The sequence below is a fragment of the Emys orbicularis genome, chromosome 13 (genome assembly GCF_028017835.1).
Source record: "Emys orbicularis isolate rEmyOrb1 chromosome 13, rEmyOrb1.hap1, whole genome shotgun sequence".
Classification (NCBI taxonomy): domain Eukaryota; kingdom Metazoa; phylum Chordata; order Testudines; family Emydidae; genus Emys; species Emys orbicularis.
Genome location: NC_088695.1, coordinates 7,977,341 through 8,047,657, shown reverse-complemented (window position 1 = coordinate 8,047,657; position 70,317 = coordinate 7,977,341). Strand labels below are relative to the sequence as shown.

The 70,317-nt window shown below is 49.4% G+C and overlaps 3 protein-coding genes across 3 annotated transcripts in view; all 3 read left to right on the top strand.

The window, feature by feature from the left end:
• Positions 1 to 10,838: 10,838 nt before the first annotated feature.
• Positions 10,839 to 26,984, top strand: LOC135887714 (butyrophilin subfamily 1 member A1-like). The gene is made up of 12 exons (XM_065415440.1): positions 10,839 to 11,366; positions 12,195 to 12,311; positions 14,135 to 14,482; positions 15,663 to 15,944; positions 16,956 to 17,060; positions 17,764 to 17,784; positions 21,921 to 21,941; positions 22,387 to 22,411; positions 23,268 to 23,284; positions 23,361 to 23,381; positions 24,745 to 24,777; positions 26,467 to 26,984. The coding sequence occupies exons 1-12, from the start codon at positions 11,291 to 11,293 to the stop codon at positions 26,982 to 26,984; spliced, it is 1,584 nt and encodes a 527-aa protein (XP_065271512.1). The 5' UTR covers positions 10,839 to 11,290.
• Positions 26,985 to 32,032: 5,048 nt separating this feature from the next.
• LOC135887718 (zinc finger protein RFP-like) lies at positions 32,033 to 54,176 on the top strand. The gene is made up of 7 exons (XM_065415445.1): positions 32,033 to 32,464; positions 44,426 to 44,521; positions 45,592 to 45,822; positions 46,150 to 46,172; positions 46,905 to 47,020; positions 48,441 to 48,500; positions 53,659 to 54,176. Exons 1-7 carry the CDS (start codon positions 32,048 to 32,050, stop codon positions 54,174 to 54,176), a joined length of 1,461 nt encoding a protein of 486 aa, XP_065271517.1. The 5' UTR covers positions 32,033 to 32,047.
• Positions 54,177 to 64,717: 10,541 nt separating this feature from the next.
• Positions 64,718 to 70,317, top strand: part of LOC135887717 (zinc finger protein RFP-like) — a 16,860-nt gene continuing 11,260 nt past the window's right edge. Inside the window, exons 1-3 of the mRNA XM_065415444.1 lie at positions 64,718 to 65,149; positions 67,165 to 67,260; positions 70,213 to 70,317. The exon at positions 70,213 to 70,317 is cut by the window's right edge and continues 126 nt beyond it. Coding sequence (XP_065271516.1) covers positions 64,733 to 65,149; positions 67,165 to 67,260; positions 70,213 to 70,317 — 618 coding nt within the window. The 5' untranslated portion in view covers positions 64,718 to 64,732. The remainder of the gene's footprint in view (positions 65,150 to 67,164; positions 67,261 to 70,212) is intronic.

Genomic DNA, 70,317 nt, shown 5'->3' with positions numbered 1-70,317 from the left:
TGGTGGGGGAGGGGAGTGGCACCCACTGTCGTGTGCTAATTATTGGTCAGTCTTTGGGCCTCTGGGGTGCACCAGCTGGAGGGGGGGGGTCTATATTGGGGATCTGCTCTGGGGGTGTGTAATGGCTGCACCTCGGGTCTGCTCCTCAGCTTCTTTCTTTCTTTCTTTCTTTCTTAATATTGAAAGTTCTGCTCTGTGTGTTGGCCTGTCTTTCTCTTAGTGTTGGTTGGTGGGTCCTGGTGTGCACACTGGACTAGTGGTGTTGTTTGGGGGGGGCTAAGAGGGGCAAGGGGAACACTGGCTGTGTAGGTTTCTGGTGGGGCACAGAGAGGTGTTGCTTCAGGGGGTCCCCAGAGTCTATGGGGGGAGGGATTTGAATGCAGAATGACTAGAGGGCGCTGGCATGGATAGTGGGGGGGCGGTGCCTGGTGGAGGCTTTGTCATGGACAATGTGGGGGGGTATATGGTGGAGGCCTTAGCATGGACAGTGTGTATGTGGGGGTGCATGGGGCCCAAAATGGGGTCTGGCTTGGGCAGTGGGGGGGTGCATTGTGGGGGCAGTTGGGGGGCAAGGTTTTTGTGTTTGGTTTATATTTGGATTTTTTTCACCATCAGTGCTGGTACATCATCCCCACCACTATCCTGCCCCTACATTCCTGACCTCTGGATAGTGAAACTGTCCCTGTGAAAATAACCCTGTTACACTGCCCAGAGAGAGGGAGCCATGGCTGCAGAGAACCCTGTGGAAAGCCTGCAGGAGGAAGCTACATGTCCCGTCTGTCTGGGGTATTTCACAGAACCTGTCACTTGGGAGTGTGGGCACAATTTCTGCCGAGCCTGCATCAGCCAGTGCTGGGAGGGATCCGATACAGCCGCCTCCTGCCCTCAGTGCAGAGAAACTGTGCAACAGAGAAACTTCAGGCCCAACAGGCAGCTGGCAAATGTAGAAATAGCCAAAGGGCAGACTTTTCAGGCAGCAAAGGGAGCAGGAGGGGACGGGGTCTGTGGGGAACACCAGGAGGCTCTGAAACTCTTCTGTGAAGAGGATGAAACCCCCGTCTGTGTGGTGTGTGACAGATCCCAGGCTCACAGTGCTCACACGGTGGTTCCTATAGAGGTAGCTGCTCAGGAGTACAAGGTAGGGAATTGCTGTCAAATTGAATGGGTAATAACTTTGGATTTTAGTTACAAGGTTCATTTCACTGGAAGTTGCCTGTTACAAGTGTATCTGTATTATTCAGCTCTCCAAAGCTTTCATTGTATGGGAGGTGCTATTGAAAAATAAATGATCTGGCAGAGTGGCAAGAAGGGCAAAAAATGGTCTTTAAAGATACCTGATATGGGAGACTTTTATCTCAGAAGCTGAATCCTTGTCAAAACCAGCTCCCATTGGTGAAATAAGGGAACTTTTTTTACCATAGGTGCTGACCGTGTGGGTCATGCTGGCAGGCCCTGCTGATCAGTGCCTCCCTGTGCCTCCTGCCTGTCGAGTTCAGCTGTGGGGGCTATGGGGGGGGGAAGAGGAGGAGTAAGAAGTAGTGCCTTGGGGGGATGGGGCAGAATGGGGTGAGTAGAGTTGGGGTGGGGCTTTGGGGAAAGGGGTGGAGTGGGGGCAGGGCGAGCCCCTCTCTTTGGAAAGTTGGCCTCAGTGATGTTTACAGAATGGAAGCTGTTAAATGATCAGTGAGGCTTGAATCACAAGAGCTGCAGGCTGGTCTATGTGAGAATGCTGCCTTCAGGCTGGAGATGGGGAAGTTACAACATCAACAGCTTGTTACTGATTTGTATCATAGAACTTATTAGTTTTATTTGGATCACAGCAGCCCCCACATACACCAAATGAGATCTGAGCTCCGCATAAAACACAATGAGGGACAATGTCCACCTTGAGCAGGTTGCAGATGAAGTAGACAAGACAGACGGGGGGGGGGAGGGAAACTGAGGCACGGAGAGGACAGTGACTTGTCCAAGGTCATGCAGCAGGTCAGTGGCAAAATTGGGAATACAACCAAGATATCAGAAGGCCCAGTTCAGTGCCCAAACAGCTAGACCAGGCTGCCACCCCCACAGCAGCACTGAACAGTGATGAAGTGTGGCCATTAGGAAGGAAAGATTCCTTGATAAACACCCCAGGCCCAGCAGGGAGATGAAGTTTCTCACTGGGATTCTGAATTCCCTTTTTGGTCCATGAAGGATTAAACTCAGATGCTGGCCTGCACTAGAGGAGGTCACTGTGCTAAATGCTGCATGGACCCTGAGCACCTTGAATCCACACACAAAAGGGCTCCAAACAGCTCAGCTCCATGCCAAATACCACTGGGATTACACTGGATTGCAGCAAAACTAACCCCTGGGCGGTGCTGACCTGGGTCAGTCTGACCTGTTCTGTGGTGTATGTGGGCAAGGACCAGCCACAGTGGTTCCATGAGTCCCACAATGCAGCCTCTTCACATCTCTCAGGATCTGCTGCTTCTGTGATCTTTCCAGGGACTGGGACTGTAGGTATTTACCCAGAAGGCATTGCTGCTGAGAGTGTTCAGGACAGCACTAGGGCAAAGCCCAACCGTTCTTACCACAAATCAGCCTGTCTAATGGGGCTTGGCCCTAATGCTTAGACCAGGTCTGTCCAACCAGTGCAGTCCCCAGGGCTTCAGGGCAGGAATTCAATGAGGACTTGGCTCCTGAGAGAATCCCAGCCCATATTTTGAGCCTAGGTGGTCTCTGGGATTTTTGTCTCTTTGTTAATTTAGTCTTCTGAAAACCACATGAATTGATTCACCACCACGTGACTCCAGTTTCATGTTACGTACTGTACTACTAATGAATTAATAAATATCAATTACCCTTGGATAATTGAAGTCGCTCTTTAAAGACTGAACCTGAATTGGTAACAAGTCGGAATATGATATGTTCCCAATCTCCATTGTCAGATTTCATTTTCCAGGTGGCTCTCATGTCATCAGCCGATTAGGACCAACAGTCACCTTGGGTTTGGGAGGAAAAACATCCCCCTACACACCCCTCTAAGCCCTCAGAATGAAACCTCCCAATCATCTCTGTTTCCACAGGAAAAAATCCAGGCCCAATTGAAGACTCTGAGGGAAGAGAAAGAAAAGCTCCTGGGATTTAAAGAGATTGGAGCGGGGAAAAGCCAGGAGTATTTGGAATGTGCCTGTTGTTACTAACCTGTGAAGACTTGTGGTGAGAGGTCTGTTTGTAGTCAGATTCCTCTGCGGTCTTGGTGAATGTGGGCATGTCTGTGTTTCTCCATGATCATGGACTGTGAGATGGGGAGACACATGGCAGGATCTGCCCAACAACCCTGAGAGATTTGACACTTATGCCTCTGTGCATAGGCAGGGGTGGGCAAATGGCTCCACTGTCGCAGCGCGGCAAACCGCAGGGTCCATGCTCCCGGGCCGGAGTGCCTGGCTGAGCGCAGCAAGCCGCCGGCCCCTCCCCCACCTCCCCCCTCCCCTGGAGCCATGCCGCCATGCGCGCAGCGCTCTGGGGGCTGGGGTTGCCTGCTCCTGCGGGGCAGTGTTTGGGTCCGCGGGGAGGCTAGGAGCCTCATCTCATGGTGAGGGGTCCAAGGCCAGGGGGGTTGGATAAGGGGTGGGGGCAGTCAGGAGACAGGGTGCAGGGTGGGTTGGATAGGGGGTGGGATCCTGGGGGGTGATTAGGGGTGGGGGGTCACAGGAGGGGGCAGTCAGGGAGCAGGGGGGTTTGGATGGGGCATGGAAGTCCCGGGGTCTGTCGGGGTGGGGGGTGGTTAGGGGTCAGGGCAGTCAGGGGACAGGGAGCAAGGAAGGTCCTGGGGGGGCAGGCAGTGTGGGGGGGTGTCTCTGGAGGGGAGGGTCAGGGGACAAGGAGCTGGGGGGGTTGGATGAGTCGGGAGTTCTGGAGGGGCTGTCAGGAGTCAGGGGTGTGGAGAGGGGTTGGGGGAGGCAGGGAGGAGGGGGGGTTATATGGGTCGGGAGTTCTATGGGTCCTGTCAGGGGGCGGGGAGCGGTTGGATAGGCATGGGAGTCCCGGGGGTCTGTCTGGGGGTGGGGGTGTGGATAAGGGTCGGGGCAGTCAGGGGACAGGTAGGGGGTAGGGTCCTAGGGGGGCAGTCAGGGGACAAGGAGCAGGGAGGCTTAGATGGGGGTGGGGTCCTGGTGGGCAGTTGGGGGCAGGGGTCCCAGGAGGGGGTAGTCAGGGGACAAGGAGCAGGGGGGGTTGGGGGTTCTGAGGGGGGAAGTCAGGGGGTGGGAAGTAGGAGGGAGTGGATGGGGGCAGGGTGGAGGCAGGGCTCCCTGGGTGCCCCTCCTAATGAAATGGGCTGCACACGCCTATGCCTCTGTGCTGGGCTGTGAGGGATTCACCTTGGGGAGACATTGCTGGGAGGTGCAGGTGGGGGATGGGGGAAGCTCGGCTGTGGGGGTGGCCAGAGAGCCTGTGAGGCGGAAGGGAGGGATCAGCCTTAGCCTTGAGGGGGGGATCTGGGCTGTGCAGCAGAACTGGGATCAATTCCAGGCCTCTCACCTCTCCTGTGACCCCCCTGCCCCTGAGCCGGGCCCCCAGCAGGATCTGGGTTTGTCTGGACTGTGACTGGGGGCAGGTAACATTTATCAGTGCTGGTGATGAGGCCCCGATCTTCACTTTCCCACCAGCCTCATTTGATGGGGAGAGAATATGCCCCTGGCTCTGGGTGTGGTGGGAATCCCGACTCAGCCTGTGTCCCTGAGGGAGGTGAAAACATCCCACTGCGGCCTGTGAGTTCAGTCTCTCTGGCCTCACATTGTAGTCTCTATGACTTCTTCCTGCGGACTTTCTATATTGAGTCTCTCACCCTAGAGGTTACTTTGGGTCTCAAGTCTGGACTGTCAAACCATAGAGTGCATTGCGTGATCACGGCAGAGAAGCCAATCTCATTGCCCCAGGGATTGTGCAGCCTGTTTGCCAGGGTCCTCTGTGATGCTATGTCAGACAGTGTCACTGAGACATGGGGGGCAGAAAGGGAACAGGGGACTGGGAATGAGTTGGGGGGGCAAGGGAGTTGTCATCTCAATGAAAATGAGGTGACTGTGGGGAGGCCAGAGTCAGGGACAGGGCAGGTTTCACCAGAAGGGAGAGAAAAAATATGGGAAAAGGTGAAGATAAAGTAAAACGGGAGTAAGGTCAGGAGCCCAGGGAAAGTGGGGGGGAAGCTGAAATGAGAAGAACGAAAGCAAAATAATCCTGAGAAGGAAAAAGCTCAGGGGGCACCGAAAGGGGAGGGGATAAATTCAGCAGAGAGAACTGGGTATCTGACTTGGAATGATCTGTGACATGGATCAGAGAAGAGTTCGGGAGACTCAGAGAAATAAACAAATGGAAAACAATGTGGAGGGGGGAATCCCATGCTGCCTTCAAAAATCCCAGCAGGTGATGTTAGGGTTTCCATGTTCCGTGACTGTCAAAAGGATCTTGTCCCATTCTTCTTCATGGAAGGTGATCTTGTAGCCTGCAACAACATCGATGGTGTGATGGCAGCCCTCAACATCGTTCACGATCCAGATGAGTGGAGACTGTTCATTGATTCATTGAAGACGAGTCTTAAAGCTGTTTTACTGCATAATGGCAATGTTTTGCCATCAATTCCAGTTGGTCATGCAGTCCATATGAAGGAAACCTATGACAACATGAAACAACTTTTGAGGTGCATAAACTATGACCAACATCAGTGGCAGCTTTGTGGCGATTTGAAGGTTGTTGCTCTCTTGCTTGGTCTGCAGACTGGATACACAAAGTACTGCTGTTTTCTCTGTGAATGGGATAGTCGTGCAAGAGATTCCCACTACATCAAGAAAGATTGGCCACTCCGACAGTCATTGGAGCCTGGGAGGAAAAGTGTTCAGCATCCACCACTTGTTGAATCAAGGAAGATTTTGTTACCACCCTTACACATCAAGCTGGGTCTGATGAAGAACTTTGTCAAGGCCATTGACAAAACACAAGCAGCTTTCAAGTACCTCTGTGGAAAATGTCCAAGGTTAAGTGAAGCTAAGATAAGGTAAGGTGTCTTTGTTGGTCCTCAGATTCGTGAACTTCTTCGGGATGATGCATTTGACCATGCACTGCGTGGCAAGGAAAAGACGGCATGGAAAGCCTTCCAGTTAGTGGCAATACATTTTCTCGGAAACAACCAGGCAGACAACTACAGGTTGTTGGTGGAAAACCTCCTCAAGGCATACAAAAGCCTTGGTTGCAACATGTCACTAAAGATACATTTTTTGCACTCTCCTCTAGATTTTTTTTCCACCGAATTGCGGAGCAGTGAGCGACGGAGCGATTTCACCAGGACATTGCAACAATGGAGAAACGCTATCAGGGCAAATGGAGCCCATCAATGCTTGCAGACTATTGCTGGACAGTGACAAGAGATGCTCCATTTAATGAATACAAGAGACAAGCCAAGAAGCACCGAGTAGACACTGAATAGGACTAAACTATGTATAGAATAGTTTTTTGCCTTTTGTTTCATAATAAATTTGATTTATATAACCCTTTTGCTGATTTTTAAAGTGTTACATAAACAGGACAGGTGAAATATTATCATGTAAAGCAACCATAAACACATGAAAAGACCTAGGTTTACAATTTATGATTAAAACTCTATCTACACAATATACATAGACATAAAATGTAAAAACTTAAATATCTTAGAAACAGTAGCCAATCAGTTGTTTTAATTGTCATATTTGAATTCAGCACATCAAACTACATAATAAATAGCACATTTTATCTCTGAAGCAGACTACTTCTCAAAAATTGTAGACCAGTGATATCAAAGGGTTAAGTGTATCAATATGTATTCAGGCCAATTCACTTGTGCAGATAGAGATCAAACCAGAGCTGTTAAGTGTATTGTTTTTACGTGTCTAAATCTTGTTGTTTATTATTACATTACCTTTACATTCTGTAGGCCCTGGTAATTAGATACACACTTCAGTTTAGGGTTGTTAGTGTTAAGATGAGAAGATGTCTGATGTAGAAACTTCATGAAAACTATTAAAGGTTGTTTGTTGTTATCTTACATGTAGATTGTAATTACAGGGTATATACATTTTCATTGTATATATCTTTGCAACTAAATAACCCACTAAATGTAGATGAAACCTTGCGGGATGCAAATAAAGAAGTGGCCACCTTCCATGCCAGAGGTGAACCCTGCGGAGTCGCGAGCCGGACTTTGAAAACCACTGATTTAAATCATGTCTCTTCAGATCCCCACTTCAGCTCCGTGAATAATTGTTGGGCTGTGTGTGGGCCAGCTGCTGGAGGGAACATGACACATGCTGTGCTAATGGGTTACACAAGTATTTGCCGGTCATCAGTAGAACATTTGCTGACTCTGATGTGGTGTAACCGTTAGCAACAGGAGAACCAATGAACAGATACTTGACACTTTCAGCCAAGGCAGTGGGGCTGAGTAGCTAAGACCTGGGGATTCTGTTTGGAGACCCTGATTCTATTCCCCATTTTGACTTCAGTGACCTTGTGCAACTTCTGTTAACTTATTAGCAAAGTGGGCTGCAACGGTGTCCAATACTAGGTTGCCTTCTAGGGTTGGGAATACGAAGTCATGGTCAGTCATAAGGGCTGGGGGGGGTGTGTGTGACTGCAAACACAAACAACACTCAGTAGAAGTGAGATGATTTGTACTCATGGCCTCTAGCTTGTTTCTCTCCCCCCCCCCCCCCCCCCGCCCTTGTTTTTTGTTTGTGTTTTGTCCTTGTTGTTGGAGAGCATCCCCACTCTCCCATCCCGCTGTTCCACGAAACAGTCTGGAAATGCTCATTGGCACAGTCAGCTGCAAGTGACATGGGATGAGGGATTCATGTCTCCAGCCTCCACCTCAGCCCCTGGAGGCCACTTCTCTTGGCCAAAAATAACTGCATGTCACGTGTCTGATTGATGACTGCAATTCTCAGGCAATACATTCACCAGCAACAAAAACCCAGCAGCAGTGAGATCCTCTGCCTGAGCCCATGCACCAGAGCTGACTGCATCTGGATGCCATGAAGCAGCAAGGCTGGTTAGAAGCAGGTTTCCAACCATGTAACCAGGTTGCCTGACATAACGGTAACAATGTGTCTCATCACAATGTGAGTCAGGATCTGTAACAATATTGTATCTGGTTGCTCATGAAGTAACCAGCGGCTTCCCCAGCAGCATCTCTGTCCAGCACGCCTTTCCCATTGCAGTTTAAGCTTCTTTTCTGGTTCCAGAAGGCCACTCTCCAGATTCCCTATTGAATCTGATCTCATATCCACTCTGCCACAAAAGAGTCCCGGCTGCAGTGCCCAGCCACATGAAACAGCAGCAGTATGAAGGCGTGTGACTGATGGATCCAGATCTCCATCCATGCATTCTCCAGCAAAACAAGGAGCAGTGCCAGCCTTCCCCTTAAGGAAAATAATTTCAGCTCACACCATCCAGCGGCAAGAACATACAAATTCCACAGCGTAATGCATTAAATAATGCAACATTGTATCCAGCTTTACGGCAGCCCCTGTAACAAGCCACATCCCTGGCAAACTCTCCTTTCTCACCACAGCTGGATTTCCATTTCTGGCTGATACATGCCCTCTCCACACTGAGGGAGGGGCAGACTGGGCAATAAACTTACACTGGGGTACAAGGCTGGGGAGCTGGGGGATAGTGGCTGGTGCCTTTCTCTGTGTGATTTGTGAGTGGCTCTGGGTGCATTCAGGCAATCTAGCTGGGTGTGAGGCTCCACCTACTGTTGTGCTGAGTGATATTGTGAGAGACAGCCCAGGCTGGAGATGTAAGGGGCCACAGTGGTACCCCAGATCCAGTTTGTACCCTGGGGATCCTGTCACAAGGAGAGGACTATGTCTGCTGACCAATCAGAACTTAGAACTAACAACTAACGTGGTTTGGTACCTGTTTGATTTGTACCTGAGAACAGAGAGAGGTTGGGCTTTAACCTTTGACCTTACAGCAGTAAAGACACTCACTTCACCATAAACTCCAGTGTAGTAGTACAAAGGCTGTTTATTACTGAAGTAATTAAAAGGGAAGTTTCCATTTGGAGCATGAGATGAAAAATATAATGATTATTATGACTGTATTGGACAGGGCTGGATTAACTTTTTGTGGGGTCCCCCTGGGGAATGAAGGCGCCGGGGGCAAGAGCACAGCGGACAGGGTGGATTTGATTTAAATTATGATTTAAAACTCTAGTCAGGAAGACTCGATTTAATCATGGTTTTCTACATAAAAGTGCATTCTTGTTGGTTGTTATAACTTTAATATGGGGTGGCCAACCTGTGGCTCTTCAGAAGTTAATATGTAGGTTTCATTTTCAGAAGGTACACACTATACATTTTTAAACAGTGATTTATTTTGAAAACTTTTCAGATTAGTTTTACAGCTATATCAGAAAATGAATGATTTTTTGGTTATTTCATTTACCAAAGGTAATTGAAGCACATATTTATGAAGTCATTAGGAGGTGAACTATCTCCAATTCAACAGGTTAATCATTAATAGTTGGAGGATTTTCTTGCCATGCTGTATTAGGAAGAGAACATCACCAGACAGACATTTAAATTGTTTTATTTAACTAAAACTACATTAAGTAGTCTGAATTTTTTTCTTTAACAGCAAACATATAATATTTTAACAAAAAAGCATATGTCCCTCGCTTCTCACATTTATCTCCAGATTTCTTCTCCTTGTCCAGATCTATTCCACCCCCAACAATCTTCTATTCATTGAACTTTTTGAAACTTTGCACTTTTAGAGAGAGGTACAAAGGGATTGACTCTGTGTACACAAATTTGCAGAGGGACAATAGAGTTGAGGTCTGTTATTTCTTGCCTCTATATATTATTCATTTATTTAAAAACATTTTTGCTGTTAACAAGCATGTTACCTCTGGAGACACAAAGCCACAGTTTGAGAACTGCAAAACTAAACATCTCTGATGGTATCTTCTAGACTGAACACTGAGTCCCACTGGGTAGATAGAAAGATTTACCTAAATAATCTATACAGAAGCCTGTGGAACCTCATAAAATTGGGTCCCTAATCCATGAACTATTAGAACTCATTTAGAAAACTTTTCTTAAACATTACATGAATATATTGTCTCATACCACAGAATTAGAATTTATAATCCCTATTCCATTATGAGATATCTTTGAGCTATAATGTATCTTAATTAAAACTATGTTTAGATAGGTTTTTTGCTCAAAAAGCATTTTATCAAAAAAATCTGATTTAAATCATAATAATCAGATTTTTTTTAAAAAAATCATTGATTTTATCCACCATGACAGCGGGCCATGATGGGAGGGAGGACTGGTCCCCAGCTGGAGCGAGGCAGGGGCCAGGGACAAGACTAGGACAGTGGGGCATGGTGGGGGGGGATTAGTCCCTGCTGCCTGGAGCAAGGGAGGGGCCGGGGTAAACTGCAAGCACAGCAGGGCTGGGGAGGGGGTAAACAGGATGCCCCCCACAGTCCCTGCCTACCTACCTTCTCCCTGGTTCTAGCACCCCCCTCTGCATAGCACCTGAACGGCAGACAGGGACTCCGGCTCCTCCACTCCGGGCGGCTGGGTGACAGTCCCTGGCTTTCGGCTTCTTGACCCCTGGGGAGCCCGAAGCGGCACGGTCGGTCACCCGCAGGAGCAGCAGGGAAGTGGCTGAGGGCTCCTCTCCCTCCCCCGCAGGCTGCTTGCCAGTGAGGGAGGGGAGAGGGGTGGAGACGAGAGGAGGAGTGGGTGGGGTGGGTGAGAAGCCCAGGGTCCGGGTCCTAGGGGAAGGGGCTGGAGAGCAGAGCCAGCACTGTGATCGCTGGGCTGCAGCAGAAGTGGCCGGCCGGGGAGCGGGGCCCATCATAAATCCGGTACCGCATGTAGCAGTTCTGGAGGAGCAGGAAGCCAAGTCTCTTCGAAATTCTCCTTGTCTTCAGCCAGATTGCGGCACTTGGATATATCTGAGTCAACACTGGGCTCCTAGGTGGACTTCTTTGGGAGAGGATCCTTAACTCCCAAACTGCAACGCGGGTGTGAAGGAACTGAGATCCCCACAGCATTCGAGTTCCTTCCTACTTTCGCTTTCTAGCGTGGTGAAGGCATCGAGAGAGACCTATTGCACGCCTGACGAAAAAGAGACACCATTTTGGCAGAAATTTGGAAGCAAAGCCTGGGATTCAGCCCCTCGTCTCTGTAATTTCTCATTAATTAATTTGGCCTGAGATCATCACCGAAAATGTAAACAAGCCAGAGAATGGATGAGGATTGTAGAAAACCTGGAAATGCCAGGGAGAGCTCAAAACTGTTCCAAAGTTGATTTTCAGGATTCATCAGGTAGGTGAGCATGTGTCACTTGAATACAATCTCCATTGCTCTTCGATATCTCCTCGGAGACATTTATTCTTTGGGTGAATAAATAGCTGCAAAATGACCCAGGATCTAACTCTGAATATAAACTTTGCTTTGAACTATATATTCAAAATTTTATCTGAGTTATTTTTTCCTTTCCTTTCATTGGAATTTGACATCAGACTATTGTGGTTATTTGATTTCAGATTGTTTTGTTTTTCCTCTTTATATTTTATTCAGGAAATGGACCTGATCCTGCTCTCAATTCATTGTAAGGGAGTCTTGCTATGAATTAACTTACTGTATATTTCTGTTTTGAAAAGTTGCAGACTCTCGCAAATACAACTTTATGGGCATCCTCTTTCTCTGTTATCTCTGTTACTTAATAATTCTATTTATGGGACTGAATCATTTTGCCTCTGATATGTTAAAAGAAAATAAATGGGTAAAAAACAAACAAACAAAAACAAAGAATCTCTCTCTCTCCCTCTCTCTCATACACACACTGTTTCTCATTCCTTAAAACTTTTTTCTCCACTGATGGAATTATTACCAACTTCTACACCGATCTGACTTTTTTCACTGTGGATTTTGTAGGGATGGGACAAAAGCAGACTCATAAAGGAAACGCATATTCAATTTAATTAAATGGCTGTTCTATCTACATAAGATGAAAGAGTTCACTTTATAATGCATTAATTCCTTTTTTATTGAATGTGTCCTCTTTAATGTTTGACTTTAATGATTTTATGTTAGTCTGAGTGTTATGTTCACTATGATGAGTTTTCTTTCCTCCTTCTTCCTGTTGTCTAGATCAAGTTACAGTGCAGATGAAGGTTCTCTCATTCTGCTACATCTCCCGAGCCAGCTCCCCTATCCCTGGGTTCATCATTTTCTTCCTTACTTGTTATGTTCACAGGATGGAATCAGGTAGGAATCTGCCCTGTGTCTACTGTTTCTTTGGCCTGGTCCACACTAACCCCCCACTTCGGACTAAGGTACGCAAATTCAGCTACGTTAATAATGTAGCTGAATTCGAAGTACCTTAGTCCGAACTTACCGCGGGTCCAGACGTGGCAGGCAGGCTCCCCCGTCGATGCCGCGTACTCCTCTCGCCGAGCAGGAGTACCAGCGTTGACGGCGAGCACTTCCGGGATCGATCCGGGATCGATTTATCGCGTCTAGACAAGACGCGATAAATCGATCCCAGAAGATCGATTGCCTGCCGCCGAACCAGGAAGTAAGTGTAGACGTACCCTTTGAGGATTTATTTAAGCCCCTGAAGTGTCTTAACAACATACACAACTCAAAGTGACTGGAACTACTCACAGTGTATAAACTTCACCCCACAGCAAGAGCAGCACCTTCATTATCCATTGTTTGCTCTGATTGTGTTGCTCCTGCTGCCTCTGGGTTATTTTATTTGCTCCTGGGATAGGGTACAGGTCTGTTTCTTCACATAAGTCTTTTGAAAAGATTGTCAAGGATGTCCAGAGCATTGGCTGGGCACTTGTTGAAGAGTTTAATAATAACAATAATAATTCCTGTCAAGTATCAGAGGGGTAGCCGTGTTAGTCTGGATCTGTAAAAAGCAACAGAGAGTCCTGTGGCACCTTTAAGACTAACAGATGTATTGGAGCATAAGCTTTCGTAGGAGCATAAGCATGCACATGCGTCTGACGAAGTGGGTATTCACGCACAAAAGCTTATGCTCCAATACATCTGTTAGTCTTAAAGGTGCCACAGGACTCTCAGTTGCTAATAATAATTAATAACGTATATAAATTATCGTAGAGGATTTGAGATATAACAAAGATCAGAGCCATAGTTAGAGCCCCACATGTGCACAAAAATATAATAAGAACTAGAATATTTGATGTCATGTGACTTTTTTATTGGGCCTGTTAGCTAATACATATATGTTAGGTATAGTATACACCACCTTATTATTAGGTATTATATGCAGAGTAATTCTCTCTTTACATATAGTGTTGGGAAATTAACTGACTGTATTATGCTCTTCTAACAATTCTGTTCACCCATATCAAATATCCCACCAAACTTGACTAAAGTTAAGTTAGTGTTCACAATAGAACATAGGAAGCCTATCAAAGCCAAGAGACATGAATGGCATGTCCTAGCACTGGCTGGGATGTATGTCTACCCCCACCTGGTTTGGAATGTTCTGTCCAAAACAGCGATAAGGAATGTACAGAACAAGTTAAAGAAGGGGGGGGGGTTGGATGGGGTGATGTATAAAGTGCTTTTTCACTTGCAAACAACCATGGTATAAATATCAGTGGTTTGGGTGGTGTATTTTTGAAGCACACTCTGTGTAAGGTGAGCACACTGCAAGGTAAGAATTGCTTTCCAGAAGGAGGATATGTATGTCTCCTTTTCATAGTGTACTGTTTTGTCCTTAGGCAATAAATTTGGCAAGTTTGGTTATTTGGTCTCTTGATTATATGAAATATTGAACCACAATAGTACAACAATTGCCTAGAGCAACAGGCCTTTATCTCAGGAGCACCTTGGTGGAAGAACACCAAATATAGCCCACCAACTCTACCCTTGTTCCTGCTGAGGCCCAGCAAATCTCATGCCAATGTCAGTAAGCGTGTCAATTTGAGAGCACATAGAAAAATGAGCTATTGAATAGCTTGTCTCAACTATACACCGAGCACGTCCATTCCCAATTCTCTGTCTCACCAAGCTTGTTATTATTGTTTTTGCTGTCCTGGTGCATTTTCCAGCAAAGTTCACAGTGATTGGACCCCCTGACCCTGTCGCTGCCATCCTGGGTCAGGAAACTGTGTTACCCTGTCACCTGTCCCCCCGGATGAGCGCTGCAAACATGGAGGTGAGATGGTTCCGATCTGAGTATTTATCCTTTGTGCACCTGTACCGTGATGGGAAGGATCAGTATGAAAGGCAGATGCCAGAGTATCGGGGAAGGACGGAGCTTTTGAAAGCTGGACTCACAGATGGAAACGTTCCCTTGAGGATTCTTAAGATCAGACACTCTGATGAAGGACAATACCACTGCTTTGTTCAAAATGGTACTTTTTATGGACAAACCATATTGGAACTGCGGGTAGCAGGTCAGTAGCTTGTGTCAGTTTTAGCTGTGTGTGGTCTGCAGGCTTTATTCTTTCCTATTACAACAGCTGTGACTCCCTGCTTGTGAAATATTTTGCAATAACACAGTGTATCTAACTTTCAGCAAACAGCCACTTTCATACTAGGGAAAATATGCTGAAAACTTTCCCAACGTTATTAAACGCATTTTTGGGAGGGCCAAGGTACTTTCTTGCCCAATCTTGTTTGACTCCCAAAGGGATCTTTAATTAAGAGGGAAAGGACTTCTGGACACACAAAGCCTTCCAATTGCTCTGCAGTCATTTCTAGGATGTGTGGCTAAGGTGGGACTACCAGACTTTTATGGCCTTCTTATGGGTTGGTTGTTATTTAGGTGTGTAGTTAAAATCAAATGCAGCCTTATTTGCTGAGACTGTAGAGTGGTGATGGTGGTGTTGGGGAGCTACATATTAACCACTCTTAGGCCTGGTCTACACTAACCCCCAAATTCGAACTAAGGTACGCAACTTCAGCTACGTGAATAACGTAGCTGAAGTCGACATACCTTAGTTCGAACTTACCGCGGTTCAGACGCGGTCCACACGCGGCAGGCAGGCTCCCCGTCGACTCCGCGGTACTCCTCTCGCCGAGCTGGAGTACCGCAGTCGACGGCGAGCGCTTCCGGGATCGATTTATCGCGTCCAGACCAGACGCGATAAATCGAACCCAGAACTTCGATTCCCAGCCGCCGAACTAGCGGCTGGGTGTAGACCTGGCCTCAGACAAGACTGAGCATTTCTTCCTGCTGCTTTAACACTGTAACCGTAACACCAGTTAGATTTAAAAAAAAAAGAAACATATTTATCTACTGCACTAATGGTCAGCTTATGAAAAAGTTCAGATCCCACTCAGGTATCTAAATGAAGTGATCATAGTTCCAAAGGTGTCAGCACTCAGTTGCTCTTATGTTAATAGGACAATATCTCCCATGACTCAGTGAAACTATTGTAAATATTTGTTCACATTTTTGTGTCCATGAAAACTGGAATTTCAGACATTCCAGTATTCATTTATCCCTTCTACTGACTACTGCCATGAATAAGTGCTTTCTAGTGTGAGTAAGGGATTCACAAATTGTCCCTCATCCCTTCTGCTTTATAAATTAATTCATGGAATTAACACCTTTATGTATTTTCCCCTTAGGTCTGGGCTCTGCTCCTCTCATCTCTATGGAGGGTTACCAGGATGGAGGGATCCGGGTGGTTTGTCGATCAGCTGGTTGGTACCCAGAGCCTGAGGTGCTGTGGAAAGATTTCAATGGGCAACGTTTACCATCACTCTCTGAAACAAAATCCCCAGGGGATAACGGCCTGTTTGAAACAGAAACTGCTCTCATTGTAACAGAACATTCAAACCAAAACTTGTCCTGTTGCATCAGGAACACCGTTCTCAGTCAAGAAAAGGAATCAGCAGTTTATATAGCAGGTGAGTAGCCATCCAAATCCCACACTGAACTCACCACCACTAGAAACAAAACAAAACAAAACATAGGAAGAAAAGAACTGAAACATCTGTGGTGGATATTTCATAATCCACATACAAACACAGAAAATAGGAGGCTGGTATTTTTACGGGATCACAGTTTAGGTAATTTGATTCCCTTAATTGTAAGTATTCAGAAAATCAAAGTTTTGGATTTCATGTATATTTAATGCTAAGTCTGTCTTTCCTGATACTAGCATGTGTGCATGCGTACACACACACACACACACACACACACACACACACACACACACACACACACACACACACACACACACACACACCCCTTCCAGCATTTTTTAGAAGAAATTTTCGCTCAATCCACTGACACAATATGTTCCTGCAACCTTAACTTCACCTTCATGATTTTGTTGAATGTGGTAAATTTTGTCATGTGGCTTCTTTGTGATCTTGTTACTGCACCAACTCATTGTTCAATACTTCTTGTGTGAAATGTCACCTAAGTCATGTGATGTTGTTTCTAATGACATTCAATTGGCTTATGCTTCTTACATCACTTTGGTTGAGATCCACAAATGGACTCATTTTATCCTAGTGTAGTGGTGCGGTGGTCGTCCCTCCCACTCTGGATTGGAGGGAGGCCACACTGCCTCACTATACCATTGGGATTGCTGCCTAGTGTCAGGGGGAATTAGCGAACAGATGTTAGCATCCCAACCAGTCTAATGGGGCTGAGCCCCAAATAGTCAAGGGGATCTGGCCCTTAGGCAGGAACAGGGCTTCCCTGGAGTGTGTATGCTGTGGCCCTTAGGCGGCGGCCAGAGCAAACCCAGCAGTTTACACATTTTTGTGTAGTGTAGACACGGACGTCCTTTCACTCTTGTCTTGCACAAATCCTGCTCAGCACTATTTATGAATTTGTATGGAATAAAGACATCTGACTGTAGTCAGTGCTTCCAAATTAAGACAAGTTCTGGATGTTTTGTTTTTCAGATCTCTTTTTCCCGAGGGTGAATCCTTTGATGGCGACTTTGAGTGTGATCCTGGTGGTTTTGTTTGGTTTCATTGGCCTCACTGTTTATCTCTTTAAAATGAAAGGTAAATATCAGAGGAAGAAATATACTCTAAATAAAGATTTTGTTCTAATAAATAAATTAGAACAATTTAGGAATTTAATATTAAAAGAACATGTGATCTGCTGACCTTGTCCTGTATAAAGAAGAAGAACGCATGTGAATTTATTGATAGAGGGGAGGGGGAGAGGGCTGGGAGGGGGAGAGGGCTGTGCTGAGTAGAATAGGAGAAAGGAGAGTCTTGAGCAATAGAACTGAATCAGAGAATCAGATCATAGCAGATACATCTGTGTTCTGCTTGATCCTTCATCTCCCTCTACTGCTAGTTCTCAGGGGATTACCACTGTCTGTCTCTGGTCCCACTTGAGAGAAGGTTCTGCAAAGCCTAGCTTCTCATATTTGTACTTCAGATCTCTTTTTTGCTAATAAAGTGTAGTGCACCTTGACATTACAGTGATAGGCCCTATAGAAATGCTCCTGTGGTAAATCAGTAAAGAAACTAATTTCTTCCTCCGTTAGGAAATTAAAAAATCATACCCACTGTCACATAACTCAGACACAGCTGTCCTTAATCTGCTGAACTTCATCCATAAAGAATATCTGCCTGATTTCCAAAATAATCAGACATCCTTCTTAATGAATTGTGTACCTATACGAAGTAGTCTTCAGACACTTTTTAATGAAGCAAGGAGATGATGATAATTTACATTTATTTCTGGACTTTTCAGGGAAACTTACTGAAGAAGTTGGTAAGTTTCAATTTCCCTTTTTTCCACAAATACAAATTTTGACCAAGTTACACAATTGCATATAGGCTTGTTGGTTTCTCGGATTTATTTTTATTTCTGTGTGTTTGTTGGGTCGGGGAGGGTTAGTATGTGTAACAGACTGCATCATGTCAGGGCCTGTTTGGATGTTTCCAAAGACCCTTTCCCCTTAAAAGCCCTCTGAATTAGGGGGTGAGGTCGGCATAGCTACGTGTGTGAGGGGTTTTCAGTGCAGACCAGCCTCAGTCTCAGAGTCTTTTAGAAGAATCTACAGAGATCTGGCTTGTCAATGAAGGTGGCTGAAATGGGAATTTTCTGCAATATTTTAATGAATCTGATGTGTGCCTCAGTTTCCTCTCTCTGTGACATTGTTATCCATTGGGGTAAAAGGACTGTTTGCTCTCAGGGCAGGGTAGGAGACATAAGTCTGGGTGCTGCCCAGTTGTCTGAGCCTTAGACCCCATATCGATGGAGCATCTGAGGAAACAATGGCAAATCCAGTCACTTGGGGGTGTAGCATCGATCAAGTGAATTCATGACAAGTTTAAGAACAGCTGGACCCCCATGACAGGGTTTATTTTCAACCCCTCCCTGCTGCAGTCTGCTTGTACCCGGGGCATGCATAGGGGGGAGGGGCAAGCAGAGGCATGGGACCCCAAATAATCATTGGGGGGACAGAGCTTCTTCAACGCCGGGGCTGCAGAGGCAGGGAAGAGCGACCTGCTGCCAGGGCCAGGGCAGGGGCAGGGTAGAGTGAACTCCTGCTGGGGTGGGTGAAAGAGCGAGCTCCTGAGTGGGAGGGAAGAGTGATCTACCAGGGTGGGCATAGGGGAAAAAGCAAGGTCCTTCCCTGGCCGGAACGGTGAGGGGAGCGAGCCCCGGGGGTGGGTACAGAATGTGCCCCTCCAAAAGGGGTCAAATTTAAATTCCTGCGCATGTCCCTGCTTGTACCTGGTTTGAAGGGCCCTTGTGAGTGGCAGAGGGTCACAAGTTGTCTTCCTCCCAGTGGCTCTGTTGCAAAAATCAGCTTCTCTGAGTTCCATCAGCCTTTCTGCTGGTTGCTGCCCCCTTCCTGTGACAGCCTCTCCCTTTCGAGATCATTTCCTCCCAGTGGAGCAGGCCCTGCAGGAATGAGGTCACTTGAGCCCAGAGGGGTTTTCATCTGTTCCTGACTGGGATGGGGCTGTGCCCCAGGACAGGGTGTGTTAATCTAGTTTAATAAAATTTGGGGTAAGTCTAAATTAGACAAACTTCACACCAAAATGTTATTGTGGGTGTTTGTGGGGAAGCAATAGAAAAAAAGAAGTTGAATGAAAATAATCACCCAGCCTTAACTTTGTATTGATGATAACCAGAAATAACACAGAAGGCAAGAAAAGCTCATAAAAACATGTATATGTATTTATGTTTTAGTGAAACAAGACCTAGAAATTGGTAAGTGTCATTTTCCTTCTTCTGAGAAGAAAATTTTTGTACACTATTGGATCCTCATGTGGGAGGGTAATAGAGTCATCGGTGCATTAGGTTAGCACACTTAGTGTCCCCTCCCAGTGGGCAGGTCTTGCAGTCCTGGTGCTCTTTTAATCAGAGGCACAGGGAGGTGGGCAGTGGTAGGGGAGCCCGGGCCCACCCACTCTACTGGGCTCTGACCCAGCGCTCTAGGAGGATCAACTGTGTCTGTTCCCCAAAGTTGTCCTCTGAGTCACTCTCCCTGGGTCACTTCCAGTCAGCTGCTGGTCTCCCCCGGTTCCAATCCAAGATAAGGTGAAAACCATCAGCCCCAACCGGGCTAAGTATATAGTCAGTCCCTTGTCAGGAGCCTTCAGGGCAGGTTTGTCCTCCTCCCCAGCCTCCCGCATCTGAGCTGGGTTGCTCCCTTTCCGGCCCTCTCTCCAATTGGAGCATGCTCTGCAGGGCTGGATGGGTGGGGCTACCTTGGCTCAGTACCCAATCACACACCCTCCCCCTCAGACCCTGGGCTGTGGTGTCATGGGGCCAGTTCATGTCCCCACCATCCTGTGAAAAAGAAGTCCAGGCTTTTACCACCCGAAAAGTATATGTCTTCATTGAGTGAAGCCGCTGAATAATGCTTGGATTATAACCTGTCATTGAGTTCAGCCAGTGGAGTAACGGTCAGTTACTAGGTGGAAGGGTGAATCCCACAAGTAATAGCGTAGGGTTTCAATGGCTCATTTCACCTCCAGGGCCTCCTTCTCGGTGACCGATTAGGCTAAACCTGTGGGAACAGGTTTCTGCTGGGATAGAGAACAGGGTGTTCTTCTCCTCCGACTTCCTGAGATAGCACTGCTCCGAGTCTGGCATTGGACACATCTGTTTGGAGAATAAAGGGCTTTGAGAAGGTTGAGTGGAATATTACTGGCTCCTGGGTCAAGGGGTCTTGTATTGCCCTAAATGCCTTGTCAAAGCTTTTGGTCCCACAGACTCTTTTGGGTGCAGTGTCCTTAACCTGGTCTGTCAACTGGGCAGCCAGGTAGCACAGTTTGGTATGAACCATCAGTAGTATCCTGCTAATCCCATAAACCACTGGACTTGCTTCTTTGTGAAAGAGACAGGGCAGCCCACTAGGACTTTCTACCAAAGGTTGTATCTCCCCCCACAGCATACCCATGGTAAGTGACTTCTTGGGTGGCCAGCTGACACTTGGTTGGGTTGGCCATCAAATCTGCCTCTTTGAGAGCACCAAATACCGCAGGGACATACTTCATACGCTCGGCCCAGCTCTCACTGCAGATGATAATATCGTCAATGTAGGTGGCTGTGTAGGATTTCTGCAGCCGCAGCACTCTGTCCATTGGCTTCTGGAAAGTGGCAGTGGCCCCATGGAGTCCAAAGGGCATGGTTCTAAACTGCTGTACTCCATCATAGGCAGATTGTTTAAGTTGTTTGCTTTTAAATTTACCCTTTTTATTTATTTTTGCATTATTAAACCTGTTTTTGTTTGGTTGCTTACTTGTTTTTTATGATTATTCTCATGGAGGGAGGAAATATGAATTTATAAAATGTGGGGAATTACTAACCTGGATAAATTTCACACACAAAGCTAATTTGATTAATTGGTAAGCAATAGAGTAATCGGGTTTGTTTAGTTTGGAGAAGAGAAGGCTGAGGGGGGACATGATAACAGTTTTTCAAGTACATCAAAGGTTATTACAAGGAGGAGGGAGGGAAATTGTTATCATTAACCTCTAAGGATAGAACAAGAAGCAATGGGTTTAAACTGCAGCATGGGAGGTTTAGGTTGGACATTAGGAAAAAGTTCCGAACTGTCAGGGTGGTTAAACACTGGAATAAATTGCCTAGGGAGGTTGTGGAATCTCCATCATTGGAGACTTTTAAGAGCAGGTTAGACAAACACCTGTCAAGGGTGGTTTATAATACTTAGTGCTGCCACAAGTGCAGGGGATTAGACTTCCAGTCCTATGATTCTAATAGAATCGCAGAGTTTATGACCAGAAGGGACGACCAGATCATCTAGTGTGACCTCCTTAAGAGGAAGCGGAATAGAAATAGTTTCTAAGCCTTAATTATCACATTGATGATGATGAGAAATAAAACATAAGAAAAGGGAAACACCTAACAAAAGTATATATTATTTCTCTTTAATTTTTAGACCTACGAGATAAAGAGATAAGTAAGTTGTCGTTCTCCTTCCTCTGACGAGAAACTTTTTGTACCAGTTTGGATCCTCATGTGGAAGTTTGTTTAATTGTGGTGGAGTTGATTGTTTTCAAATGTAACTTTCAAAATTGTTGCAATATGAAATCTTTTATGTTTGCTTGCTTGTTTTTTATTATTACTATAATTCTTTTGGAGGCATACAGGTTTGTTTTGTAATGTAACTTTAATCAATGTGGGGAAAGACTAAACTGGGTGAATTTCACAGCAAAAGCTAATATGAAAAACTGATAAGCAATAGAGTCACACAGTTTAAGACCAGAAGAAATGACTGGATCCTCTAATCTGACCTCCTCAAGAGGAGACTGAATAGAAAAAAAAATCTCTCAGTCTTAATTTTCATATTGATGATCAAGGGAAATAAAACATAAGAAAAGGGGAACTCCTAACAAACAATATGTGTATTTCTGTTTAATTTTCAGGGAAAAGAGATACAGAAATTGGTAAGTGTCATTATTCTTCCTCTGACAAGAAATATTTTATACCAAATTGGATCCTCATGTGGGAGCTGGTTTAATTGTGGTGGAGTTGTGTGCTTTTAAATTTAACTTTTACAATTTTGTTGCAATATTAAACTTTTTTTGTTTGCTTACTTGCTTTTTATTATTATTTTTTTGTGGGGAGTATTGTAACTTAATAAAATGTAGGGAAAGACTAAACTGGATAAATTTCTCATGAAAAGTTAATTTGAGAAATTGATGATCAATAGCGTCATAGAGTCACAGAGTTTAAGACCAGAAGGGAACACAGGAGCCTCTAGTGTGACATTTTGAGGATGAGTTTGATGTCTCTCAGCCTTCACTGTCATATTGGTGATAAAGAGAAATAAAACATAAGAAAAGGGAAATGCTGAACAAAAATATGTATTTATTTCTGTTTAATTTTCAGACCTACGAGATAAAGAAATAAGTAAGTATCATTGTCCTTCCTCTGACAAGAATGTTTTTGTAACAAAATTCGATCCTCAGGTGTCAGATTGTTTAATTGTGGTGGAGTTGTTTGTTTTCAAATGTAACTTTTAAAGTTCTTGCAAAATGAAACCTTTTGTTTTGTTTTGCTTGTTGCTTTATTATTATTATTTTATTATTATTATTTTTTATTATTCTTTTTTGGGAGGATGGCGGGTTGTTTTGTAATGTAACTTTATACTATGTGGGGAAAGACTAAAGTGGATAAATTTCACACCAATGAAAAACTGAGAAGAAATTAATTATAGAGTCACAGAGTTTAAAACCAGAAAGGGCCACTGGATCCTCTCACCTGACTGTCCTGAAGAGGAGGTTGAATAGAAATAAACTCTCGGGCTTAACATTAGTATTGATGATAAAGAGAAATAAAATATAAGTAAAGGGACATTCCTAACAAACAATATGTGTATTTCTGTTCAATTTTTAGAAAAACGAGATATAGAAATTGGTAAGTGTCATTGTCTTCCTCAGACAAGAATTTATTTATTTTTGGTACCAAATTGGATCCTCATGTGGGAGCTTGTTTAATTGTTGTAGAGTTGTTCAATTTTAAATTTAACTTTTACACTTTTGTTGCAATATGAAACATCTTTTTGTTTCTTTCCTTTCTTTTTATTATTATTCTTTTTTGGAAGGGTTACTGTAATTCTGTAAAATATGGGGTAATGCTAAATTGGAGAGATTTCACACCAAAAGCTATTTTGAAAAACTGATAAGCAATATAGTCATAGAGTTTAAGACCAGAATGGACCACTGGGTCCTCTAGTCTGACATTTTGAGGATGAGTTTGATGTCGTTCAGCCTTCACTGTCATATTGGTGATAAAGAAAACTAAAAAATAAGGAAAGGGAAATGCCGAAGAAAAATATGTATTTATTTCTGTTTAATTTTTAGACCTACGAGATAAAGAAATAAGTAAGTATCATTGTCCTTCCTCTGGCAAGAAAGTTTTTGTAACAAAATTGGATCCTCATGTGGGAGCTGGTTTAATTGTGGTGGAGATTAGGGTTACCATACGTCCGGATTTTCCCGGACATGTCCGGCTTTTTGGTCCTCAAATCCCCGTCCGTGGGGAATTGCCAAAAAGCCGAACATGTCCGGGAAAATGCGCCCAGCTTTGTTTTGCCAGCATCCCTGCCCCAGTCCCCTGCTTACCTTAGAGCGGCTCCGGCAGGCTGCGAGCTGCAGGCGGATTCCCCTGCGGCGGCTGCTGCTGCTCCCCCCAGACACCTCAGCTTTGTGCAACTGAAGAGCGGAGCTGCCCGAGCGCTACCGGCTTCACGGTTTGCCGGGCAGCCCCCATACCTCCAGACCCTGCGCCCCCGGCCGGGCGCTTCCCCTCCCGGGCTCCGGCTGCTGCTGCGCTGGGGAAGCACCCGGCCGGGGGCACAGGGTCTGGAGGTATGGGGGCTGCCTGGCAAACCGTGAAGCCGGTAGAGCTCGGGCAGCTGTTTCGCGTGGCTGGGAGGGAGGAGGGGGAATGCGGGGCACTCAGGGGAGGGGGCGGAGTTGGGGCGGGGACTTTGGGGAAGGGCCAGAGTTGGGGCGGGGTTGGACCGGGGAAGGGGCAGGGCCAGTGCCCCGTGGAGTGTCCTCTTTTTTTAATGTTTAAATATGGTAACCCTAGTGGAGATGTTTGCTTTTAAATTTAATTTTTAAAGTTGTTGCAATTGGAAACCTTTTTTTGTTTGCTTGCTTTTTTACTATCATTCCTTCGGGGGATGTAGGTGGTTGTTTTTTAATGTAACTTTATAAAATGTGGGGAAAGACTAAACTGGATGAATTGCACACCAAAAGCTAATTTGAAAAATTGATAAGCAATACAGCAGTGAAGTAGGTAGTGGCCAAGAAAATATGGCCCGGGAGGAATTGTCGGAAGGCTCTGGTGAACTATCAGCCCCTGAGATGATTAACCTCCCTCCACACTGCAAAGTGTGGGCATGTAACCAACCTGAATTAAAGTGGCACCTGGGCAATAACCTATACCGAAAGACTTGCCAGCTAACCTGGGTATAAAATACCACCAAACTTGAGTCAGAGTTTTTGTGCTTGCACAAGTAACAGTTTGGGGAAACAGGCAAGTAAGATCCTGGGCTAACTCGCAGTGAAGAAGCCTGGGAGAGTGACACTCATGTAACCGAATGGAGGTTCTGATGCTTTATATTTTAGTATGTCTGGAAGAACTTTCTTTTTCCATCAGTCATTAGTTTATACAATATTGAATCATGCAATACGTGTTCAGATCCACTCTCATCTCTAATTATGTGGCTGGTTTTAGGGTGGAGAAGATCTGTGGCACCTATAGAAGAAGGTAATTAAAGATTATATTTTTATCAATGTCCAAATATCTGTTCCCAGGAGGCTCTGTGCCCCTTTTTCCTTGAATGTGGGGGTGGATGTGATAGTTCAGGGCAGACCTTCCCAGCACCCTGCATTTCACAGCGCATCATGAGACACCATAATGAATCTATATCATATTGCATCTACTCTTCCTGCTCCTCCACCGCCCGCATGTGCACTGCACCCTGCAGAGATCTGAGATAGCAACTCCCACTCATTGTACGGATCCAGTGGGACATGCACCCCCACAGCCACTTCTCCAGCGGGAGTTTGTTTAATCTCCCTGTGCTGATGGCCGATCTCCAGTGTCTCTCTGTTTCTTCCTTCATCTTTTTCCCATTGAAGAAAGCCAGGAGCTCTGCAGTGACCCCACACTGACAGGGTGAGCAGGGACTGTGTCTGTGGATGACCCTTGCTCCTAACTAAAGCAGAGGGACAGAGCCTTGATCACAGACAGGGGCTCTTCTGGCTCCATTATACAGATCTGGGGAGCTCCTGTGATCAGAGCTCTGAGGTTGTCTCATTTCCCCTCTCTCCATCCACCATGATCTCAGCATTCTCCTGTCTCTGGTAAACAGGACGTCACTTTAGTCTCCCCAGCACTAGCATGACCCTCTCCCGCTTTCCACCAGCCACCTATTCTGTCCCTCCTCCCCAGTACCCCAACCCGCTCTGCCTGTCTAGTGCTCCTGCCAGAGAGTGGAGTCAGGGCTTGGGGGCTTGCCCCGCTCCATCCATCCAGCACTCCAGCCGGGGAAGGGGATCGGGGTGTGGGGGCTTGCCCTTCTCTCCAGCTGGAGCACCAGGTGGGCACAGCAGGGCACGCCCCCACACTCCGGCCCCATTTCCCCAGGAGGGGCGTGGGGAGGGGGCTGTTCTGCAGGGAGAAGGGGTGGGGAGGGGCCCCTCACTTGCTGTGGCCCAGGGCCCCAGAAAACCCTAACCCACCCCTGCTCCCCCCACACTTGTAGCTTCTGCCTCATTCCACCCTGAACCCCCCTCACTTGTGTTAATCCCTCCCTCCCCCAAGCTAATGTAGTTTTGTGCTGCAACTGCTGCTGCGCAGTGACATTCTGGACAGGTTCAGTCCTGGTACTGTGGCCTGTTGCTCTGACATTTCAGAGCAGGCTGGGTGTGGTGGGGAGGCCCCATAGCAAAGTTCAGCATGGGGGCAGCTTGGACACAGTGAGATTTAAGGTGGGGAGGGGGAGGGGGAGGAGAGCTCTGTCAATGTTCAGTGAGTTGCACCATCTGCTGTGGCTGCCAGAGTCTCTAGTCCCCTCCCTGGGGAGAGGTGGGGGCAGGAGGGGAAAGATCCTTTCACTCCATCACTGACCTGTCTCTGCATTGGAGAGGGAGCTTCTCTCTGGGGTTTAAAGCTGGTTCCTGCCTCCTCAATAAAAGCTTCTGACACCTTCCTGGCTGTGTCTTTGCCACTGGTAATGGAGCAGCCCCAGCAAGGGGACCAGGGAGCTGAAGAGAAAAAGACTGAGGAGCTGCAGTGACATCTCTGCTCAGTCTCAGGAGCCCAGGACAGAGGCAGCTCCCTGGGATCCAGGTCTGTCCCAGCCAGGACGGGGCTGCTGGGGAGTGTGAGAAATGGTCTCAGCCTCCCCCAGGGCTGAGATCTGCCCCTAATGCTCTGATTCTCTCTCCTCAGCGAATGTGACTCTGGATCCAGACACGGCTCAGCCCCAACTTGTCCTGTATGAGGATAGGAAAAGTGTGAGATGGGGAGACACATGGCAGGAGCTGCCCAACAACCCTGAGAGATTTGATTCTAGGGCCTGTGTGCTGGGCTGTGAGGGATTCACCTCGGGGAGACATTGCTGGGAGGTGGAGGTGGGGGATGGGGAACTCTGGGCTGTGGGGGTTGCCAGAGAGTCTGTGATCAGGAAGGGATGGATCAGCCTTAGCCCTGAGCAGGGGATCTGGGCTGTGGGTCAGTCCGGGGGTCAGTTCCGACCTCTCACCTCCCCTGAGGCCCCGCTGCCCCTGAGCCAGGTCCCCAGCAGGATCCGGGTTTGTCTGGACTGTGACCGGGGGCAGGTGACATTTATCAATGCTGGTGACGGGGCCACAATCTTCACTTTCCCACCAGGCTCCATCCCTGGGGAGAGAATCCGACCCTGGCTCTGGTTGGGGGTGGGGGGATCCCAGCTCAGCCTGTGTCCCTGAGACGGGGGGCGGAATATCCCACTGGGGGCCCTGAAATCAGCCTTTCTAGCCTCACATGCCCCAGTCTTTATGACCTTGGAGGGCTTCTGGCTACCCAATCCTCTGGCTCCTCATCTCTATGACCCCTAGAAGCTCCTCCCCCTCCTTCCCTGCAGCCTCAGGGATGGGAGAGGGAGGGGGAAGAACTCCAGGAGCTGCAGGAGGAGTACAGGGGCCCTGAGGGGAGATGTGGGGGCTGGGCAGTAGGTAGAACTAATAGCCGGGCTGGGCACAGGCAGAGGTGGGGGCTGGGCAGGGACACAGAATGAATCAATCAGGGAAGCTGGAAGCTCCGCGGTAGCAGGGAGCGTTTTGTACAGATCTGTGTCCTGAGGTCTCATTGGGGCAGCAGGAAGGGAAGGGATAAAATCAGGGGAAAGAATGGAGATGCCAAAGAGGATGATCTGTGGGAGGGAGGAGAGGAGAGTGGGAGAGGAAAATAAACAGCGGTGGGAAGTGAGGGCTAGAAAAATGTTTAGTAGAAAAGGACAGTATGAAGGGAAAGGGAGAAGGAAAAGGAACATGAAAGGGACAGAAACATTTATAACATGTTACTGGAAGTGAGACTAACTTAGGGTGACCAGACAGCAAGTGTGAAAAATCAGAACGGGGGTGGGGAATAATAGGAACCTATATAAGAAAAAGACCAAAAAATCGGGACAGTCCCTATAAAATCGGGACATCTGGTCACCCTAGACTAACTCATTAATTCCTGGACATTGGTGCTATTTTAGTGCCATTAAGAAAACTGTTCTCAGTAGCTGGGGATCTCCTGGCCATACGCTGTGGTTATTAAAGCTCCTTCTCTGCTCCTTTTACTTTCCTGCTTTCCACCTACTTACTGTAAATAAAACATTACAAACAATTCTTCTTGTTTGTTCCACGTTAATGTCCCAGCTGCAGTTGTTGGGGGCAGCGTCATTGGATTTGCTTGGTTGTGTCTGCCAGCCCCTACAGGGAATATCGCGCCTCTAGGAAGAGAGTTTGGGTTTTACTGGGATGTGTCACTCTCCAGCCTGTGCTCTGTCTCTGTCCTGTACACACCCATGTCAATCAGGAATTGCTCAGCTGTGCTCTGCGGAGAGGTGGCTGGTTGCACAGGGGGCAATCTATGCAGGGACTCAGGTGTTACACTGCTGAGCATCACAGGGCCTAGTTTTTAGGCAGCTAGAACATCACAGGCCTAAACTCCCTATACAGGGCATGGGCATCACAGGCACCTTACAGCGTGATTCACAAAAGCCATCTCATAAGGCATGGAGCCAGCTAAGCTAGGCAAGGGGAGATGCTGACAAGGGCAGGGGTGTCCTGAGCCCTTCCCCCTCTCACAGAGAGGTTGCAGAGGGGCATCTATCTCTACTTAACCACCCACAGACAGGAACCCAGTGTCTGGCGTTTCTTGCTGGAATGAGGTAGGCACCTGCCTCGCTTCACACAAAATGTGCGTGGGGGAGGTGGTTTCCATGATGTCACCCGCCTTATAACTTTTACCCTCTCTGTGGTTGGAGCACTCAGCTGATATGTGGGACAGCCAAGTTCAGTCCTCCCATCATGCTGTCTAGAGTAGCTCAGGAAGGTGAGTACCAACCTCAGGGCAAACAGTTACAAACCAGGGCACAAACCCCACGCAGGTTGTGAGTTCAATATTTAGATTTCACTACCAGGTATCAAGTGTGAACCCTTCAATCACTAGAACAGCCTGAATGTGGAGTCACAGACAGTCCCCTTGGGTATTCTGGTCTATCTGGCTGTTTTTCTGCCTCCTCCCCTGCTCCCCCGGTGGGGCTGCCACATTCCCAGCAGCAGAGTCGGGGCAGCTCCTGCACACAGTTTCTATGGTTAAAGTCACCAGCTGCTCTATCCTGGCCAAAGAGAATGGTGGAAGATATGGAACAGGAGGCGGCCTCTCCCCAGCCCAGGAAGAACCATTAATAGAAACCTTCCCACCCCAAGGAGCAGGAGGTTGCAGCACTGGGGGGAGAGCCTCTCACTCATCCAGAAACAGGAAAGAGCCAACTTCAGCCCAAGGGAAAGGGATGTGACAGCCCTGAGGCAGAGACCTCTCCATTCATGTCTCTGAATTTAATATTTCAGACATGTAGAAATAGTCACCAGAACCCACCTGGGCAGAGTTAAGGGTGTTTGGATGGTGGGCCCTGAGAAGGTTTCTGTTTACTGGTGTATGTTTATCCCAGACCTGGTAAGGTGCCACCGGACTGCAGTAAGGGGAACACAAGCATCTGAGCCCCAGGATGCCCAGATAATTCAAGCCTCTGGGACTGGAACAGAGCCCATCCACTGCTCAAATCTTGGGGTCCATGTGCACATTCTTGGGGGGCTCTCTAGCCCACTCTCTAAGGTGTGAAACCTGCTGCCTAATCCCCGGTGCAGAGCTGACCTTCCAGACTCCCACATGCCTGAACACACCATCTCCCAGAACTCCTTGCTAAGGTGAGAGCCTGCTGGTTTTCAGCGGAACTCTCTCCGGAGGCACACAGTAGTTGTGAAGCATTTAACATACAGAGAGACTCTTTGCAGATGTCCAACACATTATTGCTCTTTCACTTAACCAGGAAAACAGAAGAGAGTTTAGATCACATAGCACAAAATGACCAAGCTAACTGCAGTGCCCGTCACTAGCTCCCCCTTCCCTTGGGAGTCCTGGGGGCCATCTGGGCTCAGGAAAAGCAGGCAGGGCCCCCGGCCTCATGAAGCTGCTGCATGCTGGGTGAGTTTGATCTCTACTTTAGAGTAGCAAAGAGTCCTGTGGCACCTTATAGACTAACAGACGTATTGGAGCATGAGCTTTCGTGGGTAAATACCCACTTCGTCGGACATGCATCTGATGAAGTGGGTATTCACCCACAAAAGCTCATGCTCCAATACGTCTGTTAGTCTATAAGGTGCCACAGGACTCTTTGCTGCTTTTACAGATCCAGACTAACACGGCTACCCCCTGATACTTTAGAGTAGGAGACAAAGAGTGAGCTCCGTGAAGGGATCAAGTATTGCAATGCTGAATGTCATTGCATCTAAATTGTAGCTCCCTAGAAAATCAATGGAACAACACTGTGAGCCGCAAAGCCTGAGTTCTGGGGAGATGTAAGTGTCTTAGGTCTTGTCTCCACTATCAAGTTTTGTTGCCAAAAACTGCCTTTTGGCGACAAAACAGCAAGAGCGTATACACTGCAATGGGACTTTTGTTGTGAAAAATGCCCTGTTGTGGCAACAAAAAACGTCCATTCCTGTGACAGATTCGGTCACGGAGACCCCTTTGAGACTGGGGTACCACTGCTCTGGGGTACCACTGAGAACAACTTTCCTGCCAGAAAATTCCAGTTTACAATATGTTATAAGAAACCTTTGGCATAAACCACATTCCAGCTATGTCATTTTCATATTCATAAGCCTATTTTCATAAGGCATATGGGGATGGAGTGCAACGTCACAACCCCTAGGAGAGACTTTTGTCTTTTCCCCTCCCTTTATTGTCGACAAAGAGCCAGTGTAGACACTGCTGATTGTTTTGTGGACAGAACTGGCTTCCCTCAGGGTCCCACAATGCCTGCCCTGGTTGCTCTGCTCAGTGTTTTGATCTCTGCTGCCCTGCAGACATGCGCCCCTCCCCTTTCAAAGCTCCAGGAAGTATCTGACAGCTGAGTGTGCTGTTCACTTTGGGGAACAAACACAGAGCAAATCATTGGAATGCTCCTGTTCTGCTCTGCGCTAGGAACGCCGCAGCAGGCCGACTGCTGCTGCAGGGGGAGGGGGACAGGCTGCTGTGCTCCTTTGCCATTCCTCAGCTACTCATGCGGCAGCTGAGGGGGCTGTGGCAGAACTCAGAGAATCCCAAGATGCACAGTGATCAGCTCTTCCTTCCCACAACACTGCACTGTACCCAGAGTGCATTGCTCACCCTGTCAATGATGGTGCCCCCAATGGGAACATGATCCAGGTAACTAGCTGCATCTGCAGCAGTATCTCTGCACAGCACGGCTTCCCCGCCACAGCTGAATTCCCTCTCCTTGTCCACGATGGCGGCTTCCCAGACTGCCCCAGGCCTCCTCAGTCTGTCCCCACATCCCCTCCTGCAGCCGCAATGGGCAAGTGGCCTGAGAGGTCTCTGTTTATCCCACACCATGTATCCTGCTGGCCCCTAGTGCGAGCTCCCCACACAACCGCTGCCCTCAGCCATTGGGCCCCAGCCCTCACCTGGGGTACAGGAGCTTGGTCTCCCTGCAGTCCCTGGGCTCTCTGCTGGGACTGACAAAACGGGAGAAAATGGGTGCAGGGCTTGCTGGGTGTGGTTGTGTTACAGGGTCACCTGCCCCCCTAGGGCCCAGGCTGAGCTCCCAGCACATTCCACAGGCCCCTGAGCCACCATCAGATGGACTTTCAGCCTTGGTCCATGTGGTGGTGGGGGAGGCACTGGGTTATTGCCTTGGGGGTGCTGCTGGGGGAGGGGGGAGATTTAGCTCCTCACAGACAATTTTAACAGTTCTAAAGCTTCAACTTTTTGAATCTCAGTGTCCAGTGTCATTAAATAGTTCTGGTCTGACCAAAATATTGTTTGATCCCCCCATAATTTCCCACAACTGTGAAAATTTTAATTGGAATAAAATCCTTAAAACCCAGATTGTTGTGCAACTGTGAAAGTTTAAATCAATAAATATAAAAATTGCTTAAAATAAACATTATCTGTCAAATTTATATATTATAAAAAAATTCTGCCAAGACTGACTATCATGCCTTAGACACACAGCTCCTGCTCCTGCAGGCTCATCCTCACAGGAGGATGCCTCAGTGACCCTCCCCACCAGCATAGGGGCTGATTGCAGGACCAGAGCCCTAGTGGCACATTTTTGTTTCACTAAAGCCTCCAGGAGTGAAATTAGTTGGGTCCTTCCTGCTCAGCAAACAGCCCCAGTCATTTCCAGGAAAGGAAACACCCAGTTGCTGCTGCTGCTGCTGCAGGCGGGGCATAGTGTGAATTCAGGAAATTGTTCCACTGCCCAGAGGGAGCCATGGCTGCAGAAAACCCCATAGAAAGTCTCCAGGAGGAAGCTACATGTCCCGTCTGTCTGGAGTATTTCACAGAACCTGTCATTCTGGAGTGTGGGCACAATCTCTGCCGAGCCTGCATCAGCCAGTGCTGGGAGGGATCCGATACAGCCGCCTCCTGCCCTCAGTGCAGAGAAACTGTGCAACAGAGAAACCTCAGGCCCAACAGGCAGCTGGCAAATGTCCTAGAAATTGCCAAGCGGCTGAGTTTACAGGCAGCAAAGGGTACAGGAGGGGGTGGGGTGTGTGGGAGACACCAGGAGGCTCTGAAACTGTTCTGTGAAGAGGATCAAACCCCCATCTGTGTGGTGTGCGACAGATCCCGGGGTCACCACACTCACACGGTGGTTCCCATACAGGAGGCTGCCCAGGAGTACAAGGTACCGAGTTGCTGTCCAGTCTAATGGGTAATAATTTGGATGTTAATTACAGGTTAATGGTGTAACTGTCATTCAGCTGTGTGTAGCCTTCATTGCATGAAAGCTGATAGGGGAGTTACAAGCTGTGGTTGCTATTACTGGTTGTATCACAGTGTTTATTGTTATTTGCATCCCCTACAGACCCCAGATGAGATCTAACCTCGATTGTGGGGGGCCTTGCACAAAACCCAGTGAGGGACAATCCCTGCCCTGAGCCATTTACAGTCTAACTGGACAAGACAGACAAAGGGTGGGAGGGGAAATTGAGGCACAGTGAGGGGAAGTGACTTGTCCAAGATGACTCAGCAGATCAGTGGTAGAGCTGGATATAAAAACCTGTTTTTACAAGGCCCAGTTCAGTGCCTCAACCACTAGCTACTCTGCCCCTTTCAGCAGCACTGAGCAGTGATGAAGTGCAGACAGTAGGAGGAAAAGACTCCTTGATAGAGGTCCTAGGCCCAGCAGGGAGAGGAGGTTTCCCACTGGGATTGTGAATTCCTGTGCTGCTCCATGAGGGGTTACCGTTAAACTAAGGGTATGTCTACACTACGAAATTAGGTCGAATTTATAGAAGCCGGTTTTATAGAAATCGGTTGTATACAGCGCTCTGGCTCCCGGCGCTCTGGCCGCCGGGGAGAGCGGAGCCGCGGCGGGCTCGCCGCCCTCCCCCTGGCACTCTGATCGGTCGGGGATTGCGGGCCCGCGGCCGGGCTCGGCGCCCTCCCATGCCGCGCTGGGGGCGGGGGGGGGGGGGGACGGGGCGGCGGGTGGCTTTTTTGCTTAGGGCGGCAAAAAAGCCAGAGCCGGCCCTGGTTAAATGGGACTAGCTTCAATAGAAACAGCTTTGCGAACAGGGGCTGCTAACAGGGAGTTTCGCAAGGGAGTTTAGAAGCGGAGTGGGAAGGGAGTGGGAGTCCCTCGCCAGCCGTAACCCCATCCCCGTGGCCCCCCCCTAAAACCTATAAACCAAACCACATTCCAAAACTCCCTTCTGTAAACCACCCTTTCACTAACTCGGATACAATGCAGGCAGAAGCCCAGCAGCAGAGTGGGGGCTATCCAGTTTATTGCACCAACTGTTGCATGTATGATTACCTGCCCTGTGGGCGGGTGGCGTATGTGTGCAGTCGGTGCAAGGAGCTCCTGGCCCTCAGAGACCATGTACGGACTTTGGAGGCCAGGGTGGCGGAACTGGAGGAGCTGAGAGAGGCAGAGAGGTATGTTGATGAGGCTTTCCGGGACACTGTAGAATTGTCCCACCTCCGCTTAGACAGCACCTGTGCTGTTAAGGAGGAAGAAGGGCCCAGGGAAGTAGAGCAGTCAATGGGAGCAGAGGGAAACTTTCCCGTAGTTGGGACCCTCCTTCCAGATGGTTCTGGGGTTGCCTCTCGCACTGAGGTTGCCTCTCCGGGGGAGGGAACTCCAGTTTCTAGGAAAAGGCAGGTGTTAGTAATGGGAGATTCGATTATTAGAAATGTAGATAGCTGGGTCTGTGATGACCGGGAGAACCGTATGGTGACTTGCCTGCCTGGTGCGAAGGTTGCGGATCTCTCGAGGCATCTAGATAGACTTATGTGTAGTGCTGGGGAGGAGCCGGTGGTCGTGGTACATGTAGGTACCAATGACATAGGGAAGGGTAGGAGAGATGTCCTGGAAGCCAAATTTAGGCTGCTAGGGAAGAGACTGAAATCCAGGACCTCTATGGTGGCATTTTCAGAAATGCTCCCAGTTCCACGTGCAGGGCCAGGTAGGCAGGCAGAGCTTCAGAGTCTCAATGCGTGGATGAGACAATGGTGTAGAGAGGAGGGGTTCACGTTCATTAGGAACTGGGGAAACTTCTGGGATGGGAGGAGCCTATACAGGAGAGATGGGCTCCACCTAAACCAAAGTGGAACCAGACTGCTGGCACTAAACATTAAAAAGGTTGTAGAGCAGTTTTTAAACTAGGAGATGGGGGAAAGCCGACTGCTGCAGAGGAGCGTGTGGATCGGACACAGACTTCTCTTAGGGGAGAGTCTGATGATAGAGAATCTCCAGGTTATAGTCAGGAGCAGAGGACTGAAAAGTATAATGTAAGGGCCGGATCAGATGATAAACAGTCACATAAAAAAGAATCTGGCACATCAGAAAAAGGCAGGCTAATAAACAGGGACAAGTTTTTAAAGTGCTTGTACACAAATGCCAGAAGTCTAAATAATAAGATGGGTGAACTAGAGTGCCTTGTGATAAAGGAGGATATAATAGGCATCACAGAAACCTGGTGGACTGAGAGCAGTCAATGGGACACAATCATTCCGGGGTACAAAATATATCGGAAGGACAGAACAGGCCGTGCAGGGGGAGGAGTGGCACTATATGTTAAAGAAAGTGTAGATTCAAATGAAGTCAAAATCTTAAGCGAATCCACAGGTTCCATAGAGTCTCTATGGATAGAAATTTCATGCTCTAGTAAAAATATAACATTAGGGATCTATTATCGACCACCTGACCAGGACAGTAATAGTGATGATGAAATGCTAAGGGAAATTAGAGAGGCTATCAAAATTAAGAACCCAATAATAGTGGGGGATTTCAATTATCCCCATATTGACTGGGAACATTTCACTTCAGGACGAAATGCAGAGATAAAATTTCTCGATACTTTAAATGACTGCTTCATGGAGCAGCTGGTACGGGAACCCACAAGGGGAGAGGCGACTCTAGATTTAATCCTGAGTGCAGCGCAGGAGCTGGTCCAAGAGGTAACTATAGTGGGACCGCTTGGAAATAGTGACCATAATACAATAGCATTCAACATCCCTGTGGTGGGAAGAACACCTCAACTGCCCAACACTGTGGCCTTTAATTTCAAAAGGGGGAACTATACAAAAATGAGGGGGTTAGTTAGACAAAAGTTAAAAGGTACAGTGACTAAAGTGAAATCCCTGCAAGTTGCGTGGGCCCTTTTTAAAGACACCATAATAGAGGCTCAACTTCAATGTATACCCCAAATTAAGAAAAACAGTAAAAGAACTAAAAAAGAGCCACCGTGGCTTAACAACCATGTAAAAGAAGCAGTGAGAGATAAAAAGACTTCCTTTAAAAAGTGGAAGTCAAATCCTAGTGAGGCAAATAGAAAGGAGCACAAACACTGCCAACTTAAGTGCAAGAGTGTAATAAGAAAAGCCAAAGAGGAGTTTGAAGAACGGCTAGCCAAAAACTCCAAAGGTAATAACAAAATGTTTTTTAAGTACATCAGAAGCAGGAAGCCTGCTAAACAACCAGTGGGGCCCCTTGACGATGAAAATACAAAAGGAGCGCTTAAAGATGATAAAGTCATTGCGGAGAAACTAAATGGATTCTTTGCTTCAGTCTTCACGGCTGAGGATGTTAGGGAGATTCCCAAACCTGAGCTGGCTTTTGTAGGTGACAAATCTGAGGAACTGTCACAGATTGAAGTATCACTAGAGGAGGTTTTGGAATTAATTGATAAACTCAACATTAACAAGTCACCGGGACCAGATGGCATTCACCCAAGAGTTCTGAAAGAACTCAAATGTGAAGTTGCGGAACTATTAACTAAGGTTTGTAACCTGTCCTTTAAATCGGCTTCGGTACCCAATGACTGGAAGTTAGCTAATGTAACGCCAATATTTAAAAAGGGCTCTAGGGGTGATCCCGGAAATTACAGACCGGTAAGTCTAACGTCGGTACCGGGCAAATTAGTTGAAACAATAGTAAAGAACAAAATTGTCAGACACATAGAAAAACATAAACTGTTGAGCAATAGTCAACATGGTTTCTGTAAAGGGAAATCGTGTCTTACTAATCTATTAGAGTTCTTTGAAGGGGTCAACAAACATGTGGACAAGGGGGATCCGGTGGACATAGTGTACTTAGATTTCCAGAAAGCCTTTGACAAGGTCCCTCACCAAAGGCTCTTACGTAAATTAAGCTGTCATGGGATAAAAGGGAAGGTCCTTTCATGGATTGAGAACTGGTTAAAGGACAGGGAACAAAGGGTAGGAATTAATGGTAAATTCTCAGAATGGAGAGGGGTAACTAGTGGTGTTCCCCAAGGGTCAGTCCTAGGACCAATCCTATTCAATTTATTCATAAATGATCTGGAGAAAGGGGTAAACAGTGAGGTGGCAAAGTTTGCAGATGATACTAAACTACTCAAGATAGTTAAGACCAAAGCAGATTGTGAAGAACTTCAAAAAGATCTCACAAAACTAAGTGATTGGGCAGCAAAATGGCAAATGAAATTTAATGTGGATAAATGTAAAGTAATGCACATTGGAAAAAATAACCCCAACTATACATACAACATGATGGGGGCTAATTTAGCTACAACGAGTCAGGAAAAAGATCTTGGCATCATCGTGGATAGTTGTCTAAAGATGTCCACGCAGTGTGCAGAGGCAGTCAAAAAAGCAAACAGGATGTTAGGAATCATTAAAAAGGGGATAGAGAATAAGACTGAGAATATATTATTGCCCTTATATAAATCCATGGTACGCCCACATCTCGAATACTGTGTACAGATGTGGTCTCCTCACCTCAAAAAAGATATTCTAGCACTAGAAAAGGTTCAGAGAAGGGCAACTAAAATGATTAAGGGTTTAGAGAGGGTCCCATATGAGGAAAGATTAAAGAGGCTAGGACTCTTCAGTTTGGAAAAGAGAAGACTAAGAGGGGACATGATAGAGGTATATAAAATCATGAGTGATGTTAAGAAAGTGGATAAGGAAAAGTTATTTACTTATTCCCATAATACAAGAACTAGGGGTCACCAAATGAAATTAATAGGCAGCAGGTTTAAAACAAATAAAAGGAAGTTCTTCTTCACGCAGCGCACAGTCAACTTGTGGAACTCCTTACCTGAGGAGGTTGTGAAGGCTAGGACTATAACAATGTTTAAAAGGGGACTGGATAAATTCATGGTGGCTAAGTCCATAAATGGCTATTAGCCAGGATGGCTAAGAATGGTGTCCCTAGCCTCTGTTCGTCAGAGGATGGAGATGGATGGCAGGAGAGAGATCACTTGATCATTGCCTGTTAGGTTCACTCCCTCTGGGGCACCTGGCATTGGCCACTGTCGGTAGACAGATACTGGGCTAGATGGACCTTTGGTCTGACCCAGTACGGCCTTTCTTATGTTCTTATGTTCTTATGATTGTGTGTGTCCCAACATAAAATGCTCTAAGTGCATTAAGTCGGCGGACCGCATCCACAGTGCCGAGGCTAACGTCGACTTCCGGACCGTTGCACAATGTGTAGCTATCCCACAGTTCCCGCAGTCTCCACCGCCCATTGGAATTCTGGGTTGAGATCCCAATGCCTGAATGATGCCAAACAGTGTCGCGGGGGGTTCTGGATACATGTCCTCAGGCCCCTCCCCCTCCGTCAGAGCAACGGCAGACAATCGATTTGCGCCTTTTTACCTGGGTTACCTGTGCAGACAACATACCACGCCAAACATGGAGCCCACTCAGCTCAGCTCAGCTCACCGTCACCATATGTCATCTGTGTGCCAGCAGACGTGGTACTGCATTGCTACACAGCAGCAGCTAATTGCCTTTTGGCAGTAGACGGTGCAGTATGACTGGTAGCCTTCATCGGCGATCTGGGTGCTGGCAGACGTGGGGCTGCATTGCTACACAGCAGCAGCCCCTTGCCATTTGGTAGAAGATGGTGTATTACGACTGGTATCCGTCGTCGTCGTACTGCAGTGGCTGAAACTCCGTATGTCCCCCAGTCGCTGCCTTCCCAATGACGATGATGGCTATCAGTCGTAGTACGCTATTTTCTGTCAAGCACCCAGTATTTTATGCCATGCACCCAGAAGATGCCGAGGGCTATCAGTCATGCTGCACCGTCGTCTGCCAGCTTAAGATGTAAAAAATAGATTTGTTCTGTATTCATTTGCTTCCCCCTCCCTCCGTGAAATCAACGGCCTGCTAAACCCAGGGTTTTGAGTTTAATCTTTGGGGGGGCCGTTCTGTGTGACAGTTGTTTGTGTTTCTCCTTAATGAACAGCCACCTTTGTTGATTTTAATTCCCTGAACCTGTACGCCATGTCGTCACTCACCCCCCCCCCCCCCCCTCCGTCCGTCAGATACTAGTTTCGCGCCTTTTTTCAGACCAGACACCATAGCACTGGGATCATGGAGCCCACTCAGATCACCGTGGCAATTATGAGCACTATGAACACCACACGCATTGTCCTGGAGTATATGCAGAGCCAGGACATGCCAAAGCAAAACCAGTGTTACTGGGGCAGGTTCATGCCGTGGAACGCCAATTCTGGGCCCGGGAAACAAGCACAGACTGGTGGGACCGCATTGTGTTGCAGGTGTGGGACGATTCCCAGTGGCTGCAAAACTTTCGCATGCGTAAGGGCACTTTCATGGAACTTTGTGACTTGTTTTCCCCTGCCCTGAAGCGCCAGAATACCAGGATGAGAGCAGCCCTCACAGTTGAGAAGCGAGTGGCGATAGCCCTGTGCAAGCTTGCAACACCAGACAGCTACCGGTCAGTCGGGAATCAATTTGGAGTGGGCAAATCTACTGTGGGGGCTGCTGTGATCCAAGTTGCCAGGGCAATCAAAGACCTGCTGATATCAAGGGTAGTGACTCTGGGAAACGTGCAGGCCATAGTGGATGGCTTTGCTGCAATAGGATTCCCAAACTGTGGTGGGGCGATCGACGGAACCCATATCCCTCTCTTGTCACCGGAGCACCAAGCCACCGAGTACATAAACCGCAAGGGGTACTTTTCAATGCTGCTGCAAGCCCTGGTGGATCACAAGGCACGTTTCACCAACATCAACGTGGGCTGGCAGGGAAGGGTACATGATGCTCGCGTCTTCAGGCACTCTGGTCTGTTTCGAAAGCTGGAGGAAGGGACTTTCTTCCTGGACCAGAAACTCACCGTTGGGGATGTTGAAATGCCTATCGTGATCCTTGGGGACCCAACCTACCCCTTAATGCCATGGCTCATGAAGCCGTACACAGGCAGCCTGGACAGGAGTCAGGACCTGTTCAACTACAGGCTGAGAGCAAGTGCCGAATGGTGGTGGAATGTGCATTTGGACATTTAAAAGCACGCTGGGGCAGCTTACTGACTCGCTCAGACCTCAGCGAAAAGAATATCCCCATTGTTATTGCTGCTTGCTGTGCGCTCCACAATATCTGTGAGAGTAATGGGGAGACATTTATGGCGGGGTGGGAGGTTGAGGCAAATTGCCTGGCCGCTGATTACACGCAGCCAGACACCAGGGCAGTTAGAAGAGCACAGCAGGGCGCGGTGCGCATCAGAGAAGCTTTGAAAGCGAGTTTTGTGACTGGCCAGGCTACGGTGTGAAACTTCTGTTTGTTTCTCCTTGATGAACCCTCCACCCCCCCCACCCGGTTCACTCTACTTCCCTGTAAACCAACCACCCCCCCTCCCCTCCCCCCCTCGAGCACCGCTTGCAGAGGCAATAAAGTCATTGTTACTTCACATTCATGCATTCTTTATTAATTCATCACACAACTAGGGGGATAATTGCCAAGGTAGCCCGGGATGGGTGGGGGAGGAGGGAAGGAAAAGGACACACTGCAGTTTAAAACTTTAACTCTTATTGAAGGCCAGCCTTCTGATGCTCGGGCAATCATCTGGGCTGGAGTGACTGGGTGGCCGGAGGCCCCCCCACCGTGTTCTTGGGCGTCTGGGTGAGGAGGCTATGGAACTTGGGGAGGAGGGCTGTTGGTTACACAGGGGCTGTAGCGGCAGTCTCTGCTCCTGCTGCCTTTCCTGCAGCTCAACCATACGCTGGAGCATATCATTTTGATGCTCCAGCAGCCGGAGCATCGACTCTTGCCTTCTGTCTGCAAACTGATGCCACCTATCATCTTCAGCCCGCCACTTGCTCTGTTCATCCCGCGATTCAGCCCGCCACCTCTCCTCTCGTTCATATTGTGCTTTTCTGTAGTCTGACATTGACTGTCTCCACGCATTCTGCTGTGCTCTGTCAGCGTGGGAGGACATCTGGAGCTCCGAGAACATATCATCCCGAGTCCGCCGTTTTCTCCTTCTAATCTTCACTAGCCTCTGTGAAGGAGAAACATTTGCAGCTGGTGGAGGAGAAGGGAGAGGTGGTTAAAAAAGACACATTTTAGAGAACAATGGGTACACTCTTTCACGTTAAATTTTGCTGTTCACATTACACAGCACATGTGCTTTCGTTACAAGGTCGCATTTTTCCTCTTATATTGAGGGCCTGCCAGTTTGGTGTGAGAGATAACTCACGCCGTGCCAGGCAACAGATTTCAGCTTGCAGGCAGCCATGGTAAGCCACAGTCTTTTGGCTTTTTTAACCTTCTTAACAGGTGGGAATGGTTTCAAACAGTAGCGCCCTCATTTCCATACCAATCACCCCTTGGGTTGGCCATTTAAAATGGGTTTGCAATGTAAAAGGAGGGGCTGCGGTTTCCGGGTTAACATGCAGCACAAACCCAACTAACCCCCATCCCCCCCACACCCAATTCTCGGGGATGATCACTTCACCCCTCCCCCCCCACCGTGTGGCTAACAGCGGGGAACATTTCTGTTCAGCAGAGCAGGAACGGGCACCTCTGAATGTCCCCGTAATAAAATCGCCCCATTTCAACCAGGTGACCATGAATGATATCACTCTCCTGAGGATAACAAAGAGCAATAAGGAATGGATGTTGTCTTCATGCCAGCAAACACCGGGACCATACGCTGCCATGCTTTGTTATGCAATGATTCCAGACTACGTGCTACTGGCCTGGCGTGGTAAAGTGTCCTACCATGGCGGACGGGATAAGGCAGCCCTCCCCAGAAACCTTTTGCAAAGGCTTTGGGAGTACATGAAGGAGAGCTTTCTGGAGATGTCCCTGGAGGATTTCCGCTCCATCCCCATACACGTTAACAGACTTTTCCAGTAGCTGTACTGGCCGCGATTGCCAGGGCAAATTAATCATTAATCATTAAACACACTTGCTTTTAAACCATGTGTAATATTTACAAAGGTACACTCACCAGAGGTCCCCTGTGTGCCCTCAGGGTCTGGGAGCATGCCTTGGGTGAGTTTGGGGGTTACTGGTTCCAGGTCCAGGGTGATAAACATATCCTGGCTGTTGGGGAAACCGGTTCTCTGCTTCCTTGCTGCTGTGAGCTATCTACATTATCTTCATCCTCATCTTCCTCGTACCCCGAACCTGCTTCCCTGTGTGTTTCTCCATTGAAGGAGTCAAAGCACACGGTTGGGGTAGTGGTGGCTGCGCCCCCTAGCATGGCATGCAGCTCCGCGTAGAAGCGGCATGTTTGCGGCTCTGCCCCGGACCTTCCATTTGCCTCTCTGGCTTTGTGGTAGGCTTGCCTTAGCTCCTTAATTTTCACTCAACACTGCTGTGCGTCCCTGTTATGGCCTCTGTCCTTCATGGCCTTGGAGACCTTTTCTAATATTTTGCCATTTTGTTTACTGCTTCGGAGTTCAGCTAGCAGTGATTCGTCTCCCCATATGGCGAGCAGATCCCGTACCTCCCATTCTGTTCATGCTGGAGCTCTTTTGTGATCCTGGGACTCCATCACAGTTACCTGTTCTGATGAGCTCTGCGTGGTCACCTGTGCTCTCCATGCTGGGCAAACAGGAAATGAAATTCAAACGTTCACGGAGCTTTTCCTGTCTACCTGGTCAGTGCATCTGAGTTGAGAGTGCTGTCCAGAGCGGTCACAATGAAGCACTGTGGGATAGCTCCCGGAGGCCAATAACGTCGAATTCCGTTCACGCTACCCCAAATCCGACCCGCAAAGCGCTAATCCCCTCATCGGAGGTGGAGTAAAGAAACCGGTTTAAAGGGCCCTTTAAGTCGAAAGAAAGGGCTTTGTCGTGTGGACGTTTCCAGGCTTAATTCGATTTAACCCTGCTAAAGTCGACCTAAACTCGTAGTGTAGACCAGGCCTCAGATGCTGCCGGCCTGCACTAGAGGAGATCTCTGTGCTGAACACTGTGTGGGACACTTAGCACCTTGAGTCCACAGCCACAAGGGCTCCAGACAGCTCAGGTCCATGCCACATTGTCATAACTATAAAGGGAAGGGTAACAGCTCTCCTGTGTACAGTACTAAAATCCCTCCTGGCCAGAGACTCCAAAATCCTTTTACCTGTAAAGGGTTAAGAAGCTCAGGTAACCTGGCTGACACCTGACCCAAAGGACCAATAAGGGGACAAGATACTTTCAAATCTTGGGGGGGGGGAAAGGCTTTTGTGTGTGCTCTTTGTTTTAAGGGGTTGTTCGCTCTTGGGACTGGGAGGGACCAGACATCAATCCAGGTTCTCCCCATCTTTCTAAACAAGTCTCTCTTATTTCAAACTTGTAAGTAAAAAGCCAGGCAAGGCGTCTTAGTTTTACTTTATTTTCTCAACTTGTAAATGTACCTTTTACTAGAGTGTTTATCTTTGTTTGCTGTACTTTGAACCTAAGACAGAAGGGGGTCCTTTGAGCTCTTTAAGTTTGATTACCCTGTAAAGCTATTTTCCATACTGATTTTACAGAGATGATTTTTACCTTTTTCTTTAATTAAAAGCCTTCTTTTTAAGAACCTGATTGATTTCTCCTTGTTTTAAGATCCAAGGGGGTTTGGATCTGTTTTCACCAGGAGTTGGTGAAAGGAAGGAGGGGGGAAGGGTCAATTTCTCCTTGTTTTAAGATCCAAGGGGGTTTGGATCTGTATTCACCAGGAGTTGGTGAAAGGAAGGAGGGGGGAAGGGTCAATTTCTCCTTTTTAAGATCCAAGGAGTTTGGATCTGTATTCACCAGGGAATTGGTGAAAAGTTTCTAAAAGCTTCCCAGGGTAGGGAATGGTGGCAGCGGACCAGAACTAAGCTGGTAGTTAAGCTTAGAAGTCCTCATGCAGGCCCCTACATTTGTACCCTAAAGTTCAAAGTGGGGATACAGCCTTGACACACATACCACTGGGATTAGACTTATCTTTAGCAAAACGAACCCCATGGCAGTGTGGACCTGTGTCAGTCTGACCTGTTCTCGTGTGTTCATGGACAAAGTCCAGTCAAAGTGGTTCCATTAGTCCCACCAGGCAGCCTTTTGAAATCTCCCAGAATCCAGTGCTTCCGGGATCTTTGCTGGGGATGGTGGGGGAGCTACCCAGAGGCCATTGCCACAGAAAGGGGCTAGGACAGCACTAGGGCAAACCCCAGCTGTTCCTAACACAAATCAACACATCTAATGGGGTTTGCCCTAGTCCCTAGATCAGAGCTGTCCAACCCGTCCAATCCCCAGGGGTACAGTTCTGAAAGTCAATAGAGTTGGACTCCTTTGAGCATCCCAGCCTATATGGCTGCCCCCAGTGGCTTCTGGGATTGGTATCACTGTTTGTTAAATCTTCTCAAAAACAGCTTTATAGATTCACTGCCATGGGACACCAGTTTTCCACTGGTTCAACTCAATGGAGAGAGTGGACGTAATAACTTTAAACAATCTGAATTCAACACCCACCCAATTTCCATAAATAAGGTTTCATTCCCTTGGTGTCTCTCATGTCCTACCTCTAGAAAGACCCACTGTTGTACACAGTATTGTTGTAATTGTGTTGGTCCTGGGATATTAGAGAAACAAGGGAGGTGAAGTAATGTCTGCTCATGGCCAGCTTCTGTGGGTGCACGACAAGCTTTCAAGCTTACACAGAGCTCTTCTTCAGGCCTGGGAAAGAGTATGTTCCCCAGAGCTGAGTTGTATGTAACTCTCTTACCAACAGGAGCTGGGCCAGCAGAAGATATTGCCTTACCCACCTGACCTAGTCTATCTAGTCTATCTAGGAAGACTGACTGTTATCTTGAATTTTGGGTAAAAAAAACCTCATCCACCCCCTACAACCCTCAAAATAAACCCACCAAATCATTTCTGTTTGACAGGAAAAAATACAAGCCCATTTGAAGACTCTGAGGGAAGAGAGAGAAAAGCTGCTGGGATTTAAAGTGACTGCAGAGAAGAGAAGCCAGGAGTACCTGGTAGGTGCCTATTGTTCTTCACCTGCTGGGACATGGAGGCGGGAGCGATGTTTATTGGTAGATTTCTCTGTGGCCTTGTGTGTATTTCTCCATGATATCATGGGATACTGTGTGTGTGTGTGTGTGTGTGTGTGTGTGTGTGTGTGTGTGTGTGTGTGTGTGTGTGTGTGTGTGTGTGTGTGTGTGTGTGTGTTACAGGTGTGCATATCACAAATTTTCTCTCCCTGGAGAAGGACAACAGCATCTTCTGCAGAATCTAAGATGCATTTTAATTAATGAGTTAATTACTACGCCTTGTGGCTTTCACAAAATTTCTCCCAAACTGCACTGATTACATCCCAGTAGACATGGAGACAGTCCTTTCAGAGAGATTGGGGCCAAATGGGAAGCTGTAAGAAAATCCTCTCCCTTGTGATCGCAATGTATAGTCAAATGTCAGGATGTGAAGAATGGTGGGTTTTGAACCTCAGTCCACAGAGACTGTCACTACAACCCAACAGCTCTCTAGAGCCAGCAGGGGAGGGGCTAGTGGAACTCCAGTGCCCCAGAGGATCTGCCTACGAAGCTCCTGATTGTAGCAGACATTCGGATGCATGAATTACGCCAGCAGGAGTGACTGGAAGTTGTCCAAACAACTGAGTGAACTCCCGATCTGCTGCTGGACTGGACCCTGACTCTGGCTTGGCCCTGGCATTGTTCCTAGCTCAGGTTTGACCTGCAGTACTGCTATCTGACTCCAGTTTGACCCTTTGCATGGCTGCCTGACTTGGACTCCAGTCCTGATCCCCCCTGTGACTCCAGACACTGATTCTGGCTCAGCCGTTGGCATGACTCCTGAGCTCGACTGTAGCCCCAACCCTTGGTGAGATCCTGACTTTGACTCCAGCTCTGACTTTGGCCGTAGTTCCTGACTTCCAACTGCAGCTCTGAGCACTAGGCCAGACGGCTCATGTCCTGGTCTCTACACAGATGTGTTAGGGATTGTAAAGAAACTCTCTCTCGTAAGACTGTATGAAAGGTCATCAGGCTCCATCCATGTTCCTGACCAGCCCTTTCCTTATTTCTTATAGAAACAGACAGATACCGAGAGGCAGAAGATTGTGTCTGAATTTCAGCAACTCTGGCAGTTCCTGGAGGAACAAGAGCGACTCCTGCTGGCCCAGCTGGAGAAGCTGGATGAGGAGATTGTGAAGATACAGAATGAAAATATCACCAAACTCTCCGAGGAGATTTCCCGTCTCAGTGAGCTGATCAGTGAGCTGGAGGGGAAGTGTCAGAAGCCAGCAAGTGAATTCCTGCAGGTGAGACTGAGCTGGAAACATCCCAAATCCCCGCACAGGGACAGGACAGCTCCTGAGCTATGGGCACAGGGGTCCAGCAGTCAGAGATCTCAGTGTAACTGGGCGTGTGCATTGCTGACATGTGAATGACGATTGTTCTTTGGAGACTTACAGACATAGAGATATTAGAGATGGAAAAGCCCCATTAGCTCAGTGAAACCATGGCCCTGGGGCCAGGGCAGGGCTCATTACCCCTGTATTTGCAAAATCTCTTTCCTGGAATCCCAAGTGTGTGTCAGGTGGTGCTGAGATTTTTTAAAATCTCTCTTTCCTCCCTCTCTCCTCTAGGATGTCAGAAGCACCTTGAGTAGGTACGTGGCTCTCTCTTACTCCCACACATACTTGGCAATGCTGGGATAGAGCATGGAGATGATGTTAGCACTGCATCTCCACAGCAACATGTGTGGGGAAGGTCACATTTTGGATACAAATCTCTCAGATAAACTTAATCCTGAGGTTCTCACCCTGGAATTATCCATTCAGTGGGAAGGACTGACCTAAAGTATTTCCAAGAGATGTCACGTCCCTGGGGGACTGGCTGCCTCAGAATTGTGGGGATGGAATATGGGCCTGTCACTGATGGGGCCCTGGTTACCATTCAGCCCAGGTCAGCACTGGTAAAGAGTCTGAGGGTTGTTAGGAGACCTGTGTGGAATGAGCTGAGGAGGGGAGAGTTGGTGTCTTAGTCTAGTTCCTAGTGGACAGATTTCTACAGCACTTCACATAGGAACCTCCTGTCCCTCAGAGCATGGAGGCCAAGGAGTAAATTGGCCATGGAGACTCAATTCTCCTTTTGTCCCCAGAGCTGAAGAATATTAATGAGTCCTTTGAAGGGAAGGTTGTACGGCCATAGGCTGTGTTGCACCTGCTCTGAGACTGGGAGAAGTCGAGGAATTTGACATCCCCTTCAAATCCCCGTCAATTCTTTCTCTACTTCGAACGAGGAATTCGAACTCCAGGCCCATTAGAACAGCGACTCACTAGCCAGAACTTATAATGAGTCACACAATGAAATATAATCATGTGAAATTGTTTCTCTCTAGGTGTGAGAAAGGGAAGTTCCAACAGCCAGAGGAGATTTCTCCTGAACTGGAGGAGCAAGTCAGCGATTTCTCCCGTAAAACTATCGTGCCGTTGGAGACTCTGAGGAAATTCAAAGGTACCTAAAATCGATCTAAGAATGGAAATTGGGATGAGCCTCTGAGACTGTGGGAAGAGAATGTTGCTGGTCAATTGGTTCACACTTAGATGATGCTTCTATTTAATTGTTGGGTGTGAATGCCAGACACTTGGGTCCAAGACACTCAGGTTGATTAATTCAAACCTTTGTTTGCACCAAAAACTTGCCTTTCAATTACTATTACAAAGTAAGAAATGACTCATAGACTTTAAGGTCAGAAGGCACCATCCTGATCCATCTGCTCTGACCTCCTGCACATTGCAGGCCACAGAACCTCCCCACTCACTCCTGTAATTTACCCCTAAACTCTGGCTGAATTACTGAAGTCCTCAAATACTGATTTAAAGACTTCAAGTTACAGAGAATCCACCATTTATTCTAGTATAGCCTCAAAAACCAAAACAAAACAAAACAAAATAAAATCAGGGCCTCTGGCAATTTGACTTGGTGGAAAATTCCTTCCCTATCCCAAATATGTTGGTCAGTTGGACACTGAGCATTTCAGCAAGACCCAACAGACAGACACCTGGGAAAGAATTTTCTCTAACTCAGAGCCCTCCCCTGCACTTCTTTGTGGCTGGATGCACAGCCCCCCTCAGCCTAGCTCCAGCCCTTCAGTAGAGGTGGGACACACACACACACACACACACACATTCCTCCTCCCATAAGACATATTATTTAAACAAGAAAGTAGTGACAATAATGCACTGATATATGGTTTTAGGATAAATATTTATTTCAATGCCCCCATCCTACAAAAAAAATATTGACTGCGGCAGTGAGGTACATTCAAAAACACTAAAGTGAGTTGAATTTATTATTATTTTATTGTTTATTATTTATTAACTACCTAGCCAGGTTATGGTTTTTTCAGTGTGGAAAATTGTGTGTTAATTTACGGGTTGAATGATGACTAAATGACATAACACCCCGCCAATGTCCATCACTAAGTTTGGTAATTTTGACAAGTGTCCGTCGCACAACATGATGCTGCCTACCCCTGGCCAAAGGGACTAAAGTGGGTAAAGTTACTTTTATGATAAAGTCTTTGTATGATCTGGGTCTAGGGTACGACAAAAGGCAGTAAGTGAATAAACAAACCAACTGGAGTCTGAGGGGTGGGAGGGGATGATGAGGGGAAAAGTAAATCTCTCTTACAGATTGTCTGTCCTGGGATGATTGTGAGGCTGCAAGGACGTTGGTTCCATTGCTGGGAAATGCCTGAATGAGAGAGGAAAGAGAAGGTTTCAGTTAGTTTATATTAAATGCCTGAGTGTGTCTCTGTGCCTCTTGGTCTGTTCTGTCATGATGAAAATACAGTTCTATGCGTTCAGAGTGGGGACGCTTTTACAAATACGAAAGCCTGAAATCTTGTCTCTTTTCTCCTTTCCCCCACCAGACACTCTGCTGTCTGCACTGGAGACACAAATTGGAGAACCCCAAGCAGCACACAGACAGGGTGAGTTCTTCTTTGAGTGATTGCTCATGTCTATTCCACAATAGGTGTGCGTGCTCACCATGTGCACCAGTGCCAGAAGTTTTTCCCCTAGCAGTACCCGTGGGGGGGGGAGCGCCCCCCGCAACCCCTGGATTGGTGCCTGCCTGGTATAAGGGAGCTGCCCCACGCTCCAGAGGCAAGCCGCTGCTGGGATCGCCACAGTCACCACCGGCCCGGTACTGGTCGAGGGAACGTTCCCGACACCACTCACCGCCCAGCGACTGTTCAGGGCCCAGTCCATGTGGATCACTCTCAACGCCGGCCAGACTGTCTGGATGGGTGCCATCTGACTAGGACTCCTGGCACCGCTCCTCTTCGCGGAGCGAATATCAATGGGACTGTGGCGGAGGTCGCCAGCAGTCCTCATCTCAAAGGAGGTACCGCAGTCGGTCGCTGCATGATCGTCGCTGCCGTTCCCGCATGGACTCCCGCTCTGAGTCTCCGCCCAGTCACCATAGCCCCGGGCGTCGATCGCCAGCATCCCGCTGTCGCGGGTTCGCCCATCGAGACTGATCGCGGAGCAGCTACTACCGTCGGTGCCGTTCCTCCGCATCGAGATCGCGGTCCCGTGGCCGACGCAGATCCCGATACCGCCTCTACTCCCGGTTCAGAGACAGCAGCGGATCGTATGCCAGCCCAGCCTCCGCTCATGGCCGTTCATCTACAGGCCAGGCTAGCCAACCCGAACAGCCGGATCCGCCGGTGCCGCAGTGTCACAGAGTGTGGGGGACTCAGGGCCCTGCACCCCCGGCTTCCTGCGATTCACCATGACTCTCAGCCAGCCAGTAAAGCAGAAGGTTTATTTAGACAACAGGAATACAGCCCAAGACAGGTCTTGCAGGCATAGACAACAGGACTCAGTTGGGTCCATCTTGGGGTCTCAGGGCACCCCAGCCCCTTGTGAGGTCAGAGCCCCGTCTGCCTCCCAGCCAGCTCCTGAAACTCTCCCTCAGCGACCCCTCCCACGGCCTTTGTTCAGTTTCCCGGGCAAAGGTGTCACCTGGTCTCTAACCCCTTCCTGGGTTCTCATGTTACATGCTCAGGTATTCTCCGTCGGTCAGTCTCCCATCCCCCCATGCAGACTATCCTAGCCACACTCCCCTGTCAGCATTCACAGACCACAGTAAGAACAGTCCCAGTTCGTCACACGCAGCAAGTGCGATGGCACCGAGCATTGTGGCCAGCCCAGTGGTACCAGTGGTCACCGTGGCCTCCGGCGCAGCCCCCAGTGTGGGCTCGCTCAGTGGCCAGGGCGTGGGAAACACCGTCGGCCTCTGCTAGACCGCCGGGAAAGGAATCGGTGGGACCCGTGTCCTTGGTACCGTGCCTGGAGTCCGACCAGGTGGTGGATCCTCTGGTGCCGGCCAACACCCAAAGCACCGCGCCGGCCTCCTAGCCCCGTCCAGAGGAACTGATTGTGACCCCGTCCCCCTCCATCCCGCAGGAGGACTAGGTCCTCACCGTGCCAAACTCGGTGCTCACCACCCTGCGGCGGTGGTACGCCCCAAGCAACATGCTCCAAGGGGTCCCGTTCAGGGACAGGGCTCCGTTGTTGGAGCTGGTGTCCGATGCATCGGACCTGGGTTGGGGGTCCCATGTGGGGAACTTTCAGACCCAAGGCCTGTGGTCTCTGCAGGACCTGCCTCTTCATATAAATGTCAAGGAACTCAGGGCGGTGGGACTCATGAGTATGGCCTTCCGCTCGTACCTGAAGGGCAAGGTAGTCAGGGTCCTCACGGACAACAATGCCTCGATGTTCTATATCAACAGGCAAGGCAGGGCCCGATCCTCTTCCCTCTGCCATGAAGCCCTCAGTCTGTGAAACTTCTGTATAGCCCACGACATCCACCTAAAAGCCTTCCACCTTCTGGGCGCCTGGAACGTGAGGGCGGATCGCTTGAGCAGAGACTTTTCCTCTCAGCACGAGTGGTCTCTACACCCAGAAGTGGCCCACCAGCTCTTCCAATGGTGGGGAACTCCCCAGATGGACCTATTTGCGACCCAGCAGAATCGACGATGCCCCCGCTTCTTCTCTGGGGGGGCCTAGGGAGGGGAGCTATCTCCGATGCCTTTATCCTGTCCTGGTCAGGCCGGCTTCTCTATGCCTTTCCCCCGTTCCCTCTGATCAGCAGGGTCCTGGAGAAAATAAAAATGGACTAAGTCAGGGTCCTCCTCATTGCCCCGGCATGGCCCAGGCAGCACTGGTACGGGACCCTCTCTGGCCTGGCGGTGGCTCCGCCGTGGCCGTTGTCGCTCCGCCTGGACCTGCTCTCCCAGGACCAGGGCTGCCTCCTCCATCCGAACCTAGCAGCTCTTCACCTCACGGCATGGCTGCTCAGTGGTTAGGTGACGAGGAAAGGACATGCTCAGAACTGGTCTAGCATGTCCTCCTCAAAAGGAGACGGCCCTCCATTCACCGCTCTTTCTTGGTGAAGTGGTCTCAGTTTTCCAGGTGGGCGGTGGACTAGGGTGTGCTCCCAACGGCTGACCTGATCTGGCTTATCCTTGATTACCTCCTCCACCTGTGGGCCCAGGGCCTGGCGCCCTCGTCAGTCAGGGTGGACCTGGTGGCCATATTGGCCTTCCATCCCCCAGTGCAAGGACACACGGTATTTTCCCATGCTATGACTGGTCAGTTCCTTAAGGGTTTGGACCAGCTTTACCCGTATTCTAAACCCCTGGTCCCACAGTGGGACCTGAACCTGGTGCTGGCTCATCTTATGGGGCCCCCGTTTGAACCGTTAGCCATGTGTTCCTTGTCTCAACTCTCGTGGAAAGTGGCCTTACTGGTTGCTATCACGTCGACCAGGCAGGTCTCTGAGCTCAGGGCCCTGACCTCCGAGCCGCCATATACGGTCTTTCATAAGGAGAAGGTCCAACTCCGCCCACACCCCGCGTTCCTCCTGAAGGTGGTCTCCACCTACCACATGGGTCAGGACATTTTTCTACCAGTCCTCTGCCCCAAACCTCACGCGACTAGTGAGGAGCGCTGTCTCCACATGCTCGATGTGAGACGAGCTCTGGCTTTCTACCTCGAGTGGACCAAGCTGTTCAGAAAGTCCTCGCAACTGTTCATTGCCTCGGCCAAGCATGCGAGGGGCCGGCCGATTTCCACTTAGCAGCTTTCTAATTGGATCACTTCATGCATCCGCTCCTGTTATGAGCTGGCGGGTGTCCCCCCGCCGCCCATTGTGAGGGCACACTCGACTCGGGCACAGGCCTCGTCAGCTACCTTCATGGCCCACGTCCCTATACAGGACATTTGTAGAGCCGCCACCTGGTCTTCAGTTCACACGTTCACCTCGCACTATGCGATAGTCTCCCAAACCAGGGATGATGCCAGGTTTGGCAGGGCAGTCCTCCATCCCGAGAACTTGTGAACTCCTAACCACCTCCAGCACATATAATTGGAATCCCCTATTGTGGAATACACAGAAAAGAAAGTTACCTTTTCCATAACGGGTGTTCTTCGAGATGTGTTGCTCATGTCTATTCCACATCCCGCCCTCCTTCCCCTTTGCCGGAGTTTTCTGGCAAGAAGGAACTGAGGGTAGGGGGAGCGTGCAGCTCCCCTTATACCACGCCAGGCAGGCGCCACTTCAGGAGTTACAGGGGGCACTCCCCCCCATAGGTACTGCTAGGGGAAAAACTTGCAGCACCAGTGCACGTGGTGAGCACGCACACCTATTGTGGAATACACATGAGCAACACATCTCAAAGAACACCAGTTACAGAAAAGGTAACTGTCTTTTTGCAGCTGGAGATTGTCTTTAAATTATGAGAAAATTCCAGTGAAATCATCTTCATGAGATTGTAATGAAAATTACCAACCAAATCAACAGTGGCCATGACACACACAGCCCTACAAATAACCCATTAAACAGTGAGGAGATCCAGGGGCACTGGAACATAGGGGACCAGGGGGCCAAGCCCACCCACTTTTTAACATGGGCATAGTTTGGGGGCACGGGAACATGTTGCTCCTCCAAACTGGGAGCCTTGGGCAGGTGTGTAGCGCATCACAGGCAGTGGCTGTGCTTCGTGGTGGGGCAGCTGATCAGCTCCCCCCATGTAGTGCAGCCTCTTCCTGGAGCTGGCTCCTCTCAGTGGCCCCACCCCTGCTCCTCTTCCCCCTGGACCCTCCACCTGCCCTGGGTGGTGCACACCGGAGAGTGGGGACGTGGGAAGGTGGAGCATCAGGGGCTCTCCATAGTGGCAAAGGCTCCCAGCCTGGCCAGGGGCAGGGCCTCGGCGGGAAGATGAAGAGTGGGGTCAGGGCCATGGAGAGGGCAGGGCCACAAGCGATGCAACCTAGTACCCCCCTCCCCAACTTCTACCAAGGTGACGGAACACCTGGGGAGATCCCAAGTTGACATCACACAAATAATCCTGACACCAACCTTAGTGCTGAGTTCATGCCCATGCTAATGAACAGAAACACTCTCCCTGAGCAGCACCCGAACAGAGCTCTCTGACCTGAGGGCTGACACATCCCTCTGCTTTACCCCGGTGCAGGGGGTCTCCCCATCGTGCTTCTCCAAGGTCCTCCCTTTCCTGTGGGCAGGGCTGGGCTCTCCCATTGGAGCTGTTCACTGCTTCCTGGATTGAGGAGATGCTCTCCCTGTGAGGCTGTCAGTTCCTTCCTTCTCTGAGCTGGGGATGGGGCTACTTCACCCAATGCCACCTCCTACTATCTGGTGTTAAGTGGCTCATCCCCAATGCTGCACCTTCCTCTCTGTTCCCTGGCCTGGGAGTGGAGGCTGCATTAGAGGAGGGAGATTCCCTCTGGGGTTCAAAACTGTACCTGCTTCCTCTGCTCCCTCCTCACTAAAACCTTCCTTGCTGTGACTCTGATGCTGGGTATGGAGCAGAACCAACAAGGGTAGCTGGGAGCTGAAGCTTATGCAAGCAAATGGGAAACTAATGAAGTGGGTCTCCTTACAGAGACTGAGGAACTGCAGTGACATCCCTGCTCAGTCTCAAGTGCCCAGGACAGAGGCAGCTTCCTGGGATCCAGGCCTGTCCCAGCCAGAACTGGGCTGCTGCGGAGTGTGAGAAATTGTCCCAGCCTCCCCCAGGGCCGAGCTCTGCCCATAACAGTCTGATTCTCTCTCCCCAGTGAATGTGACTCTGGATCCAGACACGGCTCATCCCAACCTTGTCCTGTCTGAGGATGGGAAAAGTGTGACACGGGGAGACACGCGGCAGCGACTACCCAACAACCCTGAGAGATTTGACTCTAGGGCCTGTGTGTTGGGCTGTGAGGGATTCACCTCGGGGAGACATTGCTGGGAGGTGGAGGTGGGGGATGGGGGATGCTGGGCTGTGGGAGTGGCCAGAGAGTCTGGGGGGAGGAAGGGACGGATCAGCCGTAGCCCTGAGGGGGGGATCTGGGCTGTGGAGCAGTGCAGGGGTCAGTTCCAAGCTCTCACCTCCCCTGTAACCCCCCTGCAATGGCGCCGGATCCCCAGCAGGATCCGGGTGTGTCTGGACTGTGACCGGGGGCAGGTGACATTTATCAATGCTGGTGACGAGGCCCCGATCTTCACTTTCCCACCAGGCTCCGTCCCTGGGGAGAGAATCCGACCCTGGTTCTGGGTGTGGGACACAGACACCCGGCTCCGATTGCGTTCCTGAGACACACAGCGGAGAGTGGAACCAGAAATCAGCCTCTCTAGCCTCATGGACCCCAGTCTCTATGACCTTTCATAGATTCATAGATTCTAGGACTGGAAGGGACCTCGAGAGGTCATCGAGTCCAGTCCCCTGCCCACATGGCAGGACCAAATACTGTCTAGACCATCCCTGATAGACATTTATCTAACCTACTCTTAAATATCTCCAAAGATGGAGATTCCACAACCTCCCTAGGCAATTTATTCCATCTACCCAGCCCCTGGCTCCTCATCTCTATGACCCCTAGAAGTGCCTCCTCCTCCCTCTCTTCAGTCCCAGGGATGGGAGGGGGAGGGGGAAGAACCCCTGGGGCTGCAGGAGGGGCAGAGGTGGGGTCTGGGCAGGGATACAGCATTGATCAATCAGGGTTTGGGGGGTTGTGGAGAAGCAGCAGCGTGGAGCGTTTTGTACAGATCTGTGTCCTTAGATCTGTGTCCTTAGATCCTGCTGCAGGGGCCACAGTCACTACAGGGCAACTGGTAACACTGTAATGGTCAAACACACCCCTGGTGGGGAGGGGAAGATGGGTTCAGATTGATGGAAAAACCATTATATAACCTTAAAAAAATCATCGTTGAGTCAGTCTCATGATTTTTTTAAAACTCCTGAGGTTGGCAGCACTGGGGGAGGCAGGGACAGGGCGGGTTTAACCAGAGAGAATTGGAAGATGCAAGAAGAAAAATGTGAATTAAAATAAAACAAGAATAAAGGTAGAGTCTATGAGAAATGGTGGAAAACAGAAATGAGAAGAGTGACAGGAAAATATCCCTGACAGGGGAACCAGCCGGGGGCAGCAAAATGGGAAGGGATAAAATCAGGGGAAAGAAGGGAGCAGCCAAGGGGGATGATCTGTGACAGGGAGGAGAGACACAGGGAAATAAACAGAGGTGGGAAGTGAGGGCTAGAACAATAATGAATAGAAAAGGACAGTATGAAAGGAAAGGGAATGTGAGGGGGATGGAGAGATTTATGACATTTTACTGAAAGTGACACTAACGCATTAATTCCCTATATTAATTCCTGGACGACTGTACTGTTGTTGTGCCATTAAGAAAACTGTTCTCAGTAGCTCGGGATCTCCTTGCCATGCTGTGGTTATTAAGGCTTCTTCTCGGCTCCATTTACTTACCACCTTTAGTTACTTACTGTAAATAAAACATTACAAATAATTCTTCGTGTTTGTTCCACTTTAATGTCCCAGCTGCTGCTGCTGGGGGCAGAGTCCTGGGATTTGCTTCCTGACTTGGTTGTGTCCCCCCAACTCCCACAGGGAATATTGTGCCCCTAGGATGAGTTTGGGTTTTACTGGGATGTGTCACTCTCCAGCCTTGCTCTGTCTCTGTCCTTAATTTGTAGGCAACTAGAGTCTGCAACTCTGCCAAGCTGAGTTAGGGGCCTAAACTCCCTAGACAATGCATGGGCATCACCGGCACCTTACAGTGCGATTCACAAAAGCCAGCTCACTAGGCAGGGAGCCATCTAAGCTAGCCAATGGGAGAGGCGACAAGGGGGGAGGGGTGTCCTAATCCCTGCCCCCTCTCACAGAAAGGTGCCTAAATCGGGGCTGCAGAGGGGCATCTATATCGGCTTAGCCACCCACAGACGGGAACCCAGCGCCTGACGTCAGGTGGCTCAGGCGCCTAAGGCATTTCTTGCTGGAATGAAGTAGGCACCTGCCTCACTCCACAGGAACGGGGGTGGAGGGAGAGAAGAGGTGGGTGATTTTGGTGCTATCACCTGCCTTATAACTTTTAGCCCCATAGTGAGAGCACTCAGCTGGCACGTGGGAGACCCACGTTCAGTTCTCCCATCAAGCTGTGTACAGCAGCTCACGAACGGGAGTACCAACCTCCGGCAAACAGTTATAAACCAGGGCACACACCTCCCACTGCTTGTGTGTCCTGTATTTAGATTTCACCTCCTAGGTATCAAGTGAGAACACTCGAGCACTAGAACAGCCTGAACATGGAGTCACAGACAGTCCCCTTGGGTTCTCCGGTCTATCTCGCTGCTTTTCTGCCTCCTCCCCTGCTGCATCTCCCTGCTCCCCATGCCGGGGCTGCCACATTCCCAGCAGCAGAGAGGGGGCAGCTACTGACCACAGGTGTCTGGTTAAAGCTACCAGCTGCTGTATCCTAGAGACAGAGCTGGATTAAGGTTATGAGGGACCTAAGGCTAATGTGAGGAAAGGGCCTAAGTATGAATTATATATTGCAAAAAAATTATGTCATCAAACGTTTCTCTGCATACATATTTCCATATTATTTATTTATGTAAATTAACAAATTTATTCTACTCTGACCTCACTCAGTTCTTCAAACAGATACTTCTGAGTAAGAGGTAGCATGAGGGATGTGCCGCTGTCCTTCTCTTAGGCCTCCTTCCTCCTAGGTCATGGGTGGGCAAAGCTTTTGGCCTGAGGGCCACGTCGGTGTTCCGAAGTGGTATGGAGGGCCAGGTGTGGCCAGGCCCCCGCCCGCTATCCAATGCCCCCTGCTTCCTGCCCCCCAGGACCCAAACCCCATCCAAGCCCCCCTGCTCCCTTTCCCCTAACTGTCCCCCCAGGACCCTCACCCCATACAGCCCCCCTTGCTAATCCCTAGTTGTGTTCTCTGCCCCCCAGAACAAAAAGCCTTCACTGAAAATCAGCATCTTAAAAGAACCATTAAGGATCTTTCAAAAGAACAGTCCAACCAAGGCTGCTGTAGTGACACCCATCAGGTCTGGTGGTTGTTTCCTAGGCTGGTGTAGAATGAAGGATCAAGCAGACTGCAGACCTCGCTTCTTTTTTCCCCTCAAAGTGCTCAGCGTTTAGGGGAGGAAAGTGACTGAGATTTTGCTTATACCAGGTGTGAAAAAGCAGAAGAGACCAAAACCTATTCTTGTGCAAAAATCTGTTCTCCTGGAAGTCAATAAGGCCACACAGGTAGCCAGGGTTGCAGCCAAGGAGGCGCAGCAGAGAAAAAAGGCGCCGGTCCTTCAGTGGCATTTTGGCGGCCCTGCGCATGCGACAAAATGCCGCCGAAAGATGGAGCGGCGCATGCGCAGGGCCACCCCGCTTCCCCATCCGGAGCGCTGTCCAGGGCACCGAGACCCCCGGCCACGCTCTCAGGGACGGAGTCCCGGCCGGACCCCCAGGAGCCAGCCCGCGGCCCCGTTCCGCCGGGCCGGCTGGAGCGCGGGAGGCGGGAGCCAGCCCTCAGCCCCATTCCGCCAGCCGAGCCGGCCAGAGCACTGGGGGGCGGGAGCCAGCCCGCAGCCCTGTTCCGCCAGCCGGAGCTCCGGGAGGCGGGAGCCAGCCCGCGGCCCCATTCCACAGGTGCCACTTTTGGGGAATGTGGTCAGGGGAAGCGGCCGCTTCCCCTGAACCCCACTAGCTACGCTACTGCTGTGAGCAGGAATTGGCCTTTGTTCTCATTCCCATCTGGAATCACACTCATTCCATGCTTCCCCAGCATTTTCCACTTGGGAAAGAAGGTAGTTTGAGTTGGGGCAGAAAAATGAGGACTAACTCCAGGTGTATTTAGCTTTAAGTTCTTGGAATGAAACTCCAAAGCAATCAATTGTGAGGTACTTTTATGATGGATTGGACTGCTAGAGACCCAGCAAATGGACAGAACCCTGTCTTAGCCTATTCAGCCAGTCTTTCTATTGTAGCCTGCTAAGAAGTAGATTTAAAATCCTGGAGAAGGGAGAAACCTACAACATTGTATGTTGAGCTTCCTCCAGACCTTGGCAACCCCTTAAAACTACAAAGATGTGTTGGCCTGTGGAACTAGACTGAGCAAAAGGAAAGAACTTGGTTGCCTGAGCATCCCAGTACAGAAAAATACAAAGAAAAAAAAATCAGATTTCTTTGATGTTCCGTACAGTACAGTATTGAACACAGTGCATCATAAATCTGAAGCCCCTTGAAGGAAGGTCCTGTAAAAGTTAAAGTACTGGTGTCAAGAATGGGCTGTTTTGTTTTGTTTTTCCTACAACGGTGTGGGAATTCATTCCTTATACATGGGAGGGGCATTGGTTCTGGCTGGAGCTGCTTCCTTAGCTGGTGCCTGGAACCGGCCCTGCTTGGGGGGCTCTGTAGCGCCTACCTGAGGTATGAAACCCACTGCCTAACCCCCTGGTGTAGAGCTGACCCTCCAGACTCCCCCATGCCTGAACGCTCCATCTCCCAGAACTCCATGCTAAGCTGAGACCCTTCCAGTTGCAGCTGAACTCTCCCCAGAGGCACATTGTGACCATTTAACACATTGAAAGACTCTTTGCACCCATCCAACATTATTGATCTTACATTAAACTAGATAAAACACAAGAGAGTTCAGATCACGTAGCACAAAATGACCAACTGAACGGCAGTGCCCCTCCCTAGCTCCCCCTTCCCTTGGGAGTCCTTGGGGCCATCTCGGCTCAGGAAAAGCAGGCAGGGCCCCTGGCCTCATAAACCTGCTGCATGCTGGGGGACTTTGCTCTTTCCTTCTGAGTTGGAGACAAAGAGCGAGATCCATGAAGGGACTCAGATATTACAATGTTGACTGTCACCGCATCTAAATTGCAGCTGCCTAGAAAAATCACTGGAATGACACTGTGAGCCACAAAGCCTGAGTTATGGGGAGATGTAAATGTCTTAGAATGGGTGACACAAAAGCCAGCGCGCTAGGCAGGGAGCTGCCTAAACCAGCCAATGGGAGATGCCGACCAGAGGGATGTTGTATAGGGAGTCTAGGAACCTCACTCAGCTTTGTGGATTGCAGGGCTGTTCCTGTGACTGGCTAGTGCCCAAAGTCCTTTGATAAATTTTGTTCCCGAGGTAAATTCCCCAAAATACAGAAAAATCAGAAGCAACTTTTCTTTTCTTAGGATCAAATTTGGAGCTGTTTGGGGAGTTTGAAGAAAGAGGGAGATGAGAATATGGTGTTTAACTAGAGTGGGGCAAAAGAAAATCCAGGACCTGCAGGTAGGTGCCATTGTTACCCACTAATAAATCTGCACAGGGATGTTATCAATGCTCAGATCTTTGTGAGTAACAGGAGAGTAACAGTGAGTAACATGCTCCCCCTTTGAGAGGCTATTTATTGTTTCCTCTGTGCAAAGCAATTTCTGTTCTGGCTTAATGTAAACTGAACAGGAGGAAGGAGAATGAAGGACATTATATTTACTTACTGAATGCAAGTCATTTTCTTAAAAACATGATGTGACCAGGGTCCCAGGGGAGCCAACTGAGGTTACTCAATTAGGGTCAAACTGCAAAAATGGGGGAGCCACTCCCCAAAGCTGGTGGATATTCCAATATTTAGATTTACCAAGCCAGCATGAAACCGCCTCTATGGTACCTTACTGGTTACCCAGAAGCCAACAAGAAAGTTGCCTTAAAGAAACCCAGCCTTAGGCCTCCACCCAGACACCCAAGTCAAATATGATGAGGATCACTGAAAAACTTATTCATCATATAAGAAAGTTCTACCAATCCCAAAAGATCGGACACATTACCTCCCAAGTTAATGAGTATTTCAGATCTTATCCAAATACATTTTTACAGCCAATTCTTACTAACTAAACTACTATTTATTAAAAAAAGAAAAGAGAGAGAATATTTGTTAAAAGAGATCAGCACACATACAGACATGAATACAATTCTGAGATCATATTCATAGTAGAGATGTTGAGCTTTGCAGTTGCAAAGAGTTCTTAGAGAATTAGGACTTGTCTACACCATGCAACTTTTAGCAACAGGGCTGTGTCGACACTGCCTTGTCGCTAAAAGTCAGCGTGTGTAATCGCTCTTTGTCAGCACTTTGTGGGCACTTTTGCCAAAAATATACTTCCACCCCCGCAAGCGGCGTTCACTTTGTTGGCAGGAGAGTGCCTCTGCCGACAAAGCAGCATTCACACTGCCACTTGCTGCTGTTGTAAGAGCAGCAGTGATCTGTATGCTATATATAACCTGTATGTTGAAAAGGTCTGTTACACTTCCCCCCACCACCACCACTTTTGTCTCCTCTCCCTGTGAAGTGGCTTTCCCCCTCCCCCTTCCTCATGGAATGCTTATGGGGTGAATGGGCTGGTTGAACAGCTGGGAAGATCAGAAGAGCTCCCAGGTAGTGTAGGACTGATGAATGAAATTGTTTTTAATTGTTTACTTTATTAAGGTAACTTCATAAGTAAAGTTTTATGAATGAAACAATATTCATTCATAAAACTGGTTACCCCAATAACTGGCTAATTAACAGTTAAGATGCTTGTTAAGAGCCATAGCTGTTCAGTCAGCTGCCTTTGTAAGTTTCATTATCAATCCAATTCCTGCTTAAATCACTGAGACTTGCACTGTTTCAGTATTGTAACTTCTGTTCACCATTTATTACACTTGTCTATATTGTAACTTCTGTTCACTGTTTGCCATATTGTAATTCAAACCCCATTTTAAAATGCATACTCCATTTTGTAAGGGCTTGCTGCAACCTTCATTTTTGCAAACCCTGCTGTAATCTTATTAGTTTAGTTTAGATGTGTGAATGAGGTATGTATGGATGATGGAATCAACCTCCAGCCCCAGCCTGTCCTGATTAAATAGAGTTCAAACACCAACGGCTGAAGATGCAGACAAGAGCCCTAACAAAGTAAGAAGAATCCACCCTAAAAAGAAAAGGTACAATAAAAGGAAGATCAAAGCCCGGTCCGAGGCTGAAAGTCATGTCTGCAATTGACGGGTGATCAATCACCAAACCCAGAGGCAGCGTGACACAGCAAGACCTATAGACTCTGGATTCAAACTAAAGCCTACAAAAAGGATGGGTGAGATGGAAAACTTTGGAGGAGGGTAACATTCTGCTGCCAACATGGAAGGGCATCGGTGCATGCCCAACAGAGACCCAGCTCGTCCTTGTGCCCGGCTTTCCTGGCCAGTTAGCCGCCACAAGCTACGAACCCAAGCTGCAAACTCAAGCCACAGACTCAAGCAGGACTGGTAACTATGCAGCAGCTGCAGAACATCTGATGGATGTGTGTGTGTGTGTGTGTGAGAGTGTGTGTGTGTGTGTGTGTGTGTGTGTAGGTATTAGGTATAATGTGTGTGTATAAGGATTAAGATATTAGTTATTGGTCATAAATCAAATCGTTATCATAATAAATGTGGCATCTTTATCTTGTCCCCTTTAATAAGATCCTGCTAGTTTTTATTGGTATAACAGTAGACAAGGTATATGGGACTCTAATTAGGCAGCGATCACACACCCTATGTATGCACACTGCCTGAGGTGGAGTGTGACCAACCAGACATGGCCAAGTCATCTCTAGTCGCAGGCCATGAGGAGCAGGTCCTTAAAATGGGAAGGGGCCATGTGCTCAGCAGTGCATTCACAAGATTGTACCTCCCGTGAAGGCCCTTCGCCCAGACCGCCTGGCCAGTGGTTCGCTGCGTTGCATTCCATTGTGCCTTAGGAAGACATACCTTCATCACACCATCCATTGCTGCGCCGTGGGACACTTACCATAAAGGATCCTGACATCTCCAGTGTCGTGCCTGTCCTGGGAGCGTGAGTATGCAAGTGTGCGTGTGACCCGCCCCCCTTCTTTTTGAGCTTAGCTATCAGTATAATAAACATGCTTCTTTTTTCCAGACTCTGGTGGGTCATTAGTCCACCCTAAGCTTACTAGCTGGCCCAATTTCGGGTAACATTAATGGTGGAGAAAGCGGGCAGCTTAGTGGAGGGGGTGACCCAAGAGTAGGGGTCCCCTGGTGCCCTCTTGGGTGGGTCCGGCTCGAGCCTCAGTGAAAAAGTAGTAGGCTAGCAACCCACTGAAAGGAGGAAAGGACGCCGCTGCTAAGTATGCCACTCTGGGGCAAGGGGAAGAAAAAGGAGAAGCAGCCCGAGCAAGAATACACCTCACCTTGGGAAGCGCTGCTGCCACCTGGGGTGTTGTTAGCATGGCTCCAAAAGAAAGGGGCAGACCCCTGGATGCCAGGGATGGTTCCACCTGGGAGTACAATTCCTGAACTAGAGCTCATGTTGGATAAATATGTATTTATATACGGTCCCGACAAGGCGGGACTGGATCGTGCAGCTGCCTGGCTGCTGTGGCAAGCAGGCTGGCAATGGCAGGCAGCAAAGAATCAGCTCACCACTGAAATAGATTCACTCAAGGACCGATGTAATGAGCTGGAGAAGGAACGGGATATGTGGAAGGTGCAGGCTCTGACTCCTAGCGCCCAGGTGTCTTCCCTTTCTGTAGCCACAGTACAGGTGGCAGCAGCAGAGGAGGAGCAGGTGGAAGTAGGGAATGATGCTTTGAGCCAGGCAGTTACCGGCCTGAAGGATCTGGTCCTGGAGGGGTCTGCCCGGGAGAACAGGGCCCAGGGGGCTTATTCAGCCCGGGTCGCCACCGTTGGGGTGAAAACCCAGGGGGATGCGGGACCATATGATGATTGGGACGGTGTAGCGTTGCAAGACTCACCTTTGCGGCACCTCCTGCTGTCGTCCTGGGAATTAGCTCTTTTTCCAGCTCAGGAGCACCCTCTGCAGGCCGGTGTCTCACCTCTCTCTGGCCCCTGTGTCCCTCACAGATCCCGGTGCCCCTTTACTTTGGGGCTGCTGCCCCTGGCAGTACCCCCCCCACACACACACACAGTTGTCTGGCTCTTCCCTCCCAGGGGAACCCCCAACCCTCTACCCCCACCTCACCTCAATCTATGGCCACTGCCAGTCATCAACTAGCCCCTGTTCCCTGGGGCAGACTGCAGTGTAAATGCCACTCATCATAGGCAAGAGGGGTTTGGACCTGCTGCTTTTGCCTGCCCTCGGCTGTACCTCTGCAACCCCAGTACCTTTGTAGGCCTTGCACAAGGCCTGCAGCCTGGGGGGGTTTCCAGGCTGGAGCTCCCCAGTTCCTCTGGCTTCCACCAGCCCTGCTCCACTCCAGGTAGCCTTCTGCTCTCCCAAGCAGCCAGACCCATCTCTCTCCCCACTAGAGAGAGACTGCCTGAGCTCCTGGCTTGCAGCCTCTTATAGGGGCCAGCTGGGCCTGATTGGGGCATGGCCCCACCTGTGGCTACTTCCCCCAGTCAGCCTATTCTTACTAGTTCCCATGGGACAGCCCTTTCTCCGGGCTGCTTTAACCACCCCGCTACAGACGGGGATATCTGGTGTGATCCGGATCCCCCGAACCAAGACCCCGGATGGCCGGACCCAGGACAACATGATGCGGCGGTCTGGAGGGCGGTCCGAAACTATGGGCCTGTGCCTGCAGGGGGTGGGGCAGCCCCAAATACCGGCCACACTGTGGCAGAGACCAAGTTGACTCCTGCGCAAGTAATAGAAATAGCAAAAACCCTGGGTGGCCCCTCATGCTCCAGGTTCAGTGGGTGGGCCCGGGATATGGTGACCCTGTGTTTGGATCAGAGACTGAACCTAGCTGAGACCCGATGGTGTTAAAAGCCACGTCCGGGTTGGGGGGAGATTTAGCAGGGGCGACTCGGCAGCAAGCTGGTCATGCCGCACACAATAGTATCTTTGATATGTTGGCGGGGATGGCGCCTGCCGTGGGGCCGCACGCGCTCTTGGCAGAATTTGTCTCGGCGGCTGCTGCGCCTGGGGAAGACCCCGTCCGGTTAGTAGAGAGAATGGTTCTCCTGGCATGTTTGTGTGGTCGGGGTGCGGCTGCCACAGCGGGAGGGCAGGTACCCCCGACCATAGCTCAAATAGCCCTGCCTCTGGAGGAATTGAGGCTGATCGCCCAGAGTCTCCCAGTCCACGTACAGCAGGCGATCAGGAGGTGGAGACCCGGGGAACCCGCGGATGTGGAAGCCCTGCTGGACGCAGTCTGGCAGGCTGCTCTCATCAACCTGCCTGTGCCACAACCACCAGTGGGCAAGGCTTCTAAGGTGGTGGCAGTAGACGGCAGAAAACCCGGGAGACGAGGCCCTCAGTCTAGAAACCGCAGGGGGCAGTCTGGCCTGCATAATAACCTCTGGTAGGTTTTGCTGGAACAGGGGGAGGATATGGACAATTGGCATGGGAAACCCACCGGGGAACTGATGCTCCGGTGCGTGCTGTTGGGGATACCGCATCTGAAGAAGTGAGGTTTTTACCCACGAAAGCTTATGCCCAAATAAATCTGTTAGTCTTTAAGGTGCCACCAGACTCCTTGTTGTTTTTGTAGATACAGACTAACACGGCTACCCCCTGATACTTGACTCCTAACACACAGCTCCTGCTCCTGCAGGCTCATCCTCACAGGGGGATGCCTCAGTGACCCTCCACACCAGCACAGGGGCTGACTGGAGGCCAGGAGCCCTTTGGGGTTTTAATTACAGGCTAATTTCACTGAAAGTTACCTGTCACGGGTGTGACTGTACATTTTTTCACTAAAGCCTCCAGGGGTGAAATTGGCTGGGTCCTTCCTGCTCAGCAAACAGCATGAATCATTTTCAGGAAAGGAAACACCCCCTTGCTGCTGCAGGCGGGGCATAGTGTGAATTCAGGAATTTGAAACAAAGCCTGTTCCACTGCCCAGAGGGATCCATGGCTGCAGAGAACCCCGTGGAAAGTCTCCAGGAGGAAGCGACATGTCCCATCTGTATGGAGCATTTCACAGAACCTGTCACTCTGGAGTGTGGGCACAATTTCTGCCGAGCCTGCATCAGCCAGTGCTGGGAGGGATCCGATACAGCCGCCTCCTGTCCTCTGTGCAGAGAAACTGTGCAACAGAGAAACCTCAGGCCCAACAGGCAGCTGGCAAACATGGTAGAAATTGCCAAGCGGCTGAGTTTACAGGCAGCAAAGGGAGCAGGAGGGGGCGGTGTATGTGGGGAACACCAGGAGGCTCTGAAACTGTTCTGTGAAGAGGATCAAACCCCCATCTGTGTGGTGTGCGACAGATCCCGGGCTCACCGCGCTCACACAGTGATTCCCATACAGGAGGCTGCCCAGGAGCACAAGGTACCGAGTTGCTGTCCAGTCCATAGGTGCTGACTTTACCCGGTGCCGATGGGAGCTCGTGCCCTCTCCCCCGCACCTGGCCATGCGCAACTCTGCCCCTTCCCTGAATCCATTCCAACCCCTTCCCCAAATCCCCAGCTCCGCCTCCTCCCCCGGGCGTGCCGCATTTCTCCTCCTCGCCCCTCCCTCCCAGGGGAGGAGGCAGAGCGGAGGTGAGCTGGGGCGCGGGGAGGTCCGCAGGAAATAACAGCTTTTTCGCGGCAAGCCTGGGAGGGAGGAGGTGAGCTGGGGTGAGGTGGGGAGGTGCTGGTGGGTGCAAAGTACCCACCAATTTTTCCCCGTTGGTGCTCCAGCCCCGGAGCACCCACGGAGTCGGCGCCTATAGTCCAGTCTAATGGGTAATAACTCTGGATGTTAATTACAGGTTAATGGTGTAACTGTGTCATTCAGCTGTGTGTAGCCTTCATTGCATGAAAGCTGATAGGGGAGTTACAAGCTGTGGCTGGTATTCCGGGTTGTATCACAGTGTTTATTGTTATTTGCATCCCCTACAGATCCCAGATGAGATCTGACGTCAATTGTGGAGGACCTTACACAAAACCCAGGGAGGGACAATCCCTGCCCCGAGCCATGTAGAGTCTAACTGGACAAGACAGACAAAGGGTGGGAGGGGAAACTGAGGCACAGTGAGGGGAAGTGACTTGTCCAAGGTGACTCAGCAGATCAGTGGCAGAGCTGGATATAAAAACCTGGTTTTCCAAGGCCAAGCCCAGTGCCCTAACCACTAGCTACTCTGCCCCTTTCAGCAGCACTGAGCAGTGATGAAGTGCAGACAGTAGGAGGAAAAGACTCCTTGATACAGGCCCCAGGCCCAGCAGGGAGATGAGGTTTCCCACTGGGATTGTGAATTCCTGTGCTGCTCCATGAGGGTTAAACTCAGATGCTGCCGGCCTGCACTAGAGGAGATCACTGTGCTGAACACTGTGTGGGACACTTAGCACCTTGAGTCCACAGCCACAAGGGCTCCAGACAGCGCAGGTCCGTGCCACATGCCACTGGGATTAGACTTATCTTCAGCAAAACTAACCCCTGGGTAGCACGGACCTGTGTCAGTCTGACCTGTTCTCATGTGTTCATGGGCAAGGACCAGCCAAAGTGGTTCCATTAGTCCCACCAGGCAGCCTTTTGAAATCTCCCAGAATCCACTGCTTCCAGGACCTTTGCTGGGGACGGTGGGGTAGCTACCCAGATGCCATTGCCACAGAAAGGGGCTAGGACAGCACTAGGGCAAAGCCCAGCTGTTAATAACACAAATCAACACATCTAATGGGGTTTACTGTAGTCCCTAGATCAGTGCTGTCCAACCCGTCCAATCCCCAGGGGTACAGAGCGGAAAGTCAATGGAGTTGGACTCGTTTGAGCATCCCAGCCTATATGGCTGCCCCGGCCTATATGGCTGCCCCGGTGGCCTCTGGGATTGGTATTACTGTTTGTTAAATCTTCTCAAAAACAGCTTTATAGATTCACTGCCATGGGACACCAGTTTTCCACAGGTTCAACTCAATGGAGAAAGTGGACGTAATAACTTCAAACCATCTGAATACAAAACACGCCCAATTTCCATAAATAAGGTTTCATTTCCTTGTTGTCTCTGATGTCCTACTTCTAGAAAGACCCACTGTTGTACACAGTATTGTTGTAACTGTGTTGGTCCAGGGATATTAGAGAGACAATGTAAGTGAAGTAATATCTGCTCATGCCAGGTTCTGTGGGTGAACGACAAGCTTTCGAGCTTACCCAGAGCTCTTCTTCAGGCCCAGGAAAGAGTATGTTCCCCAGAGCTGAGTTGTGTGTAACTCCCTTACCAACAGGAGCTGGGCCAGCAGAAGATATTGCCTTACCCACCTAGTCTATCTAGGAAGACTGACTGTTATCTTGAATTTTGGAGGAAAAAACACCCCATCCACCCACTACAACCCTCAAAATAAACCCACCAAATCATTTCTGTTTGTCAGGAAAAAATACAAGCCAATTTGAGGACTCTGAGGGAAGAGAGAGAAAAGCTTCTGGGATTTAAAGTGACTGGAGAGAAGAGAAGCCAGGAGTATCTGGTAGGTGCCTATTGTTCTTCACCTGCTTGGACATCGAGGTGGTAGGGATGTTTATTGGTAGATTTCACTGTGGCCTTGTGTGTGTTTCTCCATGATTATGGGATACTGTGTGTGTGTGTGTGTGTGTGTGTGTGTGTGTGTGTGTGTGTGTGTACAGGTGTGCATATCACAAATGTTCTCTCCCTGGAGAAGGACAACGGTGTCTTCTGCAGGATTTAAGATGCATTTTAATTAATGAATTAATTACTACGCCTTGTGGCTTTCACAAAATTTCTCCCAAACTGCACTGATTATATCCCATTAGACATGGAGACAACCCTTTCAGAGAGATTGGGGCCAAATGGGAAGCTGTAAGAAAATCCTCTCCCTTGTGATCACAATGTATAGTCAAGTGTCAGGATGTGAAGAATGGTGGGTTTTGAACCTCAGTGCACAGAGACTGTCATTACAACCCAACCGCTCTCCAGAGCCAGCAGGGGAGGGGCTAGTGGAACTCCGGCCCACCAGAGGATCTGCCGACGAAGCTCCTGATTGGAGCAGACGTTTGGATGCATGAATTACGCCAGCAGGAGTGACTGGAAGTTGTCCAAACAACTGAGTGAACTTCCGATCTGCTGCTGGACTGGACCCTGACTCTGGCTTGGCCCTGGCATTGTTCCCTGCTCAGGTTTGACCTGTAGTACTGCTATCTGACTCCGGCTTGACCCTTCGTGTGGCTGCCTTACTCGGACTCCAGTCCTGATCCCCCGTGTGACTCCAGACACTGATTCTGGCTCAGCCTTTGGCATGACTCCTGAGCTTGACTGTAGCCCCAACCCTTGCTGAGGTCCTGACTTTGACTCCAGCTCTGATTTTGTGTAAGCGGGGGAAAGGTCCCGCTATTGTGGGGAACTTTCCTGGCTTCTGCACTACCCTGGTGAAATGGGCTAGCGAGAGGATCCGAGTCCTCGCTCCCACTTCCTTTACCCAGAGGCCTCACTGCCCTCGAGGACTCTCCTTCCACTCTCCTGTCTGGCAGAGTCCTCGTAACCCCGACAAGGCTGGGCCCAGGATTCCTGGGGGGCTCGACCCCCAACCCTGCTGTGGTCACCCAGGACAGTGGCTAGGGTGTCCCCACTCTGGGGTACTCTCTCTGCACTGGGCACCTACCTGACCTGCTGATCATTACATACAATTTAAAGTAAATACAAGTTGTTTCATTAACAATTAATTTAATAAAAGAATAAGGAAAAATGGGAAAAGTTAAAGGAAAACACATCACCCCGCTCTGTGGCAGGGAACATCAGAAACAGTGTCTCTGGAATGTCAGGGCAGTTCATAGTCTGTTCCTTGTAGGTCCCAGGCTCCTTCTCAGGCCCTGGCTGTGCTGCAGAGACGCTGTGGGTTAGACACTTGCTCTGGCGGTGGCCACACGCTCTCAGGCTCTAGGTGGCAGGACCCTTCTTCCCAGTGTCGCCCCCACCCTGACAGGCTTACGATCCCCCTCCAAGTCTGGCCTGCAGAGCCTCTTGGCTGAGGTGTCTCCCTGTGCTGGGCCCACTGCCCAGGGTCCTCCTCACTCTCCCCAGCTGCTCACCATACCCAGCTCCGGACTGCTCCAGCCCCAGCTCCAGTTCCACACTCCCTCAGCACGGCTACTGCTGCTGCTCTGCCTTCAGCTCCCTGGGCTGCTTCTCTGGCCTCTCTGGCTCTGGTTGCTACAGCTCTGCTCCCAGGGCAGATCTGCTCTGCAGGCTGCTTCTGTAGGGTTACCATACGTCCGGATTTTCCCGGACATTTCCAGCTCTTTGGTCCTCAAATCCCCGTCTGGGAAGAAATCCCCATTTTCCAGACATGTCCGGGAAAATAGGGAGGGAGGGGTCGTGGGGCTTGGGTCTGGGCTGGAGCCGCTGGGGCTGGAGCCGCTGGGGCTGGCGGTGCTCGGCCGGAGCCGCTCGGCTGGAACTGGGCCGCTGGGGCCGGCGGTGCTCAGCCAGGGCCAGTGCCGGGCTGGAGCTGCTCGGCCGGAACCAGGGCCAGCACCCCAGGGCCCGAGCCGAGCCGGGCGGCCAGGGTCGGCCAGCCGAAGGAGGGAACCGCTCGGCTAGGGGGGCCGGACTGGGCCACGCCTCCTCGCACACCGCCACCGCCCCAGCCCCAGCCCCAGCCCCAGCCCCAGCTTACCTGCTGCCTCCCTGTTTCAGGCTTCCCATGAACATTTGATTCGTGGAAAGCAGGGAAGGGGGAGGAGCACGGGGGCAGAGCGTTCAGAGGAGGGGGCGGAGTTGGGGCAGGGACTTTGGGGAAGGGGCAGGGCAGGGGCAGAGTTGGGGCGGGGCTGGGGGCGGGGAAGGGGCGGAGTTGGGGTGGGGGCGGGGCCCAGTGGAGTGTCCTCCATTTTTAAAATTGAAATATGGTAACCCTAGCTTCTGTGAGTCTGCTCCCAGCTCTGACCTGCTTCCTGGGCTGCTTGTCTGGCCCCTCTGGCTCTGGTTGCTGCAGCTCTCCTCCCAGGGCAGGTCTGCTCTCTCTGGGGTGTGCTCTGGTTTTTGGGCTGCAGCTCTGCTTCCAGCAACTTATCTCGGGCCCCTGCTCACTCCTTAGCTCGGCCCCACTCTGTCTGACCCAGGCCATTCCAGCTCACACAGAGGACGGAACCCCCCCTGGCCTTCTGACTCCCTGATTAGCCTGCCCGCCCTGTCAGTCTGGAGCATTGGCCTCTCCCCATTGTGCTGGGAGCTAGCCAACCAAAACACCCCCACTGAATGTTAGTAAGGGGGCAACAGTCCCCTTACATTTGGCTGTCGTTCCTGACTTCCAACTGCAGCTCTCAACACTAGGCCAGACGGCTCATGTCCTGATCTCTACACAGATGGGTTAGAGATTGTAAAGAAACTCTCTCTTGTAAGACTGTATGAAAGGTCATCAGGCTCTGTCCATGTTTCTGACCAGCCCTTTCCTTATTTCTTATAGAAACAGACAGAAACCGAGAGGCAGAAGATTGTGTCTGAATTTCAGCAACTCCGGCAGTTCCTGGAGGAACAAGAGCGACTCCTGCTGGCCCAGCTGGAGAAGCTG

What these genes read in the sequence shown, in the direction of transcription:
- LOC135887714 (XM_065415440.1), top strand. Translation starts at nt 11,291, where the DNA reads ATGAGGATTGTAGAAAACCTGGAAATGCCAGGGAGAGCTCAAAACTGT. An exon ending in GAAACTTACTGAAGAAGTTG is followed by an intron (nt 17,785 to 21,920) that starts GTAAGTTTCAAT and finishes TTTAATTTTCAG; the next exon opens with GGAAAAGAGATACAGAAATT. An exon ending in CCTACGAGATAAAGAAATAA is followed by an intron (nt 23,382 to 24,744) that starts GTAAGTATCATT and finishes GGCTGGTTTTAG; the next exon opens with GGTGGAGAAGATCTGTGGCA.
- LOC135887718 (XM_065415445.1), top strand. Translation starts at nt 32,048, where the DNA reads ATGGCTGCAGAAAACCCCATAGAAAGTCTCCAGGAGGAAGCTACATGT. An exon ending in CAGCAAGTGAATTCCTGCAG is followed by an intron (nt 45,823 to 46,149) that starts GTGAGACTGAGC and finishes TCTCTCCTCTAG; the next exon opens with GATGTCAGAAGCACCTTGAG. An exon ending in GTCAGAAGCACCTTGAGTAG is followed by an intron (nt 46,173 to 46,904) that starts GTACGTGGCTCT and finishes GTTTCTCTCTAG; the next exon opens with GTGTGAGAAAGGGAAGTTCC.